Source organism: Zingiber officinale, chromosome 4B, assembly GCF_018446385.1.
Source record: "Zingiber officinale cultivar Zhangliang chromosome 4B, Zo_v1.1, whole genome shotgun sequence".
NCBI classification, from domain to species: domain Eukaryota; kingdom Viridiplantae; phylum Streptophyta; class Magnoliopsida; order Zingiberales; family Zingiberaceae; genus Zingiber; species Zingiber officinale.
Window position 1 is genome coordinate 133843872 of NC_055993.1, and position 72089 is coordinate 133915960.

General features: G+C 35.3%; 2 protein-coding genes and 2 long non-coding RNA genes across 7 annotated transcripts; all 4 read right to left on the reverse strand.

The window, feature by feature from the left end:
* Positions 1–1709: 1709 nt before the first annotated feature.
* LOC121976850 lies at positions 1710–13803 on the reverse strand. 4 transcript variants are annotated; one of them, XR_006110699.1, is made up of 13 exons: positions 13465–13802; positions 11675–12041; positions 5335–5677; positions 4907–5116; positions 4187–4279; positions 3986–4107; positions 3526–3899; positions 3185–3443; positions 2835–3100; positions 2554–2704; positions 2234–2297; positions 2045–2143; positions 1710–1959 (listed from the first exon to the last, which is right to left on the reverse strand). It is a non-coding gene; the product is annotated as an uncharacterized LOC121976850 (long non-coding RNA). The 4 variants fall into 4 exon arrangements; XR_006110698.1 differs by having other exon boundaries at positions 2554–2708; XR_006110697.1 differs by having other exon boundaries at positions 2554–3100; positions 13465–13803.
* Positions 13804–18963: 5160 nt separating this feature from the next.
* Positions 18964–24850, reverse strand: LOC121976851. Its single transcript, XR_006110701.1, has 4 exons — positions 24575–24850; positions 24248–24444; positions 20297–20387; positions 18964–20197 (listed from the first exon to the last, which is right to left on the reverse strand). It is a non-coding gene; the product is annotated as an uncharacterized LOC121976851 (long non-coding RNA).
* A 7656-nt stretch (positions 24851–32506) lies between these two features.
* LOC121978721 (lysine-rich arabinogalactan protein 19-like) lies at positions 32507–36729 on the reverse strand. The gene is made up of 5 exons (XM_042531024.1): positions 36717–36729; positions 36496–36621; positions 36368–36429; positions 32850–33700; positions 32507–32759 (listed from the first exon to the last, which is right to left on the reverse strand). Coding segments are annotated over exons 1-5 (1053 nt in total). The 3' UTR covers positions 32507–32758.
* On the reverse strand, positions 36210–46794 carry LOC121976852 (BSD domain-containing protein C22A12.14c-like). The gene is made up of 2 exons (XM_042529236.1): positions 45242–46794; positions 36210–36429 (listed from the first exon to the last, which is right to left on the reverse strand). The coding sequence occupies exon 1, from the start codon at positions 46752–46754 to the stop codon at positions 45249–45251; it is 1506 nt and encodes a 501-aa protein (XP_042385170.1). The 5' UTR covers positions 46755–46794; the 3' UTR covers positions 36210–36429; positions 45242–45248.
* Between the last annotated feature and the right edge of the window lie 25295 nt (positions 46795–72089).

Consider the following 72089-nt stretch of genomic DNA (forward strand, 5'->3'; position numbering starts at 1 on the left):
GATCTATCAACTTCCTCGTCTTCAGCAATTATGTTATTCTCTCTCTATAATTCTAAATTCATCAACTCAAGAACATGAAAAATTTGCTTAAAATGACAAATAGAATGTTTCATAGCTTACAGTTCAACCTCCAAGCCGATGTAACTCTTGCGAGACATTATGTGATGATATTTACAATGCATGGTCTGTTCTTTTTGTTTTTCATGAATAACCTACATTATTATGTTCTTTAGTTAAGAATGAAAATTAATAGTTCTTAAAAGAAACATGACAATTTATAAATTATACCTCCCATGATGGATCCAGTCTCGCATCCACAAATGCTTTCCAATATGTTATTGGGAGATGATACTGACTTGGTGGAGAAATTAACTTTTCAGGATTTTTCCTATTTGATCATACAAATCTACTGATCAATTTGTTTTTGAAATCTCGCCATTTTTGAACTGCTGAACTCATTACAACAGACTCACTAGGGGTGTCAAAAATGAACCCGACCCGACGACCCAACCCGAGTCGACCCGAAAAAAATCGGGTTCGGGTTGGGCATTTTCGGGTTCGGGTCGGGTTCGGGTTGGAGGGTTGGAGAGTAAATGAGTCTCGGGTTGGGTCGGGTTGGGTTCGGGTTGACCCGGGTTGACCCGGGTTGACTTAAATATAGGGTTTTATGGGTTTTTTTGGGGTTAAATCAAATTTTATTTTAAAAATTTAGATGTTTTTATATATATTAATATCATGTTTGTATGATAATGATGGAATATTGAGATAAAAGTGAAGAATTATAGGGAAAATAGTCCAAAAAAGTCGTTTTGAATCGAATTTTCGGATTATATGGGTCGGGTTCGGGTTGATCGGGTTGGTCGGGTTTGGGTTCGGGTTGAGGTGTTTTGGGTTGAACTCGGGTTCGGGTCGGGTTCGGGTTGGGTTAAAAAAAAAAAAAAAAAAACTCAACCCGACCTAACCCGACCCGACCCACCCGAATTGACACCCCTAAGACTCACTTTGTGGAGCTAGTTCGAAGACATTCTGTAAAAAAAAATATTAATTGGTATTATTTCATTTCGTATATACATGTACATGTTTAAAAAAATATCTATATAAAATGTTACTATGTGAAAATCGGCAAAATACTTCGAATATTATCCGAAGTAATAAGTAGATAATTATCGATGTAGACGCACGTGAAGTAAAAGGATAAATTTTTTATTTCACCACACGATTACCGAAGTCTATCACAGATCCAAAAAGGATAAAAAACCTATACTACTTCATCGAGACCAGTAATAATACCGAAGAAGTTAATGATTATTACTTCATAGGTTACGTTGTTTGACGAAGTAAAATATGTATACAACTTCACAAATTTTGAATTTTGGTACAGTAATTGTTTAATTTTACTTCTGAATAATTTGACTTGGTCGAATTATTTATTATTATATTACTTCATCGTAGTATGAAGTAATAGAGCATATTTTACTATAACAAAAAAATTAATATAGTGAAGTAATTTATACGAAATACTTTCATAAATTTGATCAGAAGTAAGTAAATAATTTCTTTAACTATGCCATTATTTAAATTTATCAAAGTCGTTTGTATTATATTACTTCATTAGTCATTTATAATGTCGAAGTAATTGACCATATTTTACTATAATACAATTTTAATTGACAAAAATATATACTATAATATTTAACTCTAATATAATATTTTTCACCTCAAAATTGAACCAATATATCACAAACATATATCATATACAATCCAAAAATGTATTCATAAAAGACATGTTTAACCATAACACAAAAACTTTTCTATCCATAAATCTCTAAATACAATATAAAATTTATATCATAGCCTACACTTAGGCACCCATATAGAAATAGACGAATTCGCTCCAATCACTTCTGACTTCATCATACTGAGATTGATTGTAATACTGTTTGTTTTTGATGCTGCAAACTGAAACATTAACAGAAGTTTGAGTATTAATGAAAAATAACTCAATATTTTATAAAAAAAAATATTTCATAAAGAAGAAATTCACCTTCCTCTCCAATTATGGATCTTCATCCAAGACTATCTCTTGCATGTACCGCATCACACAATATCCACAATCAACACCACCATTTTGTTTAAGATTATCCTAATGAAATTAAAAATGTCATGCAAGAAGTCACAATCCAAATAATAAAAATTATTAATTGATGTCTAAATATATAGTCACAATACATACTGTTAATTTTTTAAAACCTGCTCCTTTTGAAATATCCTTTGATGCATTGTATATCTTGACCCCACTACATTGTAAACAATAGAAAATTATTTTTTTAACCTATAATGAATTCAATGCATTCAAAATTAGCATAATCTACTATTTCCTTAGTCACAATAATTTGCCAAGCATGGTCTCAATTCCTGTTACTCAAAGAGTCCAATAAATATATCATATTCTTATCTTCATTAATTATAGTTAAGATCTAATGGTACCTGCACAAATGGAAATATAACATTGAATAACATGTAGTAAGAATTGATAAATAATAAAAAACTTACCCAGTGTTATACGGGATGAGGCATATGCTATCTCTGTTAGATGCTCCCAACTGAGCAGCAATATCTTGTGACAATTTACTGCCTTCTTCACCCACACCGCATGTAGGTATGTGACCAGGATCCACAAATGACACATACTCAGCTCTTTTTTCTTTCTTCAAGTATTTGTAAAGGTAATTACAAGGCAATATACCCCATGTAAACCAAAACAAAGCATGTGAACAAATATTGGGACCAAAGCAAAACATATGAACAAATATTGTATTTAACGCATAACATACCCCATGTAAATCAATATTTGTCTGACACCCATCTCTCTCATCTTCATAAAGCGTAAGATATCTTCTCTCAGCAACCATACACTTTTAGGACATTCAAACATAATTTCATCAAATTCTATATGTATGCTCTCATCTTCAGGTATCAATCTGATAACATACGAGTAAATATATTTGCATGTCATCGGCAACGTTTTTTCAATTTCCTTGTACTTATCCTGATGATCATGAATATCCGAAAAAGCAAATGATTGATGTTGCACATTCTTCTACAAAATTTTAAAATATTCATATGAGTATTCAAATAATTGAGGCTTTTTCAAATACCAACTTTTTAAGTAAATTGAAAGTACCTTCTTTCTTGATAAAATTACCAACTCTTTAGGCCAAGCAACAATTGTTCCAATAACATCATTGATGATTGTTGGTCCAGACGGAATTGAAATTGGAAGCTTTGCTCCTTCATCTAACACAACATCAATAGATACCTTGAAATTCTCTTCCCTAAGTGGAACATGATAAATTGATATATTTAGGCCTCCTTCTGATAGTACTGTGTCGTAGGTCACCACATTTTCACGTTGCTTCACAACCAGGTTACATTTTTTTTCCCTTTAATAAAAAAATAAATTGTATATAAATACCTTAATTTGAAAGAAAAATCAATTTGACATAAAATTGATAAATATAAAACCTCCAAGCTTGAAGCGCCACATTAATAAATCTCCACATCATCTCTCCATTTTGGATCGTTCATGTTTGAGGACTTGTTCGATATAACAACCTCACAAGTTTGATTATCAATGACCTGAGCAAGTTGAGCCTTCAATTTCTCTACTTCAGCCTTCAAGCTCATATTCTTCTCCGATTGTTCTTTAAAATTATCAATCAAATCCTTTAGGACTGATTACTCTTTCTTGCAGTTTTAAAGTAGAGTTGGGATTTTACACATCCTCCCACACCTCTAACCCGTCCAGAGTGTTCTTGATTTCCTAAAACAATGGTTAACACATCATTCATCCCAGAAGATTTGAACTCTCCTATGATTTTCTTTTCCATTAAATCATCCTACAATATGAGATGTAACAAATCAATCCAAAATTTTCAATATTATTTAACTAGGCAATATGAAAAGTAGATAAAAAAACAATTACAATTTTTGCAATGACTTCTGCTATCTCCATATTTGTTATGTTGCCAAATTTATCCTCACGGGCTTTACGCCAAACATCGATCTATCAACTTCCTCATTTTCAGTAATTATTTTTTTCTCCCTCTACAATTCGAAAAATGATCAGTTACATAATATTAAATACTTGCTTAAAAATGATAAGTATAATTGCATGGTAGCTCACCAATTCAGTCTCTAAGTTGATGTAACATTTGTGAGACAATCTGTAATGATATTTATAATGCACCATTCGTTCTGTTTGCTTTTCATGAATAACCTACATAGAAGATACATTCATAAACACCCGTATGCATTATATATATAGCAGACATGCAAACAATTATAAGTGTAAGCACCCATATGCATTTTCACGTTGCTTCCTAAAGCAGTATTGCATTATATAATGTATGATACAATTTAATGTAAGCACTATAACTATAAGCAATATTGCATTATAAGTGTAAGCAGTATTGCATTACATAGTGTAAGCACTTGAAAAACTGCAAAATACAATTTATAAGCAAAATTTGCCATACTGTATAATTCAACAACAGGAGAACTCTATAAATGTAAAATGCAAAATTTAAAAGTAAAATTTGCACTTAAAAAACATCAAAATGCAAAATTTATAAGCAAAATTTGTCATACTGTAAAATTTCCTAACCATAATCCTAACTATAAATTGCATTTTGCCTAACTATAATATTATTAGGTAATACATGTAAAGTAATACTCGGTAAGCAATTGAAAAACACCATACTGTATAATTCAACGTGTAAATGTAGGAAATTACAAATGTAAAAGTACAAACAACACCATACTTTAAAAGACAACAAATTTTATAATCAAAATTTGCCTATGAGATATTTCAAAAATTTTCAGCTAACACAGTACAAGTGTGTACCTCCCATGATGGATGAAGTCTCTCATCTACAAATACTTTCCAAATTACTTTTGGGATCTGATATTGACTAGGTGGAGAACTCAATTTTTCAGGATTGTCTTTATTTGGCCTAACAAATCTGCTAGTAAGTTTATTTTTAAAATCTCGCCACTTTTGAGATGTTGAATTCATCACAGCAGTCTCACTTTGTGGTGATAATTCGAACACATTCTACAACACAAAAAATTAGTTAATACTATTAATAGAGAAGTTGAAAAGGAATAAGAAAATAATAGACATACAAGCTGGATAATTATACACCTAATATGACAAGAATTGATTAAATAAAACAATGATAGGTATATGATAAGAATGGATTAAATAAAACAATGGCAGCAGATAGTTGAAAGCTAACTTGATTTGAGATTGTATGTATTTATTAATCTTACCGAAATCTGTTCCCACAATTTTTGTTTTATATTTTCTGAGACAGTAGGCCAAGACTTCATGTTGATTGGCACCATGGTTCTAGCAACAGAGCCAATGTACGATTGCAATGTCTTTCCATTTGCATTGTATAATGGTCGGCCCATGTCATCATAATCAATCTTCGCTTTTTTCCCCCATCTTGCAGCTGTAGTAAATTTACACATTGATGTAGGACCTCGTTTGTTCTTCTGCACATTTACAGAACGTTCTTCTCTATCAATAACTTCATGTACCTCTGTATCAACTACACCATGTATCTCCTCAACTGCTACTACTTATTTTTTACGACCCATCGAGTATTGTCTGCATAAGAACAACAATGAAACCACTATTAAAATTGGTACAAAAACATAAACATGACATATATAATCATAATAACAAAAATATAAATAAATAGCAACACAAGTGTAAACATAACATACAATTGAATAACATAATTTTTTAAAGTGCATAAAACATTACACAAAAATTCAAAACATCATTTTTTTTCTTTTTTGTGACCCAAACACCCTCAATTTCTTAGCTAAAGTATCTTTTATGAGTAGGAATGCAATGAGTATCAACATCATCAATTGATCTAGAATCAGGAATACTACTCCAATTATCATCAACATCTCCCTCATAACATCTATTTGTAACTAGAAGCACAATTGACCACCCCTTTGTTAATGGGTCATCAATATAAAAGACTTGGTTGACTTGACTTGCAAGCACAAATTCGTCATTCTTGTGTCCTCGATTGTTCAAGTTGACTAAGGTGAAGCCACATTCATCATTGTTGATTATTCCTTTATCATTTGCAACCCACGTACATTTCAAAAGAGGAACTTGAAATTGATGATAGTCTAATTCCTATATTTCATCAATCACTCCATAGAAAGACACATCAGCTAGCAAGGAATTCTTATCTTTAGCACTACATACAAGCATAGTGTTGGCAACTAAAGAAACCCCACTGTTTTGGCAAACTCTGTCATCATCTCGCGCCTTTGTTTGGTATAAATTGTCAATTATCACATAACAATTATACTTAATGATTTGTGCACGCGGTCCATGTGCCAACCATGTTAATGTTGATGTTGTCACACCATTGCAACTGTCAATTTCAGCTGCCACCTAACATGTATTCAATTTGAATATGGTGATTAAAAATAGTAGATATAAGTTGTTTAGCACAAATGATATTAAAAATTTGATGAATCTAATACCCACCTTTGCACGAAACCAATCAATAAACCTCTTGTTGTGAGCATCTTGTATCCACCTTTCATCTTTCTCTTTTTTGGGAAACATTGATTTCAAAAAAATTTTATGTTCACTGTAGAAGTATTAGTATGTAAATTTAAGTGAGACATTAGATAATCTCTATTATGTATGCAGAATTATAAATAATACAACACACATACATTATATAGCGAGATACTTCTTCCATATTTTCTAGCACAGTCAAATGTGCTTGTTGCAGATCAACTTGTTGCACTATAATTGGTGTGTTGCATGTTTGCATGCTAGAACCATTTGCTTTCGGGTCTCGAATTGGTGTGATGCATGCTTGGAAGCCAGAACCATTTGCTTTCGGATCTCGAATTGATTGAGGAACTCTAATAGGATCAACGTCATTGAGGTATTCTGAACAAAATTCAATTGCTTCTTCTGCTAAATATCTCTGAACAATGCAACCTTCAGGATATTTTCGATGGCCTACATAACTCTTAAGCACCTTCATGCATCTTCCAAATGGATACATCCATCTAAAGTAAATTGATCCACATAATCGGACTTCTCGAACAAGATGGACAATTAAGTGAAGCATGACATCGAAGAAAGATGGGGGGAAATATTGCTCCAATAAGCATAGTGTAACAACCAATTCAGATTGCAACTTATTTAACTTGGCTACATCTATAACTTTGCAAGAAATATCTTTGAAGAAAAAAGCATAATCTTATGATAGTATATCTAACATGTTTTGGCAGCACATCACGTATAACTATTGGCAAGAAATGCTGCATTAAAACATGACAATCATGGGATTTCAAGCAAGTCAACTTTAGCTGATCCATGCACACAATATTAATGTTTGAAGAAAAACCTTCTGGAACTTTTATATCCTTTAATGACTTGCACACTTGTAACTTTTCTTTTTTTGTGAATGAGCACGCAGCAAAAGGAAGATATGTTCTCTTCTCCTCAACTATAGGTGTTAATTCAGGTCTAATTTCCATTTCAACCATGTCCAACCTAGCTGCCACATTATCCTTGATTTTTCCTTTAACATTCATCAAAGTATTAATGAGGGATTCAAATACATTTTTCTCGATGTGCATAACATCAAGAAAATGTCTTACATGCAAGTGTTTCCAGTAAGGAATATTAAAAAATATTGACTTCTTCTACCAACATTTTCTGAAATTTATTGCTTCTAAATCTTTTTCTTCTATATTGACTTCCAACTTATTAGCCTTTGCAAGCTTTTTTTTTCCCTTTCACACTTATCTTCTTTCCAAACTCACACCTTATGTCAGAAAGTTTCTCAAACAACTTAATCCCAGATAATGGTCTAACTGCTTCTCCAAGTTCTTCCATGCCATTAAACTCTTTCATTTGCCTACGATAGGGATGAAACCGTGATAGGAATCGTCTATGGCCCGTAAATGACATTTCCTTCTCATTTTCCAAGTGCCTTGCATAAGTATCTTGTCCACATACTGGACATGCATAATAACCATGTGTAGTACATCCACTAAGGTTACCGTAGGTAGGAAAATCATTGATGGTTCATAATAAGACTCCTTTAAGAGTGAAAAACTCCCTTCGATAAGCATCATAAACTCCATCAACTCCTGCCCACAATTGTTGCAAATCTTCAATTAACACCTTCAGATAGACATCAATATCGTTTCTAGGCTGCTTAGGCCTTGAAATGAGCATAATTAGCATAATGTATTTCCTCTTCATACACATATTTGGAGGTAAATTATAGTTAACCAACATAATAAGCCAACAGCTGTACCGACTACTAAGGTTGCTATGAGGATTAACGTCATCAGCTGCAAGTGCTAGACGAAGATTTCTTGGCTCACTTTCAAAATCGGGCCACATATGATCCACTAACTTCCACGATGGTGAATCAACTGGATGACGTAACTGACCAACAACTCTTGTAGAATCTGCATGCCATGTTAAATTTCTTGAGGTCTCCAAAGGTTTAAACATGCGCTTAAATCTTGGTATGGGAGGGAAATACCAAACCACCTTAACAGGAACACCTTTCTTTTCAACTTTGTTTTTGGTTAACTTCCACCGTGACAACTAAAGATTTAAACATGCGCTTAAATCTTGGTATGGGAGGGAAATACCAACGACCTTAACAGGAACACCTTTCTTTTCAACTTTGTTTTTGGTTAACTTCCACCGTGACAACTAAAGATTTAAACATGCGCTTAAATCTTGGTATGGGAGGGAAATACCAACGACCTTAAAAGGAACACCTTTCTTTTCAACTTTGTTTTTGGTTAACTTCCACCGTGACAACTAAAGATTTAAACATGCGCTTAAATCTTGGTATGGGAGGAAAATACCAAACCACCTTAACAGGAACACCTTTCTTCTCAACTTTGTTTTTGGTTAACTTCCACCGTGACAACTAAAGATTTAAACATGCGCTTAAATCTTGGTATGGGAGGAAAATACCAAACCACCTTAGCATGAACACCTTTCTTCTCAACCTTGTTTTTGGTTAACTTCCACCGTGACAAGCCACATTTAGGGCAACTTACGCAGTTTTTATATTGCTTTCTATAAAGAATGCAATCATTAGAACGAGCATTAATCTTTGCATGAGTCAACGACAAACAACTCAACGTCTTTTTTACATCATACATTGAGAACGGTAGATTGTGATTACTTGGCAACATATCCCCAAAATCCAATAGTAAATCTGAAAATAGAACATCACTCATTCCATGCCTTGCTTTTGTATTGTACAGTTTCACAAGTGCACTCAATTTTGTGTAACGTTGACATCCCTTGTACAGCGACTTCTCTGATTCCTCTAAAAATTTCATAAATTCTTCAGGATTTTCTGTACAGTCATCATACGTTGCCTCACACATATGAGCGGTTTCAAAATTGTCATAATCATTATTAATTGGCTTCTAATTGACACTCCATTTTACTTTATCATCTTTGGCAGGCTCACCATGCCAAATCCAATTCACATAATTTTGACTAAAATCATGGAAATAAAGATGCTCTGAAATGGACTTCACCGATCCTTTTTTAAGATTGATACATTTGCAACAAGGACAATGAATATCATTGGGGTCAATATTGAGATTCTGTAAACAATATCTAATGAACTGTTCCACACCCTCCTCATACTATTTGGACTTTCTATCCAAGTATATCCAAGATTTATCCATTGAAATCAAGCAAAATCTACAAACAAATAGGTCAAAATTAAAAGATATTAAAGTGAATAAACAAAAGTTAAAACTACATGTAGTTCAAAATGTAAAACCCATGAAACTTTAATTTATAAATCCTAATGCAAGAATTAAGAAGAGACAGTTCAAAGAGGTAGGTGTGTGGTATGAAGAAAATTTTATTAGCATTAATAAACTAACTTCTAATAGTATTGAGTTGTTTATAATATGGGTTGATTAACAAAAGAGTCAGTCAGTAATTTCATAATTGCATTATAAATAACAATATAGATTTGTAAATATAATTTTAGCATAGCTTTTGGCACCAATATCGAAGTTCCTTTCTCCCCCTCCTGATTGTCGCAGTTGCCGCATCCCTCTTCTCCTCTCTCCTCTTTTCATTATTGAGCGTATGACTCATGTTATGTGGATGACTAGATACGTTGGCTTAATTTCATTTTCCCAACATTTTATTTATAGTTTAACGTTATTTTGTAGAAATTTGGACTTGAACTTGATGTTAAGCTGATAAGATTGTTTTTTTTTGTCATAGACTGGATTGTCAAGGAGCATTCCTTTGCTCCTTGGTTCTTTTGCTTCTCATTTAGACTCAGATGAATCTGGAGACAAAAAAATCAAGAGGAGAGACTTAAGGAAGAGAAGACAAGAATCATCGGATGATTATTCATCATCGTCTGAAGAGAATGAGAGGAAAGGCAAGCTAAAGCGAAAACAAAGAAAGAGAAGTAGAGAAGTGAAAAATAAGCGAAAGGAAAAAAAAATCTGATAACCATTTCTAGAACTGTACTTTTTTCTTAAACTTATTATTATTATTATTATTATTATTATTATTATTATTTTGCACAATGGGTTTATATAATTTTTGGGATGTAGAGTTAAGGACTTAATTGATTTATTATTTTTTTTATTGCTTTATTGCTGCTCAGCAGTGGACGTTTCTGACAATGATTGTGAAAGAGACCTATTTCATCAAAACAATGAAGAGATTGTAAGGAATGAATTAGGATTGGATTGGATGCTAAGATCCACAGATAAAATGATAGAGAATAGCCATGAACATGATAAGAAGGAAGAAACTCAAAAGCATGAAGCTGTTGAGGTGATTTAAGGACTTAGTCCTAACACTTCTAGAGAAAAACATCACAATAAAATAACAAGCTTTCAAAATTTTTTTTGGCACGAATATAGAGAAAAGCACAAGATCAGAAAAATCAGGAAAATTGACAAGAGAATCTCACCAACAAATTGCTAAGATCTTGAAGATTAACAAAAGAAGAGTTTCAATCTAGAAAAAAACAAATACAACACTAGTAAGAAAGAGGATCTTACAGTGGAATCGAGCGGCGAACACAACCCTAGCACTGTCGTGACAACCCTAGCACTGTCGCGCCGCTGAAGAACACAACCCTAGCCTATCGGGTTGATGAAGAAGAAGGAAACCTAACAGGTCGTGTTGATGAAGAAGGAAATCATCGAACCTTGATGAAGAAGGTTTAACTCATGTTTCAATTGGTTCAAACTTATTACTTCATCACTTAAAATTATAAATTTTATTTTGACACTTATTACTTCATCGAATACATATTACGAAGTAAATCCTCGCGTAAAATTATATGTGAAACCCACTTTTTTTAATTTATGAAATCTAAAATAGTATTTACTATGCCAATTTTATTATCGAAGTATATTAGCATATATTACTTCATAATTAACAATTGCCGAAGTAACCAGTGGCGAAGTATATCATCAAAATTCACATAGTATGCATAGAATATTTTGCTGCATAAGAACATAAATGTATAAATTGGATTAACAAATTTAAATGAACAGTAAAATCTAATCTTATACTTACAGAGATCTCTCCCCAAACTTTTTGTTTTATGTTTTCTGGAACAACAGGCCAGGACTATATATTAATTGGCACCATGGATCTAGTAATAGAGTCAATGTATGATTGTAAAGCCCTTCCATTTGCATTGTATGCTGACCTTCCCATGTTATCATAATCAATCTTTGCTTTTTTGCTCTATCTTGCAGTTGTAATTAGTGTACCCATCAATGTAGGTCCTCTCTTGTTTTTTTGCACATCTACAAGACCTTCTTCATTAGTAAGTCCATGTAGCTCTGCATCAATAACTCCATGCAGAATATCTTCATTTAATCCTTGTAGCTCTTCAACTGTAGATTTTTTCCCCCTCCTTTTTATGACCCATTATGCTCTTTACCGCATAAGAACATAAATGAAATCAATATTAAAATCTACACAATAACGTGAATAATTAAAATCTACCCATTATGCCCATAGGTGCAATTATGTAAAACACCATTAAACCTACACATCAATAAATTAGAGACTAATTTAACTAAAATGACTTGTCAAAAAAGAAAAAAGAAAATGAACATATTTAAGAGAAAAAATATAAAGAGGTTTCAATGATTGTTCTCACCTAGGGTTAGATTCTTTTTTTTAGGATGAGGGAAAGAATTCTATTGACTATATCATTGTTTATTTACTTGAGAGTTTGTTTGATTCAAGATGAAATGTAGAAGCAATCAATTTGTATTAGATTGTAATGGTTTTCTAGAAATTCTGTAGCAACAATGGAAACTCGCATAGAACAACTGATGTAAAATATGGGAAGTGAGCAAGATTTAGATATTGTGATTGGGCTAGTCTAGCTCAAGTGTTTGCTCCGTTATAGTGTCGTTGTGTTGGTTTCTTTTAGTACCTCATATCTGGTTATTATTGAGGCTTGCCTCATTTAAAGGGGTGGATTAGTGAAAATTACGTTATGCACCAAATTCTTGATAGCTCAAGAGGTATAAGTTAAGTCTCATTCCCTTGATTAGTTGAGTTTAACTAGGTTTTTTAGATAGAGTTGGACAAGGGTTTAGGGTTTTTCTAATGTGTGTTGATTGTGCACATTGAACAGATTGACTAGGATCTTGCCAAATTGACAAGAGCTTTAAGAGGTCAAGATTAATAAAGAGCCACACATCAATAGGATTGATTGAAAGTCCAAGAGGTGAACGTCAAGTCTGACTATGAACTTGGCAAGACTCACATCAACATTTTGGTTTTTGGTTCAATGGTTTGGAGGCACAAAACAAGGTGAAGCCAAGGCAAGGTCAATGATGGCATAGGGCAAGCTTAGAGGGCTTAGTCTATCCAAGAGACTAAAATCTTAGCGTGAGAGACAAAATGTCAAGAAGCACATTGAAGAGTTGAAGATATTTGGATTGAGAGATCATGAGCGACACCATAGTCTTGAATTAAATTCAGGATAGTCAGCCAAAAGGGTTATACAATAAAAAAAAAGTTGGTTCTACATAACAGAAAATATGGATCCTACGAGTATGAGAAAATTTGTGAATTTATAAATAAATTAATATGCTAAGATAAGAGTTAGAGCAATTACAATGTAAGCAACCCTTATTAATCGTAATGTTTTACTATAGAAAGGTATTTTGATGCCTCTTCTAATTAGAAGATGTTTTGATATATAGAAAAAAAAATTGAAATATTGGTGATGAGACTATTTTGCATTCGGGATCATTAAAGCGTTTGTGGCATGTGCTAAGGCCCAACTTTAAATTTTGTAACCCTCAAATCATGAAGAACAGAAGATATATTTTACTTACAAATCTTTCCAATTCCTCCCATGCCAAACGCTAAAAGATCTGTTTTTTTTTTCCTTCTTCCTGAAGTTCCATGAGTAAGCCAAATAATGCTCGACTTATCCTCATTTCTTCGGACAAGCTGGAACATCTCACTCCACAAGAAAATTATCACTCAGATTTATGTCGATCTGCTCCGGCCTACTCCAGCAGAGCGTCTTCCGGTCGAAGGCGATGGAAGAACAGAGATGAATAGAGCGAGCAGAGCGTTTTCCGTGTGAAGGCGATGGAAGAACGGAGATGAATGGGAAATAGGGTTTTGAGAGAGGTGGCGGCGCTGTGAAATAGAGACAGTCAAAATCACAATCGGATCCCTATTAAATTGCGGATCCTTATCAAATTGCGGGTTGACGGATATCGGATTGCAACCAACAGAATCCTAATCCAATACAGACTCTCACTCCATTGGGTCCCTTCCGCATGGTTCGCGATTTTTCCTAAAGTCGAAACCCTAGAACATCAAGGACACTTCTGTTCGAATTGTTCGGTAACACTGTCGATGAAATCTCTAATTGACGTAAGTCCCTTTTCACTCATTTCGCAGCAAGCAGCAATGCCAAAAGGTTCGAGTATGATACTATAGGAATCGATCAAGCCTACAAGCAGCAATGCCTTCAAACATTACCTACTCATTCATCTTAAATATTTTACATTAAACAACTTAAATTTTAATTTTATTTACTCAATTTAAATAATTATTATTTAAAATAATAATAATAATTTTAAATATATATTTTTAGATTAATAGTTAAAAACTAATCGTTTTATTCCAATTTTAATTTTAAAATTTATAATTTTTTAATAAATAAATTTTAAAAAATAAAAATAAAATACACTCATGTGGGGTGGGCCAGCCTTGGTTGGCCCAACCCACATTATCTTGAACACGTGCAAGATCTTGAACGCGCTCAAAAGTGAAATGGTGAACACCTCTTCACATTGGCTTTAACACCAAGAGGATATTATAACACCTCATTAACATTACCAACACAACATTAATGATGACAAATTATCTAACGGTTTGAGGAGGATTTTGCTATCCAAAATGTTTGATGAATTTTACTTGAAGAGCTATAATTTTTTTTCAATAAGTTTGAAGGTTTCATGAGCGATTGTTAACTTAAAATTGATAAAATTTGAAATCGTTTGATTCTTATTACCCTATTGCAAATACTATTATTTTATGCTTGAAAAGTATTTATTTATATAATATTTTCCCTTGTTAATTAGTTTAGAAAAGGGCAATTCACATAAATGCATATGGATATACTAAAATAGATAATAAATTATTAAGTTTTTAATTGTTTTCAACATAGCATTTTTTTTCTTAAAAATGATATTTTATTCCGAAATTATTTTTTATAATATTTACAAAGTTTTATGATTTTCAAAATACATGAATTTTCTATGAACTGCTAAAATTGATTTTATCAATCAATAAAACAGTGTTTTTTTAAAATCTTTTTCAATAACCATTAAAGAGCTGGCCTATGAGCTGTTTTTTTTTTAAGTCCCTATTTTTGTTTGATCCATGTCATCCTTCTCTAAAGCAATGAATGACCTTGTGATACATTAAACTAACTCATTAGGATTGAATGAATGATCTTGTGATACATTAAACTAACTCATTCGGATTGAATTATCAAACTTGACAAGCTCTTACGTCCAATATATTAAGTCTCGACACTTGATGCGTGAATTGGAAATACATATTAGATCTAGGTTAAACTCTTTGATAAACAAAAAAAAATCAAGACCATTTCAGTCGACTCAATTCAAAGAAAGAGCAACTTGTTTTCATTAATTAATTATTTAGTCAATTGAATTTGCTTTTAGTCATTAATCCAAACTATAAAATATATATTTGTAAGCAAAATATTTATAGTTTGACTAAGTATTCGAGTCAACTAAAATCTCTTTAGTTGACTAAATTTGCTTGTGGATCTTGACTTTATTCGAGATCGAGCTCGTTCATCAACTACCTAGAACACTAGGTAGACCTCTACTTTGATAGAAATCCATGACTACACTAAGTTCATTTTGCCTTTGAGTCCATTATTTTTTGATCTTACCCAAAATAAATCTAAGAAGCCACATCAATCACCATTTTCCATTTCAAGATTGATGACCAACATGGCTTCAAAGCACCCCATGGCTTCACATCCATGAAGTCAATTATCCAAATTTAATCACTTCAATTATCAAACACACCTTATGACCAAACTTAAGTTGTATCGCCAAACTATCAAAATACACCTAACCACAAGGGAAGGAACCATTGTTCCAAACAAAAATTTTATAGAATTTTTCTCTTTGCCTGGCTCCAAGAAATGCAGAAGTCATACCCAACCACAAAAGGATATTATCCAATCACTTCCAAATAATAGTACTAAAATGTCACTGTTTAGTCCTTTATTCTTTTCAGGGACAGTGAATAAATTGTAATTTTTTTTCTTTCATTTATGGAATTGTCAGTCTATCAAATTATCTTAAAATTTTCATTTTCATTTTTCTTCTAAATGAATACAAATACTGTAATCAATTGGTTAATAAAATCATTTTTGAATCTAGTTACGCGATGACTTATGTAATCGGAAGACATAAACTCAAGGGAATGGGCACCGGTCACAAAGGGGAAGTTATCGGCTAGGTGGGCCTTGACAGTGAAGGGAAAGGTGCTTACACAAAAAAAATCGGCTTTGGCCAAGAATGGGAAGTGTGCCGGCTCAAGGAGTTGGATAACAACCACAAAAGGAAGGTGTCGACAAAAGGAGATGGACATTTCCTAGAAATGAAAGGTGTTGATTCGCGGGAACGAGTGTTAGTTGAATGGTGAGGGTGTTGGCTCGAGCATTATCTACTCAAAGAAGATGAACATGAGGAGAAATTGGGTTGACTCTAGTTCAATTCAATAATGTCTAATTGGGTCGGATAATCCGGTTTGATTCAAATCTTTTCTAAAGTTAATCCCCTCTTCATCAATTTAAAGTTGTCTTTTGCTTGACCTATAATTTTTTTATTTAATGACAGTAAGAATAGCGAAATTTAGTCCATGTAACAACACTAGACCATCACTTTATATCGGTAATAAGTGTTTATCGGATCTATCATGAATGTTGTGAATGGTGCATTCCTTATGCCAAGTGTGTTTAATACTAGCAAAATGTCAAATGAAACAGTTCAATTTTTGAACTTTAATTATAATTCATTTTTATATGATTTTATACCTATATGTGTTCCATTGTTGGTTGTTTTGTCTTTGATTTTGTCACTTGCCTCTAAATTTTCTTTGAAAATAAAAATGATACACAATATATATTACTGAAAGAATCTAGCAGAATAGAAACAATTGCTGATCAATCAAAAATGAGATTAAATGATAGAATAAAAGGAGATACAAAGATAAATGAAAATACCGGAACATTAAAAAAAATCCCATGGTATTGACTCGAAAAAAGTTAAAAGTTGAAGCATATTTAAATGACTATAAATTAAAGAGAACTGATGAGACATATTTCTTTTTCAAACAATAATTTTTTTACCGAGCCCAGTAGATAAATTTTCAAAATATCTAAATGTATCATAGTTTTAAAATTATCAAATTAATACCTACTCCCCGTTTTACCCTCATTCTCAAATCAATTCGACTAGAAAAATAAATCAGTTGAATTAATTTTATTCTGTTTGAAAAATTCATCAGCCGATTTCGACAAAAAATCGGCTGATAAACCTAAAGACCTTCAAATGATATGAAATCAATTCTCATATGTTCGTTTAGTTCTCTTAATTGTAAAAATATTATCAAATATCAATTTAACCTAATATATTGAGAGTAGTGATTTTTTTAACATAAATTAATTTTTCGAATATATTCGTGTTCAAAAAATCACTGTTCTCAATATATTTCGTCAAATTGATATTTGATAGTATTTTTACAATCAGGAGAACCAGACGAGCACATAGAAACTGATTTCATGTCATTAAAGGTCTCTCGGTCCATCAGCTGAAATGATATGAAACCAGTTTCTATGTATTCGTCTAATTCTCCTAATTAAAAATACTATCAAATATCAATTTGACGTAATATATTGAGAATAGTGATTTTTTTTTTGAAACTATGGTCGAATGAATCTAAATAAAATCAATATAGTTTCATTCAGCCAAAATCAGTTGATAGACCTAAAGAGTTTGGAATGAAGTAAAATCAAATCTTGAGTTCTTTTAGTTCTTATGATTATATCAATTTTTTCAAACATCAATTTGACTCAATATATTGAGAATAGTGATTTTTTTGACATGAATTAATTTTTAAATACATTTGTATTTAAAAAATCATTGCTCTTAATATATTGAGTCAAATTGATATTTGATAGTATTTTTTACAATCAAAAGAACTAGACGAACATATAAGAACTGATTTCATGTAATTTGGAGGCTTCTAAGTTCATCAGCCGATTTCGGCCAAAATCAATTGATAGACATAGAGACCTCCAAATTACATGAAATCAGTTATTATGTGTTCGTCTAGTTCTCCCGATTATAAAAATATTATCAAATATCAATTTAACCAAATACATTGAGAATAGTAATTTTTTAAATATGAATTAATTTTTTAAATACATTCGTATTTAAAAAAAAAAATCATTGCTCTCATAAGTCGATTTTGGCCGAAACTAGCTAATGAATTTTTTTCAGTCGAATTGATTTGAGGATGAGGGTAAAACAAGAAATGGGTACATGATTTGATAATTTTAAAACTATGATACATAATTTGTATATTTTAAAAATGTATCTACTAGGTTCAGTAAAAAGTTGTTCAAACAATTACAATGAAATTTAGTTTTTCAAAACCAAAAAACATCCAAGGGTATCTTTGAACTCATCATGATAAATTTGACCAACAAACATGGTAAGTCATAACAATTTATTTTAATTCAAAGAACTTTGTTACTTGACCAGGAAATAGATTCATAATAAAATTAAAACTCATAATGTGAAAGTATATAGTTTTGGTAGTTTGTGTCTATATGTCATTTTCTTTATAGGTATGAGTTACATTAGCAAATAGATACTTTGGACAATGTATGATATACTCTTATAAACACAATTATATTATCCCAGGACATAATGTAGACCGTGATCGTATGATATTTCTGATGAAACAACCAGAGATCAAATTTCACATGAACTCACAATTGAAATTCATCTCACTATACATTTCCTACCTATGTATCTAAATTTATCTCCTTTCCTATCGATGAAATCGATTCTAGGAGGCCGCTGATATGACAGATCCACCTTTTCTTTATAACACAGTTATATTTGCCAAATAAAGAACTACTAATTTCAATACACTACACTGAGATCCTTGCACGATATAATAAATTCATTTTTGTAAAATAGAAAGCTAAATTATCGCAAATGCATGATGAAAGAAACAAGCAAGTATTTTGAAAGCGTAGGTTGGTTTACAAACCTTCTAAACTAAGAAATATTATTATGAACACTTAGTAAGTTTTCTCATCAATTGTTCATCACATATTAAACACATGAAAATTTCTTTACAAAGTATAACTTCATCTCTTCACACACAATTACTATTTATTATTGTTCCTCAAATTACCGACAAATAATTGTGGAAACATACAACAAGCATAATTACTTTTTGTAATTATTACATTGACGAGTGAAGGAAATATTCTTCCACAAGCATATAAGCATGAAAAAATTCAAATAGCTCAGTAATTTCCACTATTGAAGAAAAAATCACTACAAAATTATCACTTTACCCCGAATATAAAATAAGAATGATAATTTTGAAATTATTACAATTAACTACGAGCTTAAAATTTAAAACTTCTTAGTAATTGAATCTCACATTACAAGATCATTATAAATTGACATTGAAGACAATTTCCATGAAGATCTATATGAATATTATGTGTGAATTTCTCAAATGAAATTAACTTCAAAAAATTCACAGATAATGTTCATATAGACCTTCATGGAAATTGTCTTCAATGTCAAATTGTAATGGCATTGCAAAGTATGATTAAGTTATCAAGAAGTCTTCAATTTTAAGCTTATAATTAATAGCAATAATGTCAAAATGATTATCCTTATTTTACATCGGAGACCGATAATCTCATAGTGATTTTCTTCAATAGCGTAAATTAATGAGTCATTTGAACCTTTTCTTTATGCTCATGGAAAAGTATTTCCATCAATATTGAAGGGAAAGCTTGGCGCAACGATAAAATTGTTGCAATATGACCAAAAGATCACGGGTTCAAATCATGAAAATAGTCTCTTGTAAAAAATAGGATAAAGTTACGTACAATGAATCCTTCCCCGGGACCCCATATGATGAGAGCTTTATGCACCGGACTACTTTTTTTTTTCTTAAATGACTTCTAAAATTTCATTTGCATTTGTGCATCTCATTGCTCCCAGTCTGCTGAGTCCTTATTCGCCTTAGTTCTCTTCTATTTAGTCATTTAAATATGCTTCCTCCCTTAATCCCAGTCAACACCAAGGAATTTCATTTTTTCAATGTTTCAATATTATCATTTACCATTGTATCTCCCTTCATTCCATCATTTATTTTCATTTTTGGCTCTACACCATGAGAGATCAGCCTGTTTCTGTATCAATTTCTTTCAAAGGAAATTTAACAGCCAGTGACATCCAGGCAAATCTGTATGACAGAACAACAAACAATGTAACACATATAAGTATAAAATTACATAAGAATGGATTATAATTAAAGTTAGAAGTTTAAACTGTTTCATCTGACCTCGAGATAGTATCAAATACATTCTGCAAAAGGATTGCACCAACAAAAAAATCCATGACAGATCCTTTCCATTGAGATAAGCACTTATTACCTGTAAAAAGTCATGGTCTAACCGTGTTACATGTACTAAATTTTTCTATTTTTCTAATATTAAATAAAAATTTATGAGTGTTCATTTATTTTTTCTTGAATAAGTTTCAATAGAGAGATTGTGTTAGGGATCCTTATGAGCCAAGCAAAAGACAATTTTAAATCGCTGAAGAGGGGATCAACCTTAAAAACGTGTACTGGATTCAAACCGGATTACCAGACCCAATTAGACATCATTGAATTCAACCAGAGTCAACCCAATTTCTCCAGATGTTTTCATCTCCTTTGAATAGACAATGCTCGAGCTAGCACCCTCACCATACAATTAACACCCTTTCCCTTGAATCAACACCCTTCATTTCTTGCCGGTGTCCATTTCCTTAGTTGGCACCTTCCCTTTGAGATTGCTATCCAACTTCTTGAGCCAGCACACTTCCCATTCGTGGCCAAAGTCAATCTCCTTGTGTCAAAACCTTTCCCTTCACTGTCAAGGTCCGGCCTAGCCGATAACTTCCCCTTGAGTTGATGTCTTCCAATCATGGCTAATCTCCTCAAGCCACCACCTCCCCTTACACAAGTCATCACGTAACTAGTTAAGGCATGCTTTAAAAAGATTTTGTAGGTGGTTTCTTTAGCGTAGAATGCTCACACAAAAATACTTATATTCTTCCTCTTATTCTCTCAAGTGCCAAAGAAAGCACTAAGATAACTTGGAAGCAAAAAACAAAAAGAAAATGTCAGTTTTGAAGCTCTCTTAGATAAAAATTTTCTCAACTAGGGTTAGATTCTTTTTTTTTTATAGGGTGAGGAAAAAATTTTTATTAACTATATCATTGTTTATTTACTTGAGAGTTTGTTTGCTTCAAGATGAAATGAAGAAGCAATCAATTTGTATTAGATTGAGTTTTCTAGAAATTCTTTAGCAACAATGGAAACTCACATAGAACAACTGAAGTAAAATATGGGAAGTGAGCAAGATTTAGATATTGTGATTGGGTAGAGGATATCTATTCCATTAGTTTTCTTGATTTAGAGGCAAGTCTAGCTCAAGTGTTTGCTCCATTATAATGGCGTTTTGTTGGTTTCATTTAGTGCCTCATATCTGGTTATTATTGAGACTTGCCTCATTTTAAGGGGTGGATTAGTGAAAATTAGGATATGCACCAAATTCTAGATAGCTCAAGAAGTATAAGTTGAGTCTCATTCCCTTAAGTAGTTGAGTTCAACTAGGTTGTTTTGATATAGTTAGAAAAGGGTTTAGGGTTTTTTTAATGTGTTGATTGTGGACGTTGAACAAATTGACTAGGATCTTGCCAACTTGAAAAGAGCTTTAAGAGGTCAAGATTAATAAAGAGCTACATATCAATAGGGTTGATTGCAAGTCCAAGAGGTCCAGGTCAAGTCTGACTAGGAACTTGGCAAGAATCACTTCACTAGGTTGATTGTTGGTTCAATGGTTTGGAGGCGCAAAACAAGGTGAACCCAGAGGCAAAGTGAATGATGGCATAGGGCAAGCTTAGAGGGTTTAGTACACCCAAAAGACTAAAGGCTTAGCGAGATAGACTAAAGGGCAAGAAGCACATTGAAGAGTTAAAGATATTTGAATTGAGAGATCATGAGCAACTCCGTAATCTTGGGTTATATTCTGGATAGTCCGCCAAACGGGTTGTACAATAAAAAAAAAATAGTTGGTTCTACAATATAGAAACTATGGATTCTAGAGTATGAGATAATTTGTGAATTTATAAATAACTTAATTAGCTAGGATAAGTGATAGAGCAAGTTCAATGTAGGCAACACCTTTACAATCGTAAGGTTTTACTATAGTAAGTTATTTTGATGCCTCTTCTAATTAGCAAGATATTTTGGTAAATCAAAAAAATAAAATAAAATATTGGTGATGAGACAACTTTGCATTCAGGATCATTAAAGAGTTTGTGGCCTACTTCAAATTTTGTAAACTCTAATTGCTTAAATTTTTCTTTTGTGGTTCTTTTATAAGTTGGGACACAAATGAGATAAAGATTAAGTGCTACTCTAAAGAACTAGAGATTTACCTGATTTAACAAAGATATATAAGCAATGTTAATGAGAAAATGAGCATGAAATATTTTATGTTGATGCATAATAAATGAGTTTTCGTACCTTTTCACAAGAATTGTCATATTTAGCAGACAGATTAAAATCATTATATTGTCTAGTACCTTTTCACAAGAATTGTCTTATTTAGTAGACAGATTCAAATAATTATATTGTTTAACGCTATCCCATGTTTAGTGGATAGATACTTGTTGATAGCATTATATTGTTGTATGAGATGTCATATGTAGCAAGTAGGTACCTTTGTTTAATATCTTTATATTGTTCCACATGGGTAAATTCCATATGGCTCAATATGTCTAACAAGTCACACTATAACTTAAGCCAAGTTGCATCTTCCGATTTGAAAATCAGAAAAGGTACTTTTGGAACACCAATGGGCATTAATTTAAAGACAAAATTGAGCAATATACTTCATGTTAATATAAAAACGTAACAATAAATATTATATTTAACAAGTAGATTCCTTTATAATAGCTTATATGTAATATGAATGTCAATACTTCTAATACCTTTATTTGGTTGATTATTGTTGATATGATAACTTTGGATATAAAAGGCGGTGTCCTAATAACATGCAAATAATGTATCTTAATTTAACAAAACCCCTAGTTATGTATCACTTAGATTAGTCCCCAAACAATGAGTTAAATAAATAATATACTAAAATGCAATAAGATTGTGTGTGCACACTATATATATAAATGTGTGTGTATATGAATGTATGTATGTATAAATGTGTGTTTATATATGTGTACATATTTGTGTGTGTGCATTGCCAAGTGCCATGTATTAGATGAGATTTTATGTGGTAGGCGGTCACGGATCAATGTGAGTTGAGTCATTCAAGCTTGAGAATAGAATTATATTAAGAGATGAAAGAGATAAAATCAACAAAAATTCAGTGAGTAAAGCATAAATTGGTAACTTGAGTTACCACTAATTGATTTCATTTAAGGCACATATTCGACTAAAGATGGAATCGAGCCACAAGAGTTGATCAGAGGTATTTCATCAAGCTTCTATAGATTTCCATTTTGCTTTTACTCATTTAATTTAACTTTTATTATGTTTCACTTGTCATTATTCTTAGGATACCTTTATTTGTGTTTATTGCATTGCATACTACATAAATATCTTTACATATATTCACTCTTGTCAATATAAGACTTATTGTTGCTATTATGATTGTTTATTTCCTTGATCATGTTGTTTTGCAATGAGACTGGATATTTATGTGCATATGCTATAAATTCTATAATGCAAACTATCCCAAGTGAGATAATTATCCTAATACAGTGTGAAGTGGCCTTTGAGGTACGACAAGCACATAAACATATCTCATCAGCATCATATCATTATATATGCCAACACAAGTATGTTAAGTGCATAGTTCAATAGTCCTATAGCTTGATCTTGACCTATTATATATCTTTTGCTCGTTGTGTATCATTCCCTAAACAAATACAATTTGAACATGTACACCAATAAAACAGGGCAACCCTTTTCCATTTTATTCATTTTCACTACTGGTACACCTAGACTAATGCTCACCTAGATTCTCCTTCACATGGTCTAACAAGCTCTATTTTGTCCTTTTGATTTTCTAGAATGACTTGAATTATTGGGTGGACTAGCACATTCACCACATATTCAAACAATATTATAAGTTTAAATCAATTAAAGGCCTAACCCATTGCTCACTAATATAATGTTCAGATAACAAAAGCACAATTACATATACAAAGAGAGGTAGAGTACCTTGGATCACATGCATAAGTGCAAGGAAGGAATGTAAGCGAGTACAGAGTCGTTGCACCACTGCCTCCCTTTTTTTTTTGTTTGCCAAAAATCACGTTGGACTGGACTGATGCTTGTGGGTTTCTGATACTCCCTTTGTCCGATATAGTATGAAAAAACTTCTTTTGTTAATAAGATAGAATTGTTCTCCATCATACCTAGTGATATGGCCCATGTTTGAGAAGAAATCAAATGATGAAATACATTAACAGTTTCAATATTTATTAAGTGATTGTGATGAATAGGGACACATTCAGTAACTCAAATTATCTTCGACTGTGAGATTACCATCCACGTCGTTGCTTTACGTATGTCTGAAGAAGGCAATTCTGCTTGCATGCTTTGCCCTTCAGGTTCTATTTCAACGGCGGATTATTTTGGGAAGACATTGATACGACGCTTTTTACGCGTTGCCTTGAGATTTCTCTCATGACTTCCAGTACCCTTCTCGGCGTCCTTAGCTTCCACCTGATTTGAAGAAAACTTGTGCGTAGGGATTTTAACACCATTTGCTACTGATGCTGGGGTTTCAGATGGAGCTGTGACTTGCGTTTCCAAGTCGCGTTCTTCTAGAAGAGAAAGGAGAAAAGAAGAATAAATAAACAAAAGATTGCTTCTTTTTTTCAAATCCAAGTTTCTGAAAAACTGAAATCCGTCTCGGTGAAGAGGAAGAATAGTAGTTATGAATCAACACGAAAGTTTCGTGAAACAAGGAGAAAGGAGTGGAAAGGGAATTTGCCAGGAGGACTTCTGCTGCAGACGGATGCAAGAGGCTGAGACTTCAAATTCCTCCTCAAAACGCCACGGTAGGCGGGGTGGCCTCCGTCGTTTCCATTAGGGCATCCGGGTATAACAACCCTAAACCCTTATCTTTGTTTTACCGAGATTCTAACCCGAGACATGATGATGGCAACACTTTGTGCTCTAGTCACTAGATCATCCCGAGAGTACAGGATATTATATAATGCAAAAGGCGAATACGTTCGGCCCCAGGGTCCCCACCAACCTGTCCCAGACCAACATGGAGAAAATAAATCACAGGTGGCTACTAGCTTTTGGAATAATGACTAGCACATAAGGGAGATATTTACCTTGACTTTATCGAAATTCAAACCTCAGACCTATAGTGACAACACCTTCTAGCCACTAGACCGTCCCGAAGAGACATGGTGGCAATAAGACGAATATGTTCGCCCCCCAGCGCCCCCACCAACCTGTTCCAGGGCCAACACGGAAGAAGTAAATCACGGACGGCTACTAGCCTTTGGAATATTGACTAGCACATAAGGGAGGTATTTACCTCGGCTTTACCGAAATTTGAATCTCAGACCTCATTGTGATAACACCTCATGCGCTAACCACTAAACTCATCCGAAAGGACAAATTAAAATCGTCCCGAAGAGACATTACAGCATTGCAGCAAAAGGCGAAACTCTCGCCCCCAGGGCCCCCACCGACCGGACCCACGATCATTATGAGGGAGATAAATCACAGCACCCGAGCTAACATAGGACGGACCGGGTGGGATACAGGGATAGGGGATTTATTCTCCCGTTGCCACTGAGTTTCGACTCGATGACCTCATTGCAGTAACTTTCGTCCTGAAGAGACATACATTGATGGGTGGAGGTGGATGGCCCCCACCTATTTTACAAGTGGAGATTATTCAAAAAAAAAAAAAAAAAAAAAAAAAAAATCCTTTGGATCATTTTTAGGATTTAAGATTTAATCTTTTATATATATTAATGAGATAAAGGACTCTATTTATAAAATAAATAAGGACTATATATCCCTACGGATATATATAAAAACAGATCATTCTCTATATCATAAAACCATCTAAAAAATCCGGCCTCGGATTATTTATCCCACCAATGATTACAGAGGCATTATGAGATTATCGTCTGGAGTCTGGACCTCTCCTCTGAATCAATGGAGGGTGTGTTTTGAGATGTCAATGTCCACCAACAGTGTAAATCTCACGGGCTGAAGGGCTGGACGCCAATGCACGTGAATTTATCTTGGGATTCTGGTCTACTTTTAGTAGTTTATTCTGTAAAATATCTTCTCTAATATATTTATATATTGAAAAGTTCTCGTGCCATAACTTTGTTTCACAAGGCTTAAACTGCATGGTTATTTCTGAGAAAATGTCGATGCTAACTCCATTTGACGACTTCGGTGAATTTAAAAGTTGCTGGAGGCTACGGGCAACGTAAAGTTTTTAATAATCTCCGTGATTTGATGGATATTTTTTTTAAATGTATTGATAAATTATTTGTTAGGAATGTTTTTAAATTTACTCTGATAGTAAAAATTTCTATAGAATATTAACTTTAAAGTTAATAATTAATATAAATTAAATACCGAATGTCAATTAAAAAAATTGTCACATGGCTAACATAAGAATAAGTTTTTTATCCTCAACTCATAAGGTAGCTTGTTTAGAAGGACTAATAGCTCATAAAGCTTCAATAAAAAGAGTGCTAGAATAATTTTAATAGTGGTCATTTTTCTTATTAGTACTACTAGGTTTTTAATATTTTGGATCGATTAATCCTGGATGTTGATTTAGTTTTATGGAAGTTTTCCACTTACAGTAAATTAAGATCCAATGAAAATCTATCTAGAAAATCAATATTCTTATACTCATTTTTCACCCGAGAAAAAAAAAATCTTCTCTAGTGCACCAGACTAGTTAATTAATTATTTATTAATTAAGTAATTTATAATCATTTATTATATATTAATTAATTATTTAATAACTAATTAATATTTTTTATAATATAAGTCTAACGGTATTAAATAATTTTATAATTTTTATAAAATAATAATATAATAATCTTGAACCATTGTAAACCATGCATGAACCATGAACCAATGATTCTGAACCGTAAACTGTAATCATCTTAAATGATTAAGGTTAAGGGTCGGCCCCACAAGAATCGTCGAACCGACAATTCTGAACCGTCGAACCGTTGGTTCTGAACCATGGTCAAGCCTAATCATGAGTGACTTTGTTTTTTGAACAATGACCATTGTATGGAGAAGGACGTGAAACTAGCAAGTATTTTGCTGTAACCTCCAAATCTCTTGGTAGCAACGCCCCCATGTAATGACCATCTGCCCCATGCATTAGAGGTCACTCTTAGTGAACCAGGTAACACTGAACCTAGGACGACTAGTCCGATTCTACAAAAAAATTTCACTGACCATCAAGGTAAATCGGGAAGCGCTTGCAACAAGCAACCCAGAATCCTAACATCCCGTAGTTGGGCGTCTCATTTGGAGAAAAATTCTCTATAAATACATTGTAGTTGGTAATCAAATTATGAGTATCTGGATGATAACTTGGCACTTTTCCATACACCATATCGCGAGGGGCACATTAGAGGTCACTCTTTTTAAAAACAAAGGATCACAAAACTATTACATCTCTAGATGTCTATACTCCAGACAAAACTAGTAGCGCTGAAATACTTCACACAATCTCGTCATGCTATTGATACCAAACTAATGTCCAACCATCTCTTGACCCTATCAAAAAAAGACTTAGCAATAGCACATTCAAAGAAGATGTGGACATTAGAATCTTCAAATCGGCGGCATAGGGAGCATATCTTTTACGATTCATATGGCATGTTGTCCGCTGTCCTTAGCTTACTATGAGCAAGAAACTAAGCTATGAATCGATGATTTGGCAATATAAATTGCTTCCAAATCACTGGAAACCAAGAGACTTTGGGTATTCGTGAATGAAAGAACTCATATGTCAAAGTTGTTCCATTTTACTTCATTACAAATCATACAATGAGCTTCATGTTTGTTGCACCTATTGAAGTATTCTACTCCAAAAGAATATTACAAATCTCTAATATACATTTAATAAGTGAAGAATATGGACCGGTCCTTAACAAAAGTCACTTGCACCCAATCCAACAAACTATCCACGATATTTGCCTGTCGTGTAGCCAACACTTTGGAAATGATTTTATAGAAGATTGTATAACATGAAATGAGTCTATAATCGAAAACACGTGGAGAGTGATCAGATTTTGGAATAAGAGCAATCGAGGTATGATTTCATTGCTTGAGAAGTTTTTCATGGTGGAAAAACTCATTTACCGCCGCTATAAAGTCATCCCCAATCTTGTCTCATGCAGTCGTGTAAAACCTTGCATTGAAACCATCCGGTCCAAGGGCTATATTGGCCGCAATATCAAAGAGGGTCCCCTTTATCTCTTTCGAAGTAATTGGGGCAACTAGATTCGCTGATTGAGCTTGAGATAGGTAGTTTCCATAAATATTACTGCTAGCTAAAGGAGTGCTCAGCCTAGTTTTGCTCAATAAGTCTTGAAAATACCTCACAAGCTTTTCAACGATTTCATCTAAACTAGTTATTTGCTCACAAAATTGTTTGATGAGTGTGGTAATTGCATTTCTTTTGTTATTGTACTTCACCGAGTTATGAAAAAACTTTGTACATCTATCACTATTCATAAGGTATGTACTATTTGTTCATTGTTGATAGAAAAGTGTTTCCGCATCCGCTAGCAATGTTGCTCTCTTTATCATCATCTCATAATCATTTGGTGGTTCGGCCCCGGTAAGAAGGCTTCGTTGCACATCCTCTAGAATTGATTTTGCCCTTAAAGCTTTCTCCGAGACATGTTCAAAGTGAAGTTTATCAAGTTCTCTCAACTTACCTTTTAGTCTTGTAAATTTTGCCTAGAGTCTAAATTGAGCACATCAAGAAATAGGATCATCCCATGAACTCGCCACCAAGTCTTGGAACCCCTCATGTAATGTCGTACATATTGTAGAATTTGAAAGACCTATTGTCCCTTCTCCCTTGCAAGTATTGAAACAATACCACAAGCATGATATGATAAGCATCCGAGCGGTGTGAATTCCACATAACTCTTATAATCCGCTAAAAGTCAATGTGAGTTCACCGTAGAATTATCAAGCTGACAAAAAACTGATCCATTAGTCCATATTAGCGGGCATCAACCAAGCCACAAGTATGAACAAAACTCTCCAAGTCATGCAATTCTTAATTGGTAACCGTGGCCCACCCTTTTTATCTTTTAACATCAATAATAAATTATAATCTCCATAATGAATCAAGGTTCATCTATCATCTCCCCAAGAAGTGTGAGTGCATTCCATAAGGCTTGTCGTGTCGTAATAGAGTGAAAAATATATACAGTAGTCACTAAGTAAACCTGATCCATAATTGAACAACACAACCGACAATGCATATATTGATCCGATGCCTTAAGAACATCCAGGGTAACCCTGTGTATATCCGAAAGAAGCAAAAGATGACCTCGATTCACATTAAATGTCACTCTTAACTCTATAGATGATTGCATACTTTCAGTTAGTATTATGTGCAAGTTAAGATTAGATCTTTCTTATTTCTCCATGATGTATCCATTGCATTAAAAGTTATATATCAATATAGTTCAAAATATTTTTTTAATTAGATTGATAGTTCATTTTCATACTCATAATTTCTTAGGTCAAGAGACATAAACATCTCACAAGATCACGCCATATGGATACTTTTAAACAATTATGACCAAATAGGATTATATCAACTTTCCCTATTTGGCTAGATACAAACTCTATAGCACAATCATCTAGAGACAAACAACTTAAAAAGTAGCAATGATGAGGAAGGAGATGATAAGAGCCTTCACTAACATGACCAACACAACATTGATGATGACAAATTATCTCAACACTTTGAGGAGGATTTTGGTAAGCGCCAAAATATATTCAATGAATTTTTATAAAAAAAAATGTCAATAAATTTGAAGGTTTCATGAGCAATTGTTAACTTAAAATTGATAAATTCGAAATTGTTTGATTCTTATTACCATATTGCAAAAACTATATATATTCTTTTAAGCTTGAAAAATAATTATTTATATAATATTTTGCCTTGTTAATTCGGTTAGAAAAAGATAATTCACATAAAAGATGATACTAAAATAGATAATAAATTATTATGTTTTTGATTATTTTCAACTTAGTATTTTTTTCCTTAAAAATGATATTTTCTTCTGAAATTACTTTTCTATAATATTTAAAAAGTTTTATGATTTTTCAAAATACATGAATTTTTTTATGAATTGCTAAAATTGATTTTATTAAAAATAATATGGTTCAATCAATTGTAACTATGCTCAATCAACTAACTAAAATGATATACATATCTTGAGGGAGTCAAGTATAAATTAAACTAAGAGAGGATTACAAATTAATATGAAATTCTAAGCTTAGCTTGGTTCGGGAGTTGAGTGCCCATAAATACTTTTTTGGGACAAAAATTAAAAGAATTCTTCAAATTATTAAAATCATGAAAAAAATATATATTTCTTTTACAAGAAAAAAATTAAAATAAAACCAGTGTATTTCTCTCATAGTAATTATAAAATTGAATATATGTGAATGGAAAAAAATATATATAGAGAGGAAAGAGATTCTTTTGTAAATAGAATTTTAGTATTATATTAAAAATTTTAAAGTATATTACTTGGTTTATATTGTTATTCATACATGTGTGATATGAATAAATATATGGTAAGAAATTTTCTCATATGTGGATATGTCTTAATGTAAATATCTAAATTACATTGAATTAAATTGACTCATGTGTAAATATAACTTACATATGCTATATATCAAGCAGGTCAACTTAAATAAATTTAATTTGATTTATCCGATATGGAATAATTATATTAAAATAAATAAATTTAACTTAATAAAAATTAATATTTTTATTTTTTTGTTAATTTAATCAAAAGTATTTACATCTGATAAAAATGATTATAATATTGTCAAACTCACTGTATTAGCGCTACTTGCAACGACTATAATAATATAAAAATAAAACTAGTTTTAGAGTAAAAAAAATAATATATGATGTTATTTTAATTTAAAGTATCTTACTATAATGATAATTGATGTTTTTTTTATCCTAATGTTTATTTGTTTATTTATTTATTTTTATTTTTTCTAATCCTACACTCTACCAACTCTCACGTGCATTTGATTGAAAATTATTCTTGATAATTAAAATTATTTACTTAAGATTATCAATAAAATAAATAATAATTTATATCTAACATGTTAGCAAAAAAGACATGTTCTATAATATAAAAACTTTAATGTCTGATTGGGTAGGGATTTTCGACATTAACTCTCCGATATTCAAATCAATTTTCGATGATTAGAAAGATAGAGAACTGTAATCAAAGTGTGTAGAAAATGAAGTTGTGCATATCTCCATCTATAGATGGAAACCTCCTTTTATAGCGTCACTGTAGTGTCTGTGTATACATCTTAAAGTGTAGACATGTTTTCCCAAATGTCCTAGAAAAAGACAAGTCACAAATTATCTCTAACATCATTCCTTAATATCTCTGATATCATTCCTTAAGTAGACATAAAACTTTATGATATGACAGTCTAAATTTTTTTAAAGTACGATTTACCTGCTTGACATACTCTGTTGTCAGCGACACAAACTCCCAAAATGATATAACAAGATAGTTGGTGGGTCCGCATGCGATCGACCTGCTACTGCTCGACCGAGTAGTCTTAGCCCGGATGTAATGAACAGAGTTATTGTCCTACATTCCTTTCAACTGTACTGTCGTCAAAGGGTTGCCCTTTGTTCGACCGGACATACCTTCAGCTCGAGGGCAGTGGATCGGGAGAATTGCTACTTCACTATAGTCTTAGTCGCGAGTTTTCAAAAAGCAATTGTTCAAACACGATCTAGACCAACCGGATAGTCACGCCTGGACAAATAACCACTGCTTAGCTTAATGGGTTTGCTTCATGGGTCTAGACTTTTGACTGCTTTAACTTTGACCTTTATGTCAACTGTTTTCTTCTATTTTGATCCATTAGTGGAGCCCCTCTTCATCAAATACGATAGTTAAAATTTTTTTATATCAATTACTTTATCTATTCTTTAAATTTTATATTTATGTATAACATTTGAGAAAGAATTTTATTTCTTAAATATTATATAGAAGGGAGAAAAAATAAAAAAAATTAATATATGATATAGTAAAAACGAGATATGTAAATTTAATAAAATATTTTTTTTTCTAAATCATTATTTTTTATTTATTAACTTCACGTGGATGATAATTGTGAGTGCAGACGCGCATCGCCCCAAAAAATGCCAAATGGTCCTCCGACAAAATAATAAAAAATTCAATTGAGTGAATAAATAAATACAGCAGCTGGTCGTGGTCACGGTCATAGTGCATGCAATATACGCTAAATTAATGGGCCAAAATGCGAATAAACTGTCGGAATCCGATAACGACAGATCAAGCACCGCCACAGACATCAACAGCAGTCAAACGGCAGCGAAGATGGCGACGATCCAAAGGAGTAGGGCCGAGCCGGAAAGCATGATGCTGCTCGCTGCGCGCGCTCCGTTCTGCATTATGATGGCACAATCGTCATGGTTTTGATTTGATTTCGAGTTTTAGCTACGTGCTACTATGTATGTGTTAGATTGTTACTGTACCACTTCGTCGGCGGCGACGCTGGGTCCAGGAGAGGCAGCGTCGGACGGCGATGCGGCGAGCGGGGCCAGGGAGCTCGGAGCGGGAGCCACGGCTTTCTTACCCTTCTTCTTCTTCTTCTTCGGCTTGCTTGCGGCGGGGGCAGGTGTCTCGGAGGGCACTGGTGACTCTGTGGCCGGGACCGGAGTGGAGGGGATGACGGGGGCCGCGGCGGGGGGTACTGAGGTCGCGACGGGTGCCGCGACCGGCACCGGAGCTGGAGGCGTCGCAGCGGCGGCGGGGGAGGTAGCCGGCGGCGTCGCGGCTGGAGCAGTGGCGGGGGCGGTGGCATTTGGGGGTGCGGTTGGCGGGGGCGTCGCCGGTGCCGTGGCTGGAGGCGGTGTAGTGACTTTGGCGGCGGGAGCAGTCGCAGGAACGGGGGAAGGCTGCGTGGGCGCAGGAGCGGTAGGTTTGGAGGGGGCGGAGGCGGGGACGGGAGTGGTGGTTTTGGCGGTAGCAGGGGCGGTGGCTGCGCCGGCGGCTTTGGAGGGCGCCGCCGCGGGAGACTGGGCGCTAGCGGGAATGGTCGCCGCAGCGGCGCACAGGAGGAGCGAGAGACAGAGGATGGCTGGGCGGCGATCCATCGTCGGAGGGAGGAGGAGGAGGAGGAGTGAAAGGGACTGAGCCGTGAGCCGTATATGTAGAATGAAGAGTAGCGTCGGGACGGATGGGGCCCAGCAGCAGTGGCCGTGTTCGCGAAGGCACATGGGGCGCCAGCTGTGAGGAAGAAGGTTTGGTGGGTTCGGGGAGATGGACGGTGGATTTGAGGGGGTGGGAGCGGGAGGTGGATGCCGTTGTTAAATGCGGCGTGGGGTTAGAGCAGGCTGGCGTTCCTCGCGCCGGGACGAATCTTGTCTCGCGCCGGGACAAATATTCGATTCAGCCTTTTGCCACTGACCGACCGTTGCGGATTTACTCGACTCCGTCTCTCTCTAGAGAGTGACCGTTGCGCTGATGTTGCTGGACGGGCAACGGGCAACGGGCAACGGGCAACGGGCAACGGGCAACGGGCAACGGGCAACCGCGGTAGAAATGGATCCTGCTGGGTTAGGTACCACCGACCAGTCTTAGAGTTTCTTTTACCAGTATTGGTGTGGCAATTTTTAGACTTTTATTCATTATCATAAAAAATAGGTGTAAAAAAAAAATAAGGATTTTATTTTAACTTTTTATTCTTAAATCTCTTTACTTATCCAGTCATATCAATTTTAATCAATTTTTTTAATATTAATTAAAACTACTTCAATATTAGTAAAAAAAAAAGTTAATAAAAAATTACTCCAAACAATGTAGAGTAATTTTAGAAAAGGTTTGATCAAAATTGTTAATTCAATAAAAATTATTATAATAGTGTTAGTCAGGTGGAAGAGTAATTTAAAAAAATCAAAGAAAATACTTTTTAATATATTTTTCAATATAAAATATTTTTTACAATAACAACAACAAAAAATCTACTTTTTATCAATTGCCCAAATTTAGTTGTCCTTTTTTTTTTTTTTTTATAATATGTAGATGATCTTTTCTCTTCATTTATTTATTTATCTATCAAATAAATTTGAAGAACCCGAATTGATTTTTAAAATATTTATCTCTATTAAATTTTAAACTTTATTTTTTTTTTAAAACTATTTTTAAAATATTTTATCACGGCACTTACTATCCTTTTTCGTTCTTGTTGTTCCTATATCCATGCTCACGCACACTGAGCTGTGGAAGAAAGAGGTTCGAGGACATACCTACTGAGCTCTATGGTTTTGTCTTCACATGGGAAAAGTCTTAAAGCACCTCTTCCTTTAAGATCTACCTAAAGAATGCACATGCTTCTCACATCTCTTTAAAATATCTAGCTAGTAATTCTGATCTACAGTTTAGTTTAATCCAACTGCACTACAACCCACTCACTCATATGCCTCCTCTCCTTTCAATACTGACAGACATTGATTTGTTAGAGGGCAATGCATTCACAACTCGACTACAAAATAAAGGTATTGGGGCAAATCTCTTATATCCCAGCTTTGAGAGGTTTACAAGAACCATTCCTCTCAAATACAATAAAGTGAGAATAACTTCATTAGGTAAAGAGAGAATAAGGAGCTAGGGCTTGAGTTGAAGCCTTCAATCTTGATTCAAGCCATTGAAAGCTTTAACAATGTTATCATTTGATTTGAGGAGTATTGATAATTTCTTGTGCAACCTAACTAGCTCAAAGATTCCCAATATGTTTTATAATGAGCACTCTAATGACTCCAATCATTCATCGCTAGTTTATTCAAACACCCACTAGTCGATTAATGAAGCAAATGTTACTATTAGCAGCCAAAGACTATTTATTGAATACTTTTTAGTCGGCAACATATTCTAATTAGGGGTGAGTAATAGAAATAATCAACCGTATTGAATTAATTCAGAAATTTGATTCATTTTATTTAAAAGTTCAATTTTTATTTTAAAAAATTAATTATTTTGATTAAATGGGAATTCTAAAAAATCAATTAAATTGATTTTTTTTATTAAATAATAAAAATATTAAATATTTTAAATTTTTATTAATTCAATTAAGTTTTTATTAAAAAATTATAATATTTTTTTTAAAAAAATTGATTATCAATCAAATTAATCGATTTTGTATTTGTTTAATTTTAATAGTAAAATTTGATTGATTGGTAAAAAAAAAAAAAGAAGTTCCCTGAATTAGATTTTAGATAGTTCAGTTCGATCAATTTGATTTTAATCCAATGCTCAATAGATTAGTTTTTATCGTCCAATGCTCCTCATCTTAGAGTCCACTACATGTTAAACCTACAACACATCAAATGCACTAAGTTCCTCGAGCTAGCTAGCTACACAAAATATAGTCCTCCATACCTTGTAGTTCATCTTATTTTAAGCCAACCTAAAATCCACCTCAAGTCAAATCTCTTGTTGATTGATTGCATCAACCACTCTAAGCTTACTCCATGTTATCCAATTCTTTGCGCCTCAAAGTCCTTGTACCAATCCTCGTAGGCCATCAGGCACACAATCTCCATGATTGCATGCGCAACCTCCCAATGTTTCTTTCCCTATAGTGTCCTCCAAGCTCCTTCAAGGATCTAACACTCATTTTAGCCCTTCGATCTATTGAGCACACGTCAATCAGCACCATGTGCAGTATGACAAGTCCTTGCATACTTGATAAACACATCAAGAACATGTTAACACAATTGCTAATCCTAGATAGTCCTTAAACATCACTATGAACAATGTCACCAAGGATGAGAGGACTCAAAAAGGATTAATGAGGATATGAACTTTGGACATGTTAAGACAATTGACACACTTCATATTGAAAATCCAGTCTTTATTGATCGAGGGAAACAATTTTTACAAGTACAAGAAATTTAAATGCCGTAACCTGTAGTTCCGCTCCGTCATTATATTTCTTATTTTGGCAGGAAACCATACGGGAAATTTTTGGTTTTGTCTAATAGGGACACATCACTCTCCGAAGGTAAAGGTCTGCGTTCAACTTAGTACTGCCAATAGTCTTCCCAATTTCAGAACCTGAAATTCACACAAATGTGGAAAGAAATTAGTAATGCAATTCAAATCTTCTATAAGCTTGCTTACCAGCAAAAACTGGGATAAACAACACAAAACCAAACTTATATCCTTCGATAAAAGTCACAAGAGGAAAAGACCCATCTGCAATCTGAACAATGGCACCATTGGAACACAGAATGTATTCATCAAACACTAAAATGATTTTAGTAATATGACTGGAGGTCCTGAATCACTGATCCAGAACTTCTTTTCCTTCCTTTCTCGGCACTGAATTGTGAAAGCATTACCTTTCTGTGCCATTGTTACTGAGCTGGCCCCAGAAGAGTATTATTGAACACTTTGTACCAAAACTTGAAGCATCTTGTAGCATTTCCATTTGTTCTTTATTGAATGGACTTGATTCTAAGGAAGCATGGAATTCAGCGCCAACAACATTGGTTCTACTTAGGGATGGCAATTTTCCCCGTGGATTTGGGCCCCACGGGGAAAACCCGAAATGGGGATGGGGATCCCCGATTTTTCGGGGATGGAGCGGGTATGAGAATACTATCCCCATCCCCAAACCCGCCCTGAATATTATTATTATTAATATTAATAAATAATAATATGATTTTTTTAAAAAAGTATTAATAATAGTGTTAATATTAATATTAAAATTTTTGAAAATATGATTAATAATAATATTATTAATATTAATATTATCATTAATAATTATTATTAAATAATAATAATAATAATATAAATTAAATTTGGGAATGAAGCGGGGATGGGGGCGGGGATGGGGATTCGATCCCCGTGGGTTCGGGTTCGGGTTCGGGGAATCCTCGAACCCGAAAAAATGAGAACATGACGGGGATGGGAATGGCAAACCTGCCCCCGCCCCGCCCCATTGCCATCCCTAGTTCTCTACTCTGTCTTGAGAAGAACAAAAGATTTCAAATTAACTAGCATCCCAAGAATATTCCAGTATGTTTATTTCTGCATTCTGTTCTCTTTAAGGTGACGTTTGATTTAGAGGTTTGAGAATGAGGGAATGGATTCATTCCCAAACCTTGTATTTGGTTGATGGGAATGAAATCAAAATTTTGGAATGAAACATAAAAATTTGGGTATGGATGAAACTCATCCTCTCTCTTGGGTTTTGATGGAATGAGAATAAGAATTAAGTTTTAGACGAAAATACCCTTAGTATATTTGTTCAATTTTTCTTTCATTTCATTCTCTCTCTTTATTCTCTCTCTTCATTCTATCATCACATTTTCTCTCTCAACATACTCTCTCTCCTCATTTTCTCTCATCACACATTCTCTATCATTTTCTCTCTGTATTCTCTCTCATCACACACTCTATCTCTCTCATTATTTTATCTCTCTTTATTTTTCCATCATACTTTTTCGCTCATCATACTTTCTCTCTCCTCAATCTCTCTTACCATACTCTCTCTCCATATTTTATCTCAACATACTTTCTCTCTCCTCATTCTCTCTCATCACACATTCTCTACCATTTTCTCTCTGTATTCTCTCTCATCACACACTCTCTCTCATTATTTTCTCTCTTCATTTTTTCATCATACTCTCTCTCATCATACTTTCTCTCTCCTCAATCTCTCTTACAATTCTCTCCATATTTTCTCTCTTTTCATTCTCTTTAATCACACTCTCTTCTCATTCTTTCTCATCACATATTCTCTACCATTTTCTTTCTATATTCTCTCTCATCACACACTCTCTCCTCATTTTCTCTCATCACACTCTCTCTCCTCATTTTCTCTCATCACACTTTCCCTCTCTTCATTTTTTTCATCATACTTTCTCTCTCATCACATTTTCTCATCATACTTTCTCTCCTCAATCTTTCATTTTCTCTCATCACACTTTCTCTCTTTATTTTTTCCAATCACTCTTTCTCTCTCAACACACTTTCTCTCTCATTATACATTTTCTTTTCTCAATCTCTCCTATCACACTCTCTCCTTATTTTCTCTCATTACCTTTCTGTGCCATTGTTACTGAACTGTCCCAGAAGAGTATTATTGAACACTTTGTACCAAAGCTTGAAGCATCTTGTAGCATTTCCATTTGTTCTTTATTGAATAGACTTGATTCTAAGGACATAAGGAATTCAGCGCCAGCAACATTGGTTCTACTCTGTCTTGAGAAGGACAAGAAGATTTCAAATTAACTAGCATCCCATGAATATTCCAGTATGTTTATTTCTGCATTCTGTTCTCTTTAAATGATCGCACCAGGGACAATTGTTTCTTCACTAAGTGTTTTGGTTATTTGGTTGTTGCTCCTCGAGCAAAATTAGATTGAGGTCCTTGGGTTGCCAGAGCAGAACTCTCAGTGTCTGACTAAATAAACGGAGAACCTAACATGAATTTTCTTTGGGTTTCCCCTATTCTTAGTCAGCAGAAACCTAACCGGTCAGAGCTTAGATATTCAGAACCCTTCCCCTAACTTCATCAAGATCCCGATTTAGTCCCCATGAGAAATGTTTAGAGCTTTCTCCTGAATATGTTTGTACAGTTCCTGTATTATAACAATTCCAATTAACATCCTCTAACATGTCTATTTGTTGCCAATATGGTGAAAGCATATTGAAATAATTTGTAAGCATTGGGTTTCCTTGGTTAAGCTCTTGTAAAATGTTTTAATCTCAAAGATAGCAGGGGTGTTATCCTCATTAGGGTATGTCTCATCAGTTGCATCTCAGATATCCTTAGCAATCTTTGTAATGAGTTTAGAAGCCAGCAGATCACCATGTCATTCTACCCGTTCCAGGTACGACGACAGGGGCTAACTTTTATGGTTGCACAGAAGCTCCTATCAGATGGTCTTTCTTGACTTTACCATGAACAAAGATCATCATGGAATGGGACCAATGGTTGAAACTATGATTGATAAATTTATGATCAGTGATAGGAAGTATAATACTTTCAGAAACACAGATTTGGTGTGACATTACAGTATAGAATCAAAAATAGGATTGGAGGTTTCACTTTTAACTTCACTGTCCATAAAACATGAAGAAAGTGGATCATTGTACAGTATGTTTGGGAAGGAATGACCCAGATTGATGCTGTGTACCACAAAGATTTTATTCCAATAATCTCTTTAATAAAAAGATGAAAACCTGTGGGTATATACAGCAATAATAAAATGCATGCCTCATATGCTGTTATTTTGTAGAGAGATGAGTTATTCTCCATAAAATCAGGAGAATATCTTTCACCTCAATCAAGAAATAAATCTATCTTAAAACAGTATATAAACACCTAAAACACTGTATTAAAAAAATGTACAGCTCTTAAACACAGGAAATTTCAAAATAAAAATAAAATTTAAGTAGAATGGAAATAAAATTTGGTTATACTTTACCATAAATACATTAATTTCTATGAAAGCCACTGACTAAACTTGTCGGGTAAAATTATTATTACTTGATGCCACTGTCAAACAAAATGTTTAGACAAACTGTCACAAATAAGATTTTCATAGTGATCGGGCTATCAAAGGATAGCTTTCCTTGATGAAGAAAACAATCATCATAGAATTGAAGTTCTAAATATAATTATTTTCTTGTTCCAACTTAGTTATTTTTCAGTGTCTTAGTTATTTTTCCCAACATCCTAAACAATAGTCTTATCAGGTTTGATGTTTTACCATTTATCCACTGAAGTCATCCATCTTCTGATTATTAATTATACAATTCTTGAAGGCCAAAGACAGGAATGAGGTACAAAATATCTAATTTCATTCCTTCAGCCAAACTACAAAGTAAATATTCCTATGCCATTTCTACTTTATGGCATACCCAAAGCATAACTGTTTTCATCTGTTGACCAATTCCTTGAACCAAACATCGATATAGGAGCTGAAGTATCCTGATTTTATTTGCATACTAGTTTTGCTATGTATTATTGAGAAATAACTTGTTCCTCAAGGAAGTTAATTGGCAAAATATGTGTAAGACCGGGGATCAAGCATTGATACTATGGCAAACAAGGCACATGACATTGTCTGTAGCATAATTATGATGATGAGTCATTGTGAAAACCTGCTTGCCATTATAATTTGTTTTTAATTTTAGAAATTTCTCCATCTGAGTAAATGCCTAATAAGCAGAAACCGTAATATTAGATTGATGACTGAAACTGGAAAATAAATCATGCATGAATCTAAGTCCCATATACAAATAATGTGTACTTGGAAGGAAAAACAACTTAAGAATTTTCTACTAACATTTACTAGTCCAATCTAGAATTAGGATCAGATTACGTTCAGATCATAGAATGTAAGCAGTACACAGGCAATGTAGAATCTGTTGGGAGTTTACTTGAATAAATGCATATCACATGATGACTAACACTCAAACATATAATACTTTTAGATGGCATAAGCAACGGTTGCTATGAATTGTGTTGAATACTTTCGAAGATTCCCTTAATTGTAAGAATTATGATTGATTTGATTAGCTTGAATATAAGGATTGTGATGGATTGTAATCAATGATTGATAGACATACCATAATTATAGGATCCTCTTTCCCTCTTTATCTATATAAATACATACATGTAAGCGGATTATCACTGACGTCATGTTTTGCCTATTTCAATGTTGACGCCCTTTAATTCCGATTTTGGTGCCTAACGCCCTGTGCAGCTGATTCCAGCATCGATGTCCTTTTCTGTCGATTTCGGCACCGACGCCCTATGCTGCCGATTGCTGTGCCGACGTCCTTTTCTGCCTTGGGTTCTTCATGTGACCACGGACCGTCCTGACACCAGTTTTTCCTCCTCTTCCGACACTTGGCTATGACTGCTCGCGGTTGTGGGTTCTTTCGAGGTCGTAATAGTAGTCGCGGTCGTGGTCGTGGAACTGATACCACTAGGAGTAGTCGTTCGTATGTTCACTGTGGATGCTCCTACTATGCCTCCGAGAAGTGTTGGACGAAGTTTGGTAAGCCTGACTAGACTAATAATGCATCTACTGAACTATTGACTTCATCACCAGACACTAGCGGTCATGATGATATGGTCTCTGTTTCTCGTATTGATTATGAGAAATTACTTCTCTCTTCTGCTAGCATTCCCTCAGCCACTGCTGCCTCATCCTCTCTAGGTGCATTTGCTATGTCTCGTGATAAGTCTTGTATGTTGAATTCTGGTATGTTTGCTCATATTACAGGTAACAAGTCTATTTTCTTTTCCTCTTTTGTTTCCTCATTTTTATTCCCTGTTCGTCTAGCCAAAGACACCTATTCTCCAATTACGAGCAGAGTTGTTTACTGTCCATAAGACAGCTAACAAAAGCTCACAACTGTTTAGTATATTTTTATCCATCCTATTATATTATTCAGGACTTGCACATGAAGAGGATAATTGGTGGAGGATATGAGAGTGATGGTCTATACTATCTGGATTAGGTTACACCTGTAAGTTCCCAGACACTCTCAACAATTGTGTCTCCTTATCGGTGGCATTGTCGTCTAGGTCACCCATCTTCTTTCCCTCTCAAAAGTTTCGTTCCCGTTCCGTCTACTGATTTCCAGTGCGAGTCCTATGAGTTCGACAAACACCATCATACTTCTTTTCCTTCTAGAGTTGATAAACGTAGTTCTTTTGCTTTTGAACTTGTTCATTGTGATGTTTGGGAGCCTAGTAGAGTTGAGTCGAGAGGAGGTTTTTAGTATTTTATATTTTTTGTTGAAGATTATTCTCGCATGACTTGGTTATATTTACTCAAAAATAGGAGTGAGGTTCCTGAGATGTTAACATCATTTTATAACGAAATAAAAACTCAAAATTCGATTGCCTTGCGCATTCTTCGTACTGATAATGCACTTGAGTTCACTCATAAGACTGTTTATATTCTGTAAGTCTCATGGAATAAATCAATCCTCTTGTTCATACACTTCCCAACAAAATAGAGTTGCTGAATGCAAAACTCATACTCTTGTTTGTCACATGTATGTTCTTAAGTTTTTGTGGGATGATGTTGTACTGACAGCTTGCTTTCTCATAAATAGGATGCCTCCTATTGTGTTGCATGGGGATATCCCCTTCTCTTGTCTTCATCTTGACAAATCTCTTTTTCCTGTCCCTCCTCGCATATTTAGTTGTGTTTTGTTCATGATTTCTTCTCGTTTGGATAAGTTGTCTTCTCGCTCTATTAAATGCATCTTGCTTGGATATTCTTGCACACAAAAAAGATAATGTTGTCTTGACCCACTTACAAAAACACATTTACACTTGTGATGATGTTACGTTTTTTTGAGTTCCAACCATACTTTTTCGTAGCTCAGTCACATGATACATTAAGCATCTCCTCCGTTACCTATCCCACAATCCATATCTCCCACTACAAATGCTTCTTCTCCTAAACCATTGCAGCTGTACACGAGGAGAGCTCAGCCAGAACCAGATTCATGTCCCTCACCTCCTCTTCCTGTAGATCCCGATGACCCGATGGCCCCTCCAATATTGATCTACCTATTACTAAGGTATTTGATCTTGCGCTACTCATCCTTTGTCTAATCATATTTCGTTTGATTACCTTGGTCCTACATTCCATGCTCTTGCTGTTTCTCTATAATCTACAAAAGTTCCAACTTCCTACTCCAAGGCTTATCAACACTCGGCTTGGCGAATTGTAATGGATGAGGAAAGTCCGCCCTTATCTCTCGTGGTACTTAGGAGCTGATGGTTGCACCACCTTCTGTTGATATTGTTGTCTGGTGTTTTCTCTAAAATTTAAAGCTGACGGTACTGTTGATCGATACAAAGCTCGTCTGGTGGTCAAAGGATTTACACAGATTTATGGTGTTGATTACTTTGAGACGTTCTCTCCTATTGCTCGCCTGAATTCTATTAGAGTTCGATTCTCCTTAGCTGTCAATCAATTTAAGCCAATGTATCAGCTAGATGTGAAGAATGTCTTTCTTTATGGTGATTTGCACGAGACTGTGTTTATGGAGCAACCTCCAGGGTAACTTGCTCGGGAGAGAATGCTACTATGGTTTACAAGCTTAAAGAAACTATTTATGGTCTTAAACAAAGCCCTAGAGCCTAGTTTAATATATTTAATAATATAATCAGTGTTGTCAGCTTTAAACAGTGCAAATCGGATCATTCTATGTTTGTACGACATAGAACGAATGAGATTATCATTCTTATTGTTTATGTTGATGGCATCCTAATATCTGACAATGATATATCTGGGATAGACGAAACTAAGAAGTATTTGCAGCAACACTGTGATGAGGGATATGGGACCTCCTATGTATTTCTTGGGAATTAAAATTGCTCACAACAAATCTAGAGTTTCATTATGCCAACAGAAGTATGCTATAGATTTACACAAAGAAACTGGATTGCTTGAAACGAAGACGGTCGATACACCTATGGATATCAATTTAAGTGTTTGGGTTGTTACTGAAGAGTTCTTTGAGGATAAGGCAAAATATAGATTGTTGGGAAACTCATCTACTTAACAGTAACAAGACCTGACATCTCTTTTGCAGTTGGAATAATCAGTCATTTTATGGATAAGCCAAAGTAAGCTCACTAGGATGTCGCTATCAGGATTCTTAAGTAAAGGATTATCATTTAAGAGAAATTGGCACATAAAGATCAAAGCTTATTCTAATGTTAACTAAGCTGGATCTAAGACCAACAAACGGTCCACTTTTGAATATTGCACTTATGTAAGGGAAAATCTAGCAACATGGCGAAGTAAGAAACAAACTGTTGTTGCTAGGCCGACTGCCGAGGCTGAGTACAAGCTCACTCTGTAACTGAGATGTTATGGCTGAAGAATCTTCTTGAAGAATTAGGGTTCACCTACAATGAACCACTGCCGATGTATTGTGATAATCAAGCAGCTATTAACATTGCAAGTAACCCAGTTATTCATTAGAGTACAAAACATATTGAGATTGACTGTGTCACTTTATTCGTGAATGTATAACGAGCTAGAAAATTGTCACTCCATTCACATCATCATCCAACCAAGTTGTCGATGTCTTCACTAAAACATCAGGACGAAAATTATTCTTGGAACTTTGTGACAAGCTGAATATAATTGACATATATGCTCCAGCTTGAGGGAGAGTGTTGAATACTTACAAAGATTCCCGTAATTGTAGGGATTATGATTGATTTAGATTAGCTTAATTTTATGGATTGTGATTGATAGATATACCATAATTATAAGATTCTCTTTCCCTCCTTATGTATATAAATACCAACATGTAAGTGGATTATGGTGTGGAGAAATATATAGGCTCTTTCTCTTTTACAAATTGCATAGGTTATGTTAAACAAAATGGGAAATCTATAATTTACTTCACAGAGACAGTAAAATTAAAACTGAAAACATACTTTATACAGTGCAGTCAAAATCGAAGGGTGAAAACATATATAGTTGAAGCATGCCCATTGTCATCATCATCATCGTAATTGATAATGCTCTAAAATAGGCAGAAATGAATTCCAATGAATTGACAAGTGAAAAAGAAACAGTGTGTTTCAAATTAGCAATTTGGTCATAAACAGTGAACATAATAAACGTGGACAAATTTTTCAGAGGGACGACATGAAACAAAAATCCAACAGTTTGCACTTTCAAGCAGACAATTTGGACAAAAAGTAGATGAAAGCACCAAGGATGCCTAAGATAACTGCTCCAAATCATAGGTATCAAGTTGACTATAAGAGAAACAATTTCAATAATTAAACAAAAGCAGCTAAGCATTCAACAGTCACAGGGAAAGAAGATAACCATTAACTCTAATCAGTATAATATACCTTCAACTCAAGGTTTGGTAGGCTCGTCATCATCTTCAATATCCCAACTCAGATCCTCATCTTCTTCGACAACAATGGGCCTCTTGCGCAAATCTCGATTTAGAGGGCTTACGCTAGTCTCAGCAGATTTTGTCTCATCATGTTCACCAAGATTCTCAATCTCATCCCACTCAAGATCTTCCACCTGCGCAGAAGGTTGGCTTGAGCCAAAGTAATGGCTACTGTCCTCGACTGACTCACCAGTATCCACCTTCCCTCTTTGATCTGTCTTATCATCTGACCTTAAGCTTATGCCATCACCTGCAAATTCAGACTTCGATTGCTTTTCCAAATTGGAAGTCTCATCAACATTTTCTGTTGAAGCTTCCAATTTGTCGACTTGAGAAACCTCGGCATGTTTCTCTACCCTGACAAGCTCAGATTTAGTATCTTCTTTTCGGATCTCCTTATTCTTCTGACTCTCATCTGCATTTGCTGAATCTGAAGTCGCACCATTGTCATTTTTGTTCGAAGCATCCAAGTCTTGAACCTGAGACACCTCCACATTTTTCACGCTTGGAATAGGCTCATTGTTCATTTGGTCTTTCTGCTCCATCTTGACAATCTCATCCTTCTTTACTTCCACTGTCTTTTCGTTAGCCTGCCTGAAGTCCCTCCCTTTCTTGTCGTCATCGTTCTTACTTTCTTCATCAGTTTGGTCATCATCACCCACTTCCCAGCTCAAATCCTCCTCTTCATCCCCTGAAATTACCCTTTTAACAAGCTTTGCCCTTGCATCCTCTGCTTGCTTGAGCTTGTGGACACGATAGTAATAGCGGAGCCAGAAGGTCTCGTAATCCATCGATCGCGGCACCAGCTTCTCGAGAAATCCCTCCAGCGCCCCATTCTCGAAGCACAGCTTCTCGATCTCATCCTCTTTCGTATCCAAATCAAATCCCAACTTCCAATTATTGAAACCCTGGACATCCTCCGGCTCCTCTGAGAAGGTATTCATGTCGGACTGGATCGCGACGACCTGCACCTCGAACCGGCTGTACCTCATCGAAGCAGGGGTCCCGCTCTGCTGCCCATGATCGGAAGAGTACCGGTCGCTGCCGCTGCCCTCGCCCTCCATCGCCAGGATAGATGCCTTACCCTGCGAGATCAACTCTTCCGTCCCCCGCCAGACGGAGCCGCCGAACTCGTCGATGGCCTGGCCGACGGACTCGAGCGATTCCTGGGCGGCGGAGGCACGAGCCTCCAGCGAATCTGGGAGGTGGCGCACCGCTTGCGAAGCGACCTCCCGAAGCGCCTCCGTCTCCTTCTTGAGGCCGGACCCGAACTCCTCCAGATCCCGGCGGTAGGTCTGAATCACCGACTCGGACTTGGTGGCGAAGGTCTTGATGAGCCCTCTCCAACCGCTGTTGCCGCCTGTCTCGTTAGCTTCCGGAAGGCGGCTGGGTGATTCCGTCGGAGATTCATGCTGCGGGATGGTCGCCGGATCGGACGCGAAGACGGACTTGAAGAAATCCATGGCGACAGATCTCTCGCGTCACCTGCGGTGCGACCGGCGTCTTTATACGGTAAGAATTTATTGGATTTAAAAAATATATATTGTAATTTTATATTAAGATTGCAAATGTTTTATAAATTAAAAATAAAATTGTTTAGTATTATTCCTATAACTTTTTAGGATATATTTATTTGGGCATGAGGAGATAAATAAGAAAAGAGAATGAATTTTTAGAATTTTAACATCAGTATTAAGTGTAAAATTTAAGATTCTCTCTTGGAAAGAGATGGGAAATCCTATTCCTTGGACCATTTTCAACCACAAAATCTATTTTGATATATTTTCAACACTAATTTGTTATCATTTCATTATCAAAATTTTTTCCAATTCTAACCATACATATCATTTCCTACACTGAAAATAAAATTCCTTAAAATATTCTATTTTTCCATCTTATAATTTATTATTCAACATACATATTAATTTGTTAAATATTTTTATTGAAATAATAATTACTATTAAAATTAATAATTTTATGTACATAATAATTATTTTTTATGATATTATATTTTTAGTTACACGAAAATAAAAATTAGTACTTTCATTCATAATTTTGGTGGAAATAGTTTAATAGATATACTAATATTTAAAGATAATACACCATCATAAACAGTTAAGATAATTTTTTAAAAATATTTTCACAAAACAAATAACACTTGATTAAAAATATATCATTATGAACCTTAATTATTAGAATTACGAAATTCTTACCACAAATACTCAATTAATGTATTTCTAAAGGCAAAGTGAGGAATTTTATTATATCATGTAAAATATTTTTTTTGCCAAAAACATAGAAGTCCTATAACAATTGCAAGGCGTGATTGGAGCACTCCAAATGCTCGCTCAACATCTTTTCTACATGCCTCTTGTTTTATTGCAAACAACTTATTCTTTGTACCGCGTGGATCTTGAATTGTTTGAACAAGTATAGACTATTTTGGATATATACCATTAGCTAAATAGTAACTCATGTTGTACTCTTTTCCTTGAATGACATAACCAGCAGGGGGAGTAATACCTTGAGCAAGGTTGGAAAAAAGATGAGAAGACTCCAATACATTAATGTCATTATTAGACCCGGGTAAACCGAAATATGCATGTCATATCCAAAGATCATAATTAACTATAACTTCTAGAATAATTGTTGACTTTCCACTATGACCAAAATATTGCCCAGCCCATGCTGTTGGGCAATTTTTCCACCTCCAATGCTTGCAATCTAGACTACCTAACATACCAGAAAAATCACGCCGCTCACCAATATGAAGAAGCTTGGCAACATCATTAGCATTGGGTGATCGCAGGTACTATCCTCCAAATACTTCAACAACAGCACGACAAAATCTTTTCACACTTTCTATGACAGTTGATTCTCCTTTTTTGATGTACTCATCAGTAGCGTCTGCCAGTACACCATATGCCAATATTCGAAATGAAGTTGTCATTTTTTGTAAACCTGACAAACCAAGTTTACTAACTCCGTCTCTTTTCTACACAAAACAATTATCATGATTATTAACAACATTAAAAATACGCATAAATAATTTTTTTCTCATTCGGAATCTTCTTTGAAACATTGCAGCATTATATATAGGATTTTCAACAAAGTAATCATTGAATAGATTACAATCAGCAATTTCTCTATTACGATTGATCACTATGTGACCAGGAATAGATCCTTGATGTTTGCCTTTATTGCTTTCTTCACTCAAATGATTCAAAATGACTTGATTGTTTTGACAAATCGCTTGAGTGATAAGCCGTCTGTGCTTCAAATATTTCATCATCTTCAGAGCTTGAGGATGATAAATTTGATGTACCCATATCTAGCACTCATTTTTTTAGATGAAGAATGTGGTTGAATTGTTTTCAGTTATGGTATGTATTGATAATGTATAATGTAGACACCATTATTATTATTGCAGGTGACAGGACATCACAATACACACACCATTATTACTATTGCAGGTGACGGAGCATCACAATGCACACACCATTATTACTATTTCAAGAGATAGAACATCACAATGCACACACAATATTATTATTTTTGCAGGTAATGAGACATCACAATGCACACACCATTATCATTATTTTAGAAGATGAGGCATCACAATGCACACACAAAATTATTATTTTTCCAAGCGATGAGATATCACAATGCATACACCATTATCATTATTTCAGAAGATGGGACATTACAATGCACACACAATATTATTATTTTTGCAAGTGGTGGAACATCACAATGCACACACCATTATTATTATTTCAGGAGATGGGGCATCACAATGCACACACAACATAGTATTTTTACAGGCTATGAGGCATCACAATGCACACACCATTATCATTATTTCAGAAGATGAGACATCACATGCACACACAACATTATTATTTTTCCAGGTGATGGGACATCATAATGTACACACTATTATCATTATTTCAGGAGATGGAGCATCACAATGTACACACCATTAACATTATTTTAGAAGGCGGGACATCACAATGCACACACAACATTATTATTTTTGCAGGTGACAGGACATCACAATGAACACACCATTATCATTATTTCAGAAGGCGGGACATCACAATGCACACACAACATTATTATTTTTGCAGGCGATGGGGCATCATGTTGGACCGCGTTGGTCGGCTAGAAGGGGGTTGAATAGCTTGCACAAATAAAAACAAAACTACCATTCTCGGACTTTCAAAAGAACACTTGCATTAATTAAAGAAATAACTAAAAAGGTAGAGCCACTTGACTTTTGACTTGGTTACAATCGGGGAGGTTCTTAATCCAAGGAATGAACCGCACTAGTTTCTCCTTCAGGCGGAGAAGCCTCTTACAGCAATGACAAAAAATAGAAGCTATACTAAAAATGGAAGCACACAAGTGTTGGTTTGCTAATTGCTTGAATGAATGAAAAGTTTCTCGACTAAGGCTGTATTTATAGCCTTGGTTGGGGTGCCTGTGTAACACCCACGAAATTATAAGATAAGTATATGGGTATTATTTTTCTTTAGAGCATAGAAATAAAAAGAATACAAGAAGAGGGAAAATAGAAACCAAAATAGAATAAGAAGAGGTGAGCTCAAGGATTGAATCTTGAACCTCCCACAAATAATAGAGATAAATTGATGTATGATAACCACTAGAATAATGAATAATATATGGATAGAAAGGAATGAAAATTTAGTTAAAGGTGAGAAGAAAATAAAATAAAACTAAGCAAAAGAGCAAGAGAAAACCAAGTGGCTTACCTCCTCTTCCTCTTGGTTAAGAGAAGAAGCAAGCAAAAGATAAATTGCCTACTTCCCTCCCTCTCTCTATTTTCGTGGGAATTAAAGGAATGAGGGAAAAGAGGAGTTGAGGGAATGAATGAAGACATGTTTCATTTGCAAAGGAATAAATAGATTGGGAGAAGAAAAACAAGAGATTAAATTCCTTTTTCTTCCTCCTTCCTTCTCCTTCTTCATTCTTCACCGAAACCAAGAGCCCCTCCCTCTCCTTATTCCAAAAGCTAAGCTAAGTTCCTCTCCAAGAAAACTAAATTTCGAGAAGAAACCTTCAAGATCTATCCCTTCCAAGCAAGAGAAGCAAAAGGAGGTGCAAGAAGAAGAAGCTCTCTCCTTCCTTGGCACTTAGGATGCCTTTTTCCTTAAGAAAAATCACAAGCGAAAGGATGTAAGTTTCCCTCACCTGTGGTACAATAGCTTGTGTATTTTCTATGAGATTTGGTTGCCTAAAAACCAAGGATACCTTCATGAAATTTTCGGCCAAGACAAAACTAAAAAGAAGGACCTAGGAAATGTAAAGACCTAAATTTTGACATGCTCAATATGCTTCTTGTAACATGTATCTTATGGTAGGGATTTATCTAATGTTCATATGCTAGGATGTTTGGTTAGAACTTAGAGTCATATCCCTAGACTCTCGGCCAAACATGAATAAAGGAAATAGGTAAGTTAAGACTCAAACCAAGCATGCTCCTTTTTGTTTTATGAACTTCATGATGAGAAAGTTGTTAACATGATATGCTCATGCCTATATGATGATTGAACTTTATTCCATGCTCATAAGTATTCGGCCATGATAGGATTAGGGGCCTAGAAAAATTGTTAAACCTAAACTAATCATGCCATGATCCTCCTTAAGACAAGATATGAAATTAATATGACATGCTCATGTTGTAGTGTGGTTAGAACTTGTTTTCATGCCCAATGAACTTTCGGCCACAACAAGTTTAAGGGCCTAGGGAACTTAGAACCTAACCTAATTATGCTCATGTTGTTCCTTGTAATAATTGCTATGAAATTGGTTTAGGGTTTTTCCATGCTTTTATGACACTTGAAACCTAGTTCCAAGCCTTAAAGGTTTCGGCCACAACAAGTTTAAGGGTCTAGGAAACTTAGAACCTAACCTAATTATGCTCATGTTGTTCTTTGTAATATTTGCTATGAAATTGGTTTAGGGTTCACATGCTTGTATGTTGATTTTAACCCAATGTAATGCTTGATAAGATTCGGCCATGATAAGTTTATAAGTTTAGGAAACCTAGAACCTAACTTAAACATGCTCATGATGTTTCATTATGGTATATGATATGATATTGGTTTAGGGTTCACATGTTTGTATGTTGATTTTTAACCTAAGTTACAACTATATGTTTCGGCCACTATATGACATTAGGGTTAGAAATCTAAATATGATTCTCATGTACCTCACATGCAATGTTTTATGATGTGGTAAGAGCTTGCTATGCTTCTATGTTTAATTATGTATAATTATGATCTATGTATGTTGGTAACCCTTATGCTGGCTGTGTGCCCAAGTTATGCATGCTATTTATGATGAGCTGTGTGCCCAATTTATGCATGATATTATGATGAGCTGTGTGCCCAAATTATGCATGCTATTGTTGGAGTGTATACTGAAAGCCTAAGCTTTGTAAACATTTATTATGAATAAAGAATCACATTTGGTCAAATTGTCTACATTTGTTTGTAGTTGTTCATATAATTTATATTGTAGATAACATAGTATGTGGTGTCACATGCAGAAGATGATGTTATCAGTACCTTATAAATTATAAACAGTAGCTCACGACTAAAATGGAAAGGAACAAACCATTAGAAGGTCGTAGTGTAATTAGGTATTAGTTTATCTTGACTATATAATTACACTAGTACACTCAGAGTGTATTGAGTAGGACCATTAGAGGTCGTTTCTTTTATACTGACTTTGTAAAGGAACAAAGACCTCAGTTATTATGGAAGTGTGTGCTCTTAATCCTAATATAATAACAAGCACATATGTTTGATATTTATTTCTTTAATTTATCAATGGGTGAGATTTAGTTCGATGAATCAATAAACCCGATAAATTGGGAAATGGTATCACTTATAGTGTGTGTTGTTGATTATAGAAGGAAACTGTGTCCTAGAGATACTAGGTTGATAATGTCCTCAAGAGGAGCTCATAAAGATTGTCATGTTAAACCCTGCAGGTGGACTTAGTCCGACATGATAATAAGGTTGAGTGGTACTACTCTTGGACTTAGATATTAATTAAATGAGTTGTCAGTAACTCACTTAATTAGTGGACATTCGATATCTTAAACACAGGGAGACTAACACACTCATAATAAGAAGGAGCCCAAAAATATAATTTGGGATTGGTGCGGTTGTTCAATGATAGTTCTCTAGTGGAATGAATTATCATTGATAAAATTAAGTTGTGTGTTCGGGGCGAACACGGGATGCTTAATTTTATCGGGAGACCAAAACCAATTCCTCCTCTCGGTCCCTATCGTAGCCTCTTATTTATAGAGTTCTATACCCACCTATACCCACCTTCTATACCCATCCAATAGGGGCCGACCAAGCTAGCTTGGGAACAAGCTAGGGCCGGCCTAGGTATAATATTGGGTGGCCGACCCTAGCTTGAACCCAAGCTAGTGGGGGCCGGCCAAATTAAATTAAAAAGGAATTTTAATTTTAATTTTTATTATGTGGAAGAAATAATTTATTAAAGAGAATTTAAATTAAAATATCTCTCTTATAAAAGATCTACAAAAGATTAAAAAAAAGAGATTAGATCTCTTTCCTTATTTGTATATTGGTGAAATATTTTATTTTCTCTTTAAAATTATTCATATGTTAATAAAATTAAAATTATAGAAATTTCCTTTTATAAACCATGAAGAGACTTTTAAAGAGAAATTTTATTTTTTTTAAATTTCTGGAAACAAATTAGGAAGTTTTAATTGTTGATTAAAACTTGTCTAATTTTTTCCTTCATTGATGTGGCCGGCCATTGGTTTTAATTTGGGAAATTTTATTTTATTTTTCTCAATAAAATCATGTCAAGGAAATTGAGGAAATTTTATTGTAATTAAATTTCCTAATTTGCCTAGGCCAAGGAATATAAAAGAAGGGGTGAGGGTGCCTTCATGAGACACAACATCTATTATTTCTCTCCCTCTTTTGTTCCTTGGTGTGGCCAGCCATCCTCTCCCTCTCTTCCTCTTGTGGTGGCCGAACCCTTCTCTTCCATTGGAGCTCTTGTGGTGGCCGGATACTACTCAGAGAAGAAGAAGAAGAAGGAGAGAAAGCTAGCACCTCTTGGAGCTTGGTTAGTGTTTTGATTTTCTTCCTTGGTGAAGCTTCCTCTTTGTTGGCCGAACCTAGCTAGGAGGAGAAGAAGGTGATTGGTGGTTTCTCGTCTCGGAAGATCGTTGCCCACACAACGTCCGAGGTTAGAAGAGGAATACGGTAGAAGATCAAGAGGTTTTTCTACAAGGTATAACTAGTAATTTTTCTTTCCGCATCATGCTAGTTATTTATGGAAATAATACCAAATACAAGAGGCTTACGTTCTAGAATTTCGAATATGTTTTTCGAAGTGGTGTTCTTTTGTTTTTTTTCTTTTCCTTGTGATTTGATTGTTCTCTTTGGTTAACCTAAAGTTATTTTAGGAAATTAAATATTATCTTTCTATAAAAGGTTTTGTCTAGTCGGTGGTGGTTGCTCCCATATCCAAGAAGGCCATGTGCCTCGCCACGTCGAACCAATTATGGAAAATAATATTTAATGGAATTAATAACTTAAGGAGACTTGGGTCGAACGTGTTAAGTTCCGCAGGAGATCCAAGTCAAAACCTAAAAGAACAAATAAATTAAGTTTTGGATCAAACGTGTTAAGTTCCGCAGGCGATCCAAAATTTAATTTAAAAGAACACATGGTAGCTAGGAAAAGGTTCAGACCTTTGTACAAAATTTTTGTACAGTGGAACCTATAGGTTTTCCGAGTAGCAACCAACAATTGGTATCAGAGCTAGGGTTTTGCCTCTGTGTATTTGGTATTTAGTTTAATTATGCACATGTCATACATAATTTAGGCAGGTTAATAGTAGGATGTGCTAACTTTGTGGATGCAGTATCCAACTATTATGGCTTTTAGTTATTATGTGTGTGATTGGACCCTTGGACATGTCAAGGGCATTTATATGTGTGTGCATGATTGTATTAAAATACAGCAGGAGCTGTATTTAGTTTTATTAGGATTTTATTTTTGATCTAGATACATGTACATTCCTTTTATGGAATATAGGATCAAAAATGTAAAAATTCTATTTATGTCGCGGATCGAATCTTGCAAAACGTGGAACCTTCTAAGGACCAGAGGCGCAGCGGAACTAGGAGCAAGATGGATGCGACAGCTAGACCCGGTGGCGGTGGCCAAATATGGCAGCAGCTTGGGATGACAACACACGAAGGACAACTAGAGATAAAAGCCATAATAGTTGAAATTAGATTTTCTATTTATTGCTTTTATATTGTGCTGTGTGTGCATGTTAGTTTACCAGTAAAGTAGGCTAGCATAGTTAAAATTCCTCATTTATAAATAACTAAGTGGGAGAGGGATTTTTAAATAAATCTCATGGTCTCCATTACTGGTTTGTAAGTGATGCAAACAAGCTTGCGCGTTGGCTCTGAGTGTCTTCCTCCATAACGGATGAGCTTGTTTGCGGATCACTAGAACAGACTTCCATTTATGGATGACTATAGGAAGTTAATTAAGAGCGTGTGATCTTCCCCAACGGAAGAGGCATAATCTTATTAATGGACTTAGTGTCAAGTAATGGTATACACTTAGACACATCCAATAGTATCCTCCCCAACAGAGTCACTGCTATTATTTGTGTGACCAAATAATACCAACTATTAATTTTATTTGTCAAAAAGTTAGGTTGACAAGATAATAAAATTAATGGGTTAAAACCCTCCTTTTACAAATGTTGAATTTGTATATGTCCACACTAACGTGACATACAAAATTCACGGTGTTATGAGGTGTTGGTTAATTTAAAATAGTATTGTTTGAGGAATCAATATTATTCTAAATTTAGAGTTCTGACCAAAAGTTATTTGTGATTCTTAGGATGACTTTCAACCCACTGTCCATCATACTTCAACAAAATAGACTTACTGGACCTAATTACATAGATTGGAAAAGAAACCTGGACATTGTTCTTACTGCTGAAAGCTATAAATTTGTACTGACTGAGCAGTGCCCTGATGGACCCACTGGTGAATCTACCCAAGAGGAGATTGAATATCATAAGAGATGGGTAAAGGCAGATGAGATAGCGCGGTGTTACATTTTGGCTTCAATGTCAAATGTATTACAACATCAGCATCAAGATTTACCAACAGCTTATGATATTATGAACAATCTCAAGGAGCTCTTTGGTCATCAGGATAGGGCTTCTAGACAAGAAGCTATGAGAAAGATAATGCAACCACCATGCAAGGGTACTCCTGTGAGGATCATATCCTAAAGATGATGGCTTATCCGAGCGAGATAGAGATCCTTGGAGGAGAAATTGATGGAAACCCGGATCGATATGATCCTCCAAACGCTACCTAGAGTTTTGAGTTCCGTTTGAACTATAATATGAATAAAAGGATTTATTCATTAGGGAAACTACTGACAGAACTTGCAGAAGGATTATTTCGTCACAATTCTCAAATTCACTTTCTTTGAAAATGGTTCTACTTCTAAATCGAAAGGAAAGAAGAAGAAGAAACAAGTGGCTCGCAAAGAAAGTGAATAAATCTCAGTGTACGGGATTTAGTGAAGAAGAAGAAGGGCAAGTGCTTCATCTGCAAGCATGGAAGGCGGATTGTCCTCGTAGGAACCAAAACAAAGGTATATCTCATGCTCTAGTTGTTGAAACATGTTTAGCGGTGTTATCTACCAGCACTGGTGTGTAGATACAGGAGCCATGATCATGTCTGCAATTCCTTGCAGGGGTTCCAGGAAACCACTATCTGAAGGAGAGATTACCGTCTACATGGGCAATGCTACTAAGGTGGCAGCTGTTGCAGTGGGAGACGTCTACTTATCTTTTAGTAGAAATAAAAATTTGGTTTTAAGAAATTGTCTTTATGTACCCAGTTTTAGAAAGAATTTAATTTCAGTTTCTAAACTGTTTTTAGATGGATATTCAGTTTCTTTCAGTAACGATGTAGTTATTAAAAGAAATAAAGTGATTATCTGTTCTGGTGCATTAGTTGGCAATTTGTATACATTAAATCCAATTTCTTCCACAAAGCAAAACATGAAAATTTATAACTCATCTTCTAATTCTAAAAAGAGAAAAGAACCTTCGGAAATGAACCAAGCATATCTTTGGCATCTAAGGCTTGGTCATATTAACTTAAGTAGGATTCAGAGGCTTATAACCGATGGACTTTTGAGTTCATTAGAGTTGGAAAATTTTCCAACTTGTGAATCCTGCTTAGAAGGTAAAATGACCAAAAGGCCGTTCAAGGCCAAGGGGTATAGAGCCAAAGAAGTGTTAGAATTGGTTCACTCGGATTTGTGTGGTCCTATGTCCGTCCGGGCAAGAGGAGGTTTTGAATATTTTGTCTCTTTCATGGGCGATTATTCAAGATATGGATACATTTACCTAATGCGCCAAGTCCGAGTGCTTTGATAAGTTCAAAGAATACAAGGCGATGTGGAGAAGCGACTAGGTAAAGTATCAAGACACTACTGATCCGATCGTGGTGGCGAATACCTCTTAGGAGAGTTTAGGAATTACTTATCGAAGGGATTCAATCCCAATTATGCGCACCGGAACACCCCAGAATGGTGTGGCGAGCGAAGGAATATGACTCTTATGAAGATGGTTAGATCAATGATGAGTTATTCGAATGCAAATTCATTTTGGGGATATGCTCTGAAAACGATATACATTCTGAACTTAGTACCTTCTAAATCAGTTTCTTCTACTCCCATAGAATTGTGGAATGGGTGAAAACCCGGTCTAAGACATATTCAGATTTGGGGTAGTCCGGCACATGTCTTGAAACCAGATCTTGATAAGTTAGAATCCGTATGAAGTTCGCGTGTTTGTAGGATATCCCAAAGGAGCGAAAGGTGGTTTATTTTATAGTCCTAAAGACCGGAAGGTCATTGTTAGCACCAATGCCCGTTTTTAGAAGAAGACTATATAATGGATCACAAGCCCGATGTAAAGTTATTTTGGAAGAACTTAGAGAGGACATGTCTACTTCACCAACAGGACAAGATGAAGTACCACAAGAGCGCAACACGTGTCACACATGATACACAACCACGCGGTGCCTCGTCGTAGTGGGAGGGTTGTAAAGCAACTGAAAGATTCATGTTTTGGGAGAGTCTTGGACTTGATCCGGGTAAACATGAACTGATCCTGAACATATAATGAAGCACTCCAAGATATAGATGCATCTTGGCAAAAGGCAATGAATTACGAAATAGAGTCTATGTACTCTAATAAGGTGCAGGAGCTTGTAGAACCACCGATGGTATAAAAGCCGTTGGATGCAAGTGGATCTACAAAAGGAAAAGAGGACAGACGGGAAGGTAGAAACCTTCAAAGCTAGGCTTGTTGCGAAAGGTACACTCGAAAGAGGAATCGATTATAAGGAAACCTTTTCACCGGTAGCCATGCTTAAGTCTATCAGGATACTCTTATCCATTCTTTGCTCATATGGATTATGAGATTTGGCAAATGGATGTCAAGACAGCTTTCCTTAATGGAAGTCTTGAAGAGAACATCCATTTGAAGCAACCAGAAGGGTTCATTGAAAAAGGCAAAGAGCATCTAGTGTGCAAGCTCAATCGGTCCATTTATGGACTAAAGCAAGCTTCAAGATCTTGGAACATCCGGTTTAATGAAGTAATCCAGTCATATGGATTTATTCAAAGTCTGGATGAGTCTTGTGTATATAAGAAGTGTAACGGAAACGTGGTGGTATTTCTTGTACTATACGTAGATGATATTTTGCTAATTGACAACAATGTCAAGGTATTATCAGACGTAAGGGTATGATTGTCCAAACAATTTGATATGAAGGACTTAGGAGATTGTGCACACATTCTTGGGATCAAAGTTATAAGGGATCGTAAGAAAAGAATGTTGTGTCTGTCCCAAGCTTCATATATAGATACAATCCTTGCTCGTTTTAGCATGCAGGATTCCAAGAAAGGTTTCTTACCTTTTAGACATGGAGTAGCTCTATCTAAAGAGATGTTTCCAAAGACATCGAAAGAGATAGATGACATGAAAGCAGTTCTTTATGCTTCAGCTGTAGGAAGCCTAATGTATGCAATGTTATACGAGACACGATATCTTTTTGGTGGGCATGGTCGTGAGATATCGAGTAACCTGGACAAAGACATTGGACTGCGGTAAAGCATATATTAAAGTACACGAGAAGGACTAGAGATTATATGCTAGTTTACCAAGAAGATGATCTGTTGTACGGATTTTGATTTCCAATCAGATAGGGATAACAGTAAGTCTACATCAGGCTATGTGTTTACTTTAGGAGGTGGAGTCATTTCATGGAGGAGTGTTAAGCAGAAATGCGTTTCGGACTCAACCATGGAAGCTGAGTATGTAGCAGCCTCTTAGGCAGCTAAAGAAGCAGTATGGCTCAGGAACTTTCTAATGGACTTAGATGTGATTCCTGGTTTGCCCAAAATTATCACAATTTATTGTGATAATAGTGGTGCAGTTGCAAACTCGAAGGAACCACGAGCTCATAAGGCAAGTAAACATATAGAGCGCAAGTACCACCTGATACGAGACATCGTGAAGCGAGGAGAAGTTGTCATCGCCAAGATTGCATCAGCGGATAACCTAGCAGATCCTTTCACTAAGGCCCTTCCGGTGAAAGCTTTCGATCGGCATGTGGAGGGAATGAGAATCAGATGTATGGTAGAAGATATGGCAGCTTAGTCATTAGTATAAGTGGGAGATTGTTGGAGTGTATACTGAAAGCTTAAGCTTTGTAAACATTTATTATGAATAAAGAATCACATTTGGTAAAATTGTCTACATTTGTTTGTAGTTGTTCATATAATTTATATTGTAGATAACATAGTATGTGGTGTCACATGCAGAAGATGATGTTATCAGTACCTTATAAATTATAAACAGTAGCTCACGACTAAAATGGAAAGGAACAAACCATTAGAAGGTCGTAGTGTAATTAGGTATTAGTTTATCTTGACTATATAATTACACTAGTACACTCAGAGTGTATTGAGTAGGACCATTAGAGGTCGTTTCTTTTATACTGACTTTGTAAAGGAACAAAGACCTCAGTTATTATGGAAGTGTGTGCTCTTAATCCTAATATAATAACAAGCACATATGTTTAATATTTATTTCTTTAATTTATCAATGGGTGAGATTTAGTTCGATGAATCAATAAACCCGATAAGTTGGGAAATGGTATCACTTATAGTGTGTGTTGTTGATTATAGAAGGAAACTGTGTCCTAGAGATACTAGGTTGATAATGTCCTCAAGAGGAGCTCATAAAGATTGTCATGTTAAACCCTGCAGGTGGACTTAGTCCGACATGATAATAAGGTTGAGTGGTACTACTCTTGGACTTAGATATTAATTAAATGAGTTGTCAGTAACTCACTTAATTAGTGGACATTCGATATCTTAAACACAGGGAGACTAACACACTCATAATAAGAAGGAGCCCAAAAATATAATTTGGGATTGGTGCGGTAGTTCAATGATAGTTCTCTAGTGGAATGAATTATCATTGATAAAATTAAGTTGTGTGTTCGGGGCGAACACAGGATGCTTAATTTTATCGGGAGACCAAAATCAATTTCTCCTCTCGGTCCCTATCGTAGCCTCTTATTTATAGAGTTCTATACCCACCTATACCCACCTTCTATACCCACCCAATAGGGGCCGGCCAAGCTAGCTTGGGAACAAGCTAGGGCCGGCCTAGGTATATTATTGGGTGGCTTGAACCCAAGCTAGTGGGCCGGCCAAATTAAATTAAAAAGGAATTTTAATTTTAATTTTTATTATGTGGAAGAAATAATTTATTAAAGAGAATTTAAATTAAAATATCTCTCTTATAAAAGATCTACAAAAGATTAAAGAAAGAGATTAGATCTCTTTCCTTATTTGTAGATTGGTGAGATATTTTATTTTCTCTTTAAAATTATTCACATGTTGATAAAATTAAAATTATAGAAATTTCCTTTTATCAACCATGAAGAGACTTTTAAAGAGAAATTTTATTTTTTAAAATTTCCGGAAACAAATTAGGAAGTTTTAATTGTTGATTAAAACTTGTCTAATTTTTTCCTTCATTGATGTGGCCGGCCATTGGTTTTAATTTGGGAAATTTTATTTTATTTTTCTCAATAAAATCATGTCAAGGAAATTGAGGAAATTTTATTGTAATTAAATTTCCTAATTTGCCTAGGCCAAGGAATATAAAAGAAGGGGTGAGGGTGCCTTCATGAGACACAACATCTATTATTTCTCTCCCTCTTTTGTTCCTTGGTGTGGCCGGCCATCCTCTCCCTCTCTTCCTCTTGTGGTGGCCGAACCCTTCTCTTCCATTGGAGCTCTTGTGGTGGCCGGATACTACTCGGAGAAGAAGAAGAAGAAGGAGAGAAAGCTAGCATCTCTTGGAGCTTGGTTAGTGTTTTGATTTTCTTCCTTGGTGAAGCTTCCTCTTTGTTGGCCGAACCTAGCTAGGAGGAGAAGAAGGTGATTGGTGGTTTCTCGTCTCGGAAGATCGTTGCCCACACAACGTCCGAGGTTAGAAGAGGAATACGGTAGAAGATCAAGAGGTTTTTCTACAAGGTATAACTAGTAATTTTTCTTTCCGCATCATGCTAGTTATTTATGGAAATAATACCAAATACAAGAGGCTTACGTTCTAGAATTTCGAATATGTTTTTCGAAGTGGTGTTCTTTTGTTTTTTTTTCTTTTCCTTGTGATTTGATTGTTCTCTTTGGTTAACCTAAAGTTATTTTAGGAAATTAAATATTATCTTTCTATAAAAGGTTTTGTCTAGTCGGTGGTGGTTGCTCCCATATCCAAGAAGGTCATGTGCCTCGCCACGTCAGTACTGGGAACCAATTATGGAAAATAATATTTAATGGAATTAATAACTTAAGGAGACTTGGGTCGAACGTGTTAAGTTCCGCAGGAGATCCAAGTCAAAACCTAAAAGAACAAATAGATTAAGTTTTGGATCAAACGTGTTAAGTTCCGCAGGCGATCCAAAATTTAATTTAAAAGAACACATGGTAGCTAGGAAAAGGTTCAGACCTTTGTACAAAATTTTTGTATAGTGGAACCTATAGGTTTTCCGAGTAGCAACCAACAATTTATGATGAGCTGTGTGCCCAAATTATGTATGCTTTTATGATGAGCTGTGTGCCCAAACTATGCATGTATTTATGATGTACTGTGTGCCCAAATTATACATGCTATTATGATGAGCTGTGTGCCCAAATTTTGTATGGTATGATATGATAAGAAATATGATATGCAAGAAATAATAAGAACCATGATATGTATGACATGCTACTTTACTTTATATGGCTTGTACCAAGGGTGAGCTCCATAAGCGTCCCGGGGTCGATGGACTAAGAAATGAGCCTCGTTAAGGATGAGCTCCTAAGTGTCCCTAGGTCGATGGACTAAGAAACGGGCCTAGTATGTATGCCTTGTAGGGTTCAAGACTTGCTACCTTGGACCTACATAGGACGCGCGCATTTATGTATGTGGTACAAGCCGGGTCCCTAATCATGTTATGATTATGTTTAAGTATGTATGCAATAAGTTTTCAAAAGACATGTTGCATATATTTTTGCATGAATCATGTTTTTGAAAGTCATCTTGCATAATACTTTATGATTATGTTACGATATGACATGATGCTTATGATTATGATATGTTATGCTAGGATGCACTTTATGATTATGTTATGATATGCCATGATACTTATGATATGTTATGCTAGGATGCACTTTATGATTATGTTATGATATGTCATGATACTTATGATTATGTTATGCTATGATGCACTTTATGATTATGTTATGATATGTCATGATACTTATGATTATGTTATGCTATGATGCACTTTATGATTATATCATGATATGCCATAATACTTATGTTTATGTTATGTTTGCTAGGATGCACATTATGATTTTACCATGATATGCCATGATGCTTATGACTATATTATGTTAAGCTAGGATGCATGATATGATATGCCATGATACCTTACGATTATGTTACAATATGATGCTTCTATACATGATATGATGAGTTGTCTTTATGCTTTATGCCTTGGAGATTAAGTTATGCTATACGGTTTTTGTGAGTAGGAAAGGATCTTACTGAGCCTTGTGTGCTCATAGCTTACTTTCTTTGTACCACAGATAAGGGCAAAGAATGGATGTACTAAGAGAGCAGCAGGAGAGGGCAAGAAGGACGTGTGTAGTAGTGACTCGGCTAAAGAGAAAGACCTGCTTCTAGTTAATAAGAATTATGCTTATGTCTCTCTTTTATGACTCCATGACATTTCATCATACTCTTTAGTATTATGGCTTAAATTTATGTTAAGTATGTTTTGTGACTCATATGATAGGTAGTTAGTGATGATGATTTGAAAAGTAAAGAAAAAGTTTTTTTAAAAAATATACTATAGATAAGACTTCTGCTGTTTTAAGAAGAAAAGATAAGTAACCCCCGTCAGCTTGAGCAGGAAGGGGCTGGGCGTTACAGCCTGGAGGGTTCCAGGTGCCTGGGAGGGGATAAAATTTTATCCCCTTTACAACGGATCGTGGTCAAACGTGATCCGATCAAAAATCGGGTTCCGGGTGCCCGGAATCGCTCCGAGCGGCCGGACTAGTCCGAGCGCTCGGAATAGGTCCGGGCGCTCAGACCACTAAAGTTAACCTAGTTGACTTTTGGTCCTGGCCCTCTGCTCCGGTGCTGCTCACCTCGGTCCGGATCTTTCGCTCCTGCTCCGCTCGTTTGGGTGTCTTCATCCAACCAAAATAAGGCTCACCAAAACTCAATTTCGATCTTCTCGAGCAACCTTCTGGTCCGGCTTCTCGTCCCTCGGACATGTCGTGCGCCTCCTTCTCGTCCGCCCGCGTACTCTTCCGCAGCACCTCGTACCTCAGACGCACCGAGCCCGTCGGCTCTCTCTCGTGCCGTCTTTCTCGCTAGCTGCATCTTTTGCTCGACTCCCTGTGCTTCTAAGCTCCTGCACACTTAGACATAAGGTTAAAACACCACAGGACCTAACTTAACTTGTTAATTACATCAAAACAACCTTGGGGTTCCAATAATTTCCCCCTTTTTGATGTTTGCAACCTAAGTTAAGATAGGGTAATAGACATAAAAGTAAAACATATAATATAACAATAAAGTACAAAAAGATAGAAAATTATAGTCTACCTCCCCTAGACTTATACTTTTCCTTCTCCCCCTTTGATCACATAAAAAATTGGGGTTCTAAGAAAACTCTAAGGGAATAATTTGGAAAACTTTGAAAAATTATTTCGATATTACTAAAAATTTGCAATAATTTTTAAAAAATGTTGGATCGAGAAGCGCTAGAGGGGGGGTGAATAGCGCTCGTGGCTATTTCGTTCGATTATCGAAATCGTAAAACACTCGAGTAAAAACGCAGCGGAAATGAAAGAAACACAAGCAGATGAACACAGTGGATTTACTTCGTTCGGAGCCTGTGACGACTCCTACTCGAAGGCCCGCGATCCTTGATCGCTTTCGGTGGGCAACAACTATAAGTTCGTTAAGAGTATTACAAACTAATTACAATTCAAAGCTGTAAAAAGATTATACCGACAACAAAAAGATTAAATCCGAAGCTCCGGGTTGTCGGGGTGTCGTTGCAGCACTTCTGGATTGAGTCGTTAGCAGCTTGTCGCAAGGAGATTGCTTAGATGATTGTTGTTGCTTGAAGCTGCACCTCAACCCTCCTTTTATATGCGGTTCCGGGCTCCTGGATCCCTTCCGGGCGCCTGGAGTGTGACGTGGCCAACCAATCGGGATGCTCCACGTAGCGAAGTCACGGCAGGGATAAAGTTTGGTCCCGGGCGCCCGGACAACCTTTTTCCAGCAGGCTCCTCACCTGCAAACAAAGGTTAGTCCGAGCAAAATACCCTGCAAGACAGTGTTAGAATCTGATAAAACATAGTAAATAATAATTGACAGTCTTCGGACTGTCCGAGTCTGACTTTGGATTTCCCGTCGGAAGCCCTAGGTCGACCCGACGCCTACTGTTCCCTCTGCGGGGAACGCGTCCTCACCTACTCCACTCAGGAGATTTACCTGTTGCCAGTCGATCCTCCAGATCGACTGGACTTTTGCTCAGCACTCGATGCTTCAGAACTTTCTGCTGGACATCCGCTTCCCCGGCTAGTCCAGTCTTTCACCTGGTTCGCGACACCAGGACTTTTCACCTAGGGTTACCACCCCCTAGGACTTTTGCTTGAAGCCATCGACCTGCCAAGACTTTTCGCATAGGGTTACCACCCCCTATGACCTAGGGTTACCGCCCCCTAGGGTTTTCCCTTTGCCTAACTGCAGCTAGGACTTTCCTGAAATCCTCAAGTAGACTTGTTAAACTAAAAAACATCTTAACTTTGAATTCTTTGCCGTTATCAAAACACGAGTTCGATCGTCGGATGCTTCCCGCACCAACAATCTCCCCCTTTTTGATTATGGCAACACGAATTCGAAGTTAAGTAAACAAGCGAATAGATAGTCATTTTAAACACAGGCAAAATTTGCTAAGTATAGATGAACAAGGTGACTAAAGTAAATTTTGCCCTATATACTCCCCCTTAACTTTGGCTCCCCCTTAATTTTTGCTCCCCCTTAATTTTTAACTTGAAATTTTTTTTTTTATGTTTACTTTTTTGCTACTCTCCCCCTTTGCCATAATTAAAAAAATGGGCAATGTGTAAAGATTTGTACATGATTAAAGTTAGCAATATTCAACAGAGTTTGGAAGTTCAAGGTCAATTGGAATTTAAGTTTTTAGAACAAGATTATTCTTTTAAGTTCAGTTGGTCCTTAAGTCCAAGCACAAGTCATGTTTATATATTAGGTATCAGAGCCATAGAGAACAAAACATTCTTTAAAAAAGAAATTGAGTATCCTTTGCCAACTGTCTAACCTTTAGCTACTTGCTGATTGTCTATAGGACAATAGCTTTTACCAGGTTAGTCAAGTTAAGTTATTTAGGTCCAGATAGACTTGACTAGAGCTGGAGAACTTTAACTTGATTAATGTTTATTGCATATTTAACGCCCAGACTCATATTGATGCACAGATATAAGCATTCTTGAGTCCAGGCTATACCCTATGCATCTCACGTCATTCTATGTTTTTCAACCACAATCAAGGTAAACCTAGGTGTTTTGTGAGATGCTCTGGCTTAATTCTAGGGGAACATGATATCTAGGGGGAAATCCTAGACTAAACCCAACTTTTGAAAGTCTAGTAAAATTGGAGTTTTGAAAAACTGTTTTGCCTAGAAGTTAACAACAAAATAATAGTAGTAAGGTATCTATTCTACCCAACACATTCCTATTTGCCTTCTAAGTCCACTGAACTCAAGTTCAGGTAAGGGTTTAGTAAAAATGTCAGCTAGGTTTGATTTGGACTCAACGTGGTTGAGTGCAATTTCACCTTTAGCTACATGATCCCTTACAAAGTGGTGTTTTACCTCTATGTGTTTGGTCCTAGAGTGGTGTATAGGATTTTTGGTCAGATTAATTGAACTGATATTATCAATAAAGATTTTAGTATTTTTATAGTCTAGTTGATAGTCTTTTAGTGTATGCATCATCCATAACAATTGAGATGCACATTCTCCTAGAGCTATGTATTCAGCTTCTGTAGTGGATAGAGCAACACAATGTTGCTTTCTGCTTGACCAACTTACTAGACACTGACCTAGAATCTGGCAGCTACCACTTGTACTTTTTCTGTCTAGCTTGCACCCGGCATAGTCTGAATCAGAATAGCCATAAAGGTCAAAAGTGCAAGTTCTTGGATACCAAAGTCCTACATTTAGAGTTCCTTTAATATACCTCAGTATTCTTTTGACATATGTTAGGTGTGACTCTTTTGCACAGGATTGGTATCTTGCACACATACCTACTGCAAACAGTATGTCAGGTCGACTTGCAGTTAGATAAAGTAAACTCCCTATGACACTCCTATAGTATTTTGGGTCTACAGGTTTTCCTTCAGGGTCAGAGTCAATGTTTATGTTGGTTGCCATTGGAGTAGTTATAATTTTTGAGTTTTCCATGCTGAATTTTTTGATTAACTCCTTAGCATACTTAGTTTGATAAATGTAGATTCCATCTTTGGTTTGTTTTATTTGTAAGCCTAAGAAAAAGTTGAGTTCCCCAACCATGCTCATTTCAAATTCACTTTCCATTAACTTAATAAATTCTTTTAGAAATTTTGAGTTAGTTGAGCAAAAAATTATGTCATCAACATAGATTTGGGCTATAAAGATGTCTTTTCCTATAGTTTTCACGAACAAAGTAGGATCAATTTGTCCTTGGTTAAATTCTTTGGATATTAAGTAATTAGATAATCTTTCATACCATGCTCTAGGAGCTTGTTTTAGTCCATATAGTGCCTTTTTTAATTTAAAAACGTGATTAGGATAGTCTATGTCTTCAAACCCTGGAGGTTGGCTTACGTAGACTTCTTCCTTGATAAAACCATTTAAAAAGGCTGACTTAACGTCCATTTGGTATAATTTGAATCCTTTATTGGCTGCATAAGCTAATAACATCCTAATGGACTCGAGTCTAGCTACTGGAGCATAGGTTTCATCATAATCTAGGCCTTCAACTTGACTAAACCCTTTTGCTACTAATCTTGCCTTGTTTCTTACTATATCACCGTGATCATCTAACTTATTCCTAAAAACCCATTTAGTATCTATTATTGATTTATCTATGGGTTTAGGTACAAGGTCCCAGACTTGGTTTCTCTCAAATTGGGCTAATTCTTCCTGCATTGCAATGATCCAGTCTGGATCAGGCAGGGCTTCTTCTATAGTTTTAGGTTCAATTTTAGAAATTAGAGCAATCTGACTAAGGTTTCTATAGGACGATCTAGTTCTGACTCCTAGGTTTGGGTCACCCAAAATTTGGTCAGGTGGGTGAGAGGTGCTTGTTCTAGTTGGTCTTATTTGTGAGTCAGAAACTGGTTCTTCAGACTCATTAAGAATAGTTTGGATTTCATCATCATCTACATCTCTTGGATTAGTGTTAATATTTGCATTTATATTAGTTAAGTTGTTTTCTTCATCAAATATTACATTAGTTGTTTCTTCAACTTTCAATGTATTTTGATTATATACTCTAAAGGCTCTACTGGTAGAGGAGTATCCTAAGAAGATTCCTTGGTTAGATTTGGGTGTAAATTTTGCTAAGTAATCTTTAGTATTTAAAATGTGAACTTTACAACCAAATACTTTTAAATAATTTAGATTGGGAATTTTATGATAGTAGAGTTCATACGGTGTTTTGTTGTGATATTTGTTTATTAAAATTCTGTTTTGAATATAATTTGTCGTATTTATTGCTTCAGCCCAAAATTGGTGACTTAACTCATATTCGTTTAACATTGTCCTAGCGGCTTCTTGTAGTGTCCTATTTTTACGTTCTACTAGTCCATTTTGTTGGGGGGTTCTAGGACATGAGAATTCATGTTGGTATCCATTTATTTTACAAAATTAGGTGAACTTATGATTTTCAAATTCCCCTCCGTGATCACTTCTTATTCTTTTAATTTTAGTATCTTTTTCATTTTCCGTTAAGTTGCAAAAATTACTAAATATTTCATAGGTTTCATCTTTTGTTTTTAGAAATTTTACCCAAGTGTACCTGGAGTAGTCATCAATTATTACTAAGCAATATTGGTTCTTGTTTAGTGATTTGGCTCCATGTGAATCAAATAGATCAAGGTGAAGGAGCTCAAGTATGGTGTTGGATCTCTCTAGGTTAGTTGACTTATGGGTTGACTTGGTTTGTTTTCCTTTTTGACATGCATCATAGATTGAATTTTCAATAAATTTTAATTTGGGCAAACCTATAACTAGACCATTTTGACTTATTCTTGAAATAAGTCTTGTGTGTGTGTGACCCAGCCTTCTGTGCCACAGTTGGGTTTCCTCTTGTTGTGTCAGAAGACACTTTATAGAGGATATTGATAAATTAATTGTGTAGATGTTATTTTTCCTAAGTCCCTTAAGTTTAATTTCTGGATTTTCAATATTTTTAACTAGACATCCGGATTTATCGAAATTAACTAGATATCCGCTGTCACACAATTGACTTATACTTAGTAAATTAAAGTTAAAATTGTCAACCAATAAAACATTTCGAATAACGAAATCGGAACTAAGTTCAATATTACCTTTTCCGATTACTTTAAGTTTACCGTTGTTGCCGAATGCAACTGATCCTAGACTCTTGTACTTGAGTTTGGTAAACTTCAACTTGTCTCCAGTCATATGTCTGGAGCATCCACTATCCAACATCCATTGATCCAATTCCTACACATGAAGTAGTTGAATTGGTTTCTTTTTAATGGATTTAAAGATAGTGTGATTAAAGCAGACACTATGTTTATTGTCTCCTTAAATTTTCTATTCTATTGTATTCAAGATAACAATAATTTTGAAATTTAAGTTTAAGATAATTTTGAAATTTAAGTTTTTAAAATAATTTTGAAATTTAAGTTTTTAAAATAATTTTGAAATTTAAGCTTTTTAAAATAATTTTGAAATTTAAGTTTTCAAAATAATTTTGAAATTTAAGTTAAAATAATTTTGAAATTTAAGTTAAAATAATTTTGAAATTTAAGTTTTTTTTTTAAATAATTTTGAAATTACTTAGTCATCTCACCCGATCTAATTTCTCAATCAGGGAATCCTATAATTTTTGTGAGATGAATTGAGGTTCAATTTAAGGGTTTTGTTTAGTCTTGTGTTAGATTCAGGTTTAGCTTTGGATTCAACAAGTAAGCATTCTTTGGATAAACTTCTTGGCTATGGTGAGTCACAAGGAGCTCATTAAAGTAACCATGTCTTCGAGGTTTTCCAAATAGTCATACCCATTAAACTTAATACTAAAACTTGGTCTAACTAGTTAGGATCCATTTAAGGGTAGCTTCGGTCAGTTCCACTTGGCCAAATGCACCAGGTCGAAGCCATATCTTCCTAGACATGCGATGCCCAAGTTTCCCTAACGTACTATCATCCAAAAACTTCACCAGTACTGTGGTTCAAGTTAAACTTATCCCGTTTTAATCTAACCTTAAATACCCTGCCGGGTAATCCATTCTTGTTTTACCCATTCCGGGTAAATTAGGTTCAGTTACCCTGTCGGGTAGTTCAGTTGGAGGTGCCAGCTAGTTTGGACCCTCCTTCTATTTTTCATTTATAATTTTGATTTTAGTTTTTTAATTTAATTTCGAATTTTGAATTTGATTTTAGATTTTTAATTTAATTTCGAATTTTTGAATTTTGAATTTGATTTTAGTTTTTTAATTTAATTTTGAATTTTGAATTTGATTTTAGATTTTTAATTTAATTTCGAATTTTGAATTTGATTTTAGTTTTTTAATTTTTGAATTTGATTTTAGTTTTTTAATTTAATTTCGAATTTTGAATTTGATTTTAGATTTTTAATTTAATTTCGAATTTTTGAATTTTGAATTTGATTTTAGTTTTTTAATTTAATTTCGAATTTTGAATTTTGATCGTTTTCATTTTAGCTTTCCCTGGATCACGGCCTCGATATGGTCTGTCGAGGAAGTAGATTTGATCCTTCGGAACCCAGTATCGGCCAAGTCCACTTTGATTTATCAATTTGGACTTGGGGACCCATGCTTGGACTGATTTACTACTTTGTTTGTTTATTAAGGATAAATACGATTTATATTTCTTTTTACTTTTATATCCTAGCCCAGTCTTATTGTAGACGGCTCTTTGTGTCCCAAGAATTAGATCCAAATTCTTGGAGCCCAGAGAGAACTTTTCTAAAGTAATTTTTAAATCATTTAACTGATTTTTCAGATTTGAATTTTCTTTCTCAAGTTGTTGTACTTGAGTTGAATTTTCAGTTAAAGATTTTGAGTTAGTTACTCCTTTAAGAATGGTTACTTCTTTTAAAAGTGACTTAATTTTCAAATTTGACTTGGCTAATTTGCGAAGTAAATAATTGACTAAATTATTAAGCCTAGGAATACTTACAGCGGAGTCTGGCCCTTCGGAAACGGATGCGGATCCGTGGCTTTGCTCGGAGTCGGCTTCTGACTCGCTTTCGGATTCGATGATCTGGTCCCGGGCCATCAATGCAAGTAAACTCGTTTGGTCGAGTTCGTCGTCTTCGTCCTCCGAAGAAGATTCGTCCCAGGTTGCCTTTAGGGCCTTCTTTCTTCTTTGCTTTTTAGCCTCCTTTTGGTTGGGACAGTTGGCCTTGATATGCCCTTTCTAGTTGCACCCGTAACATGTGACTTCAAACTTCACCTTTGAGTTTTGTTGGGCCTCCCTGGATTGGACTGCCTTCTTTAGATCTTTCTTGTTGAAGCCCTTCTTCTTCTTGTAGAGCTTCTTTACAAGATTCACAAGTTCGCTGGTCAGTTCATCTTCTGAATCTTCTGAGTCAGGTTCATCTTCTGATTCCGATTCAATTTTTCGCCGTCCTCTTGATTCCCGTGTTCGATTTGTTCCTGCAACCAAAGCAATCCCTTTCTCGGATGGCTGTGCATTAGTTTGTTCATGGAGTTCGAATTCGCTAAATAATTCGTCTAATTTCAAGGAGGACAAATCCTTAGAGACTTTATAGGCATCTACCATTGATACCCATAGTGTACTCCTAGGGAATGAGTTAAGGGCATACGTTATTATATCTCTGTTTTCTACCTTCTGTCTGATTCTATGTAGAGAATTCAGGATATCTTGAATTCGGGCGTGCAAAGAACTTGCCGTCTCGCCTTCCTACATTTTCAAGTTATATAGTTTATTTAGTAACAAATCACGTTTACTCACCTTGGTTTCTGAGGTGCCCTCGTGTAGTTCGATCAGTTTCTCCCATAGTTCCTTTGCGGAGGAGAATGGACCGACTCTGTTGAGCTCTTCTTTGGTAAGGCCGCACTGGATTGTGCAGGTGGCTTTGGCGTCGGCTTCCACCTTTTTGATAAATGCTGGCTCCCAGTTTTCACAGGATGTAGGCTTACCGTCTGTACCAGTTGGTAGTTGCAATCCTGTTTTCACGATCATCCAGGTGTCGAACTGGATCTTTAGATAAATTTCCATTCGCCCCTTCCAATATCCGAAGTCTTCTCCGGAAAATAATGGGGGACGAACGGTGCTAAATCCTTCTTGTTGGGCCATTTAGATCTAAAAAAAAACAGAAACAACAAGATCTATTCCAAGACTAAGTCTTGGATTAGTAGTGCGGGAGGAAGGAAAAAATAACAGGCTCAAGTGGTATTGACCAGCTTTGAGCAGAAAATCGATTCGTAAAAAGAGATTAGAATATAGCTATGAGGCTAAATTCTAATCGATTCCGAACAAAACCACGAAAAACTTGTCTCGAATAGTGGTTGCACTGATTCAAGACTACCCCGCTCTGATACCAATTGTTGGATCGAGAAGCGCTAGAGGGGGGGTGAATAGCGCTCGTGGCTATTTCGTTCGATTATCGAAATCGTAAAACACTCGAGTAAAAACGCAGCGGAAATGAAAGAAACACAAGCAGATGAACACAGTGGATTTACTTCATTCGGAGCCTGTGACGACTCCTACTCGAAGGTCCGCGATCCTTGATCGCTTTCGGTGGGCAACAACTATAAGTTCGTTA

Excerpts from the sequence above, each read along its gene's own strand:
- LOC121976852 (XM_042529236.1), bottom strand. The coding sequence starts at position 46,754 with ATGGATTTCTTCAAGTCCGTCTTCGCGTCCGATCCGGCGACCATCCCG.
- LOC121978721 (XM_042531024.1), bottom strand. Across the intron at positions 36,430-36,495 it reads GTTTATCCCAGTTTTTGCTG|GTTCTGAAATTGGGAAGACT; the intron begins GTAAGCAAGCTT and ends TGTGAATTTCAG. Across the intron at positions 33,701-36,367 it reads CAGACCTTTACCTTCGGAGA|CCCCACGCCGCATTTAACAA; the intron begins GTGATGTGTCCC and ends AGCCTGCTCTAA.